Source organism: Papaver somniferum, chromosome 6 (genome assembly GCF_003573695.1).
Source record: "Papaver somniferum cultivar HN1 chromosome 6, ASM357369v1, whole genome shotgun sequence".
NCBI classification, from domain to species: Eukaryota; Viridiplantae; Streptophyta; class Magnoliopsida; order Ranunculales; family Papaveraceae; genus Papaver; species Papaver somniferum.
Window position 1 is genome coordinate 80,003,876 of NC_039363.1, and position 70,784 is coordinate 80,074,659.

The window sequence follows — 70,784 nt, forward strand, 5'->3', positions numbered from 1 at the left end:
CTTACTCATGAAAAATCCTGTTGAGTAAGATATGCTAATGATCAGGTATACTTGATGAGGCCAAGGTCCGGAGATGTTGTTCGCGTATCTGGTTGGTGAACACAATGGTGAAGTTATCGAATCGGTCATGTATGATTCTCATACTCATGAACTAAAATATTTATGATCTAAGGAATGCAATCTTTGCAAACCATGGCTTAATGTTCATCAATTGATTCTTGTATAAGTACTTTGTACGATTACGAATCAAACCGATTTCGATTCAATTTGTTCATATATATTTCTATCATATAGTGAACAATTGAACAACTCTATTTGAAACACAATTAGATTCACTTGATTATCTTTCATGATTGAATGATATTCATATTTGATCTAGAAGTATTAAATGAATATGGCTAAGACAAAAGTGTTCATATGGCTAACTTCGGTTAACTTTTATTGAGCCAACTCAATATACACGTTTAGATACGGTAACCCATATCTAAATGAAGGTATATTTCATTTATGTGTAACAAGATAAGACCATCTAACGGTGGAGATTGATTGATTTATTTTTAAGAAGACGTAACTTGAATCTTAAATCAGGTTTTCATCTAAAGGTGAATATTGAATGCTTTGTTACTAAGCTATCTTAGCTTTGATTGAAAGCAACCCTGATTTGAAAGACTATATAATGGAGAATTCTAGCAATGGGAAAACCTAATCCCCACACTTATGTGTGTTCCTAGTTGCGTACTAGATTCGGTTCTCCTTTAACCTAGTTTTTTTTTTCCAAAACCATTATAGGTTAACAACTTGAAGACTTTATTGGGATTCGTGAAGCCAAATCCAACTATTTTCTCTGTAGTTGCATATTCTGATCTTACTTGTTCAATCGTATTTAGTTTTATCTTCTCTAAGATTTACTCGAGATTGATCTCCGATAGGTAAGATATAAAAAGTAATCAAAACAGTTCTTCGTCTCAGACTCTTGTGATTCCACAATAACTTTTTCTGTTAATCAGTTGGGTTATTGTGAGGTGACTAATATTTCTCGACTGCTCTTTGGGAGTATAGGATCGGATTATTAGTTGGTTCCTGTTTATCTTGATTTATCAAAAGACGAAACAAAAACCGAATAAAGAATAGACATATCTGTGGGAGACGGATTTGTTTACAAGTCTTGGACTTTGGGTCGTAACAACTCTTAATTAGTTGTGGTTTCCTCGTTAACAATTTTTTTGGTGTCTGTGTTATTTCTTTTCCGCATTATATTTGTTTATATAATTTAAATATCACAGGTTGTGCGTAGTTCAATCAGTTGATAAATCCGACCTTGTTTGTTGGATAGAACTTGATTGACTCTTGGGCATTGGTCTTTGGTACCGTCCAAGTTATTTCTCATATCAATCATACTCGCAGATTTCTATCTGTTTGATTTGCTGATTGTATTGAGAAAGAGATAAAAACTCTTTGATATAATTCTTGATTGAGTCTCGCTTTTAAGTTGGTGCTCTCGGAATTTTTTAGTTGGTTTATCCCATACAGATCGTCGGACGAATTATTAGGTGTGGTTGTTATACCCCCGCTTTTTCAACTATAGTTCACGCTTTAGCAACACAACTTTTTTTTTTTTTTTTGCAGTTAAAAGAAAAATGCTTACATAGATCTTATATATTTATATGATATAGATTAAAGAATTTATTTTGACTGTTGGTTTTCTATGATAGTCATATAGTTGAGTTAACTAAATACGTCAAACTTGTACTGTATTCCCTTCGTTTCAGGTTTTGCTCCCATGTAATTTCTCTGAAAAGGTTTAACGAGACAACATCTAACTGAAGTTTAACTTCGTTCAAAACATTGATGTTGTGTTCTTTTTCCTTTGTCCAAATTTTATCCTATTAGGTTTTACTGGCACAATTTAGTGGAGGCAATTTAATCAACATGGTGTACATCTAAGGAGGAGTTGCATAACTTATAGCTAATTGTTGGATGCCTACCATTTACGAGTTCAATCTTTTATACCGATTCAATATAACCATGTCATAGGAATATGGATGTCATTCTGAATAAATTATATGACTGCAAATATAAATTATACCCGCTCTGTCCTAAATTATTAGTCCCCTTTGACTAAGTCAAGATATTAAAGAGACTGGAGGAGTGTACAAAACTATCCCTATTCAATGCTATGTTATTACCAAAAGTGAAAAATACTAGAACCACCCTAATATATGAGTTCAATATTTAGCAGCCCCACAAAATGGATCCTCCACTATCAACCCCATACTTTCAATTTTTAATACTTATAGGCCCAGAACTTTTATTTTTGGGGCCAGGTTTTGAATTCTTTTAGATTGCTGACATCAACAACTTTTTTAACAAATCTAAAAATACCAAAAATAACCTCTAGTATTTATATTCGTTTTATAACAGAAACAAAAATTCAATTCAGTTTTTTTAGCTGTCTCTTCTCTGCTCTCGTTTATTTTTCTTCAGTAGCAGAATTAGGTTGATTTCTTTTACGTGAATCGTTGCTTGAAGAACAGGGATTCGTTATTTTGTTGTTGTGTTGAAGACGAGAGGAAGAACAAGTATTCATTATTGTTTTTCTCAATTTGTTGATGTTATTCACTGGATTTCAGACCTGACGAGATTGAGTTGATGCGTTGAAGAACAACAAATAGGTTTGTATCAATTTATCTTTTATGTTCGTATCAAATAGGTTTGATTCATTAGTTTTTCTGAGTGATTGTTTGATTTCTATCTTCTACTGATTTTGGATTTTTGTTTTATTTCGATTTTGTTGAGTCTGAGAAGAGGAAGAAGACAGGTTGGAATAGAGAAGTAATCAACATAGGTGTGTTATCGATCTAGTTTTCAGTTCCATTGATTTCGATTTTTATGATTTGGATCTAGTTTTTTAATTTTTTGATTTGGTTTGATACTGAGTATGTTTTTGTTGATACTTACAACAGGTTTGGTTGATACTGAGAAGAAGAATAGAGAAAACATTGTTTCAGAAGAAAGAAAACAACAAATCTAGGTAAGAATTTTATTTTGTTTTGATTTCAGATTTGTTTTCAATTTTTTTTTTTGAATTATTTGTTGTTCTTGCATGTACGATTTGAGAATTTGTTGTTTTCTTTTTGTTGATACTGAGAAGAGTATGAAGAAACAATTTTGTTTCAGAAGAACAACTTAAAATTGATTTAGACATGCTCTTTTTTTGTTACAGTATGTGTAACTTGAGGTTACACATATATATCCTGTTGTATTTTAAGCATGTGTAAGGAAGATGCAGATACAATTTTGTTTCAGAAGAACAACAATTTTGTTTCAGAAGGAAAACAATTGATGTAGAGATGACGTTTTTTAATTACAACATGTGTAACTTTAGTTTACACATATATATCCTGTTGTATTTTAAGCATGTGTAACTTGAAGTTACATATATATATGTCATGTAACATGTTTATTCGTAAACAGTTGTATCTTTTACTTATATTTAGCTTGCCGCATATAATATACTTCTCACGAGGGGGCAACGCCCCCGAGTGAATTGCGTTCGTTTTTTTTATTTTGATATTTTTATTGTATGTTTGTAGTTTCCAGGTTGACATGGATGTTGTTAGTTGCATCGCTGTTGTTCGCTACTTTTCAGATTTCATTACCATGCGTGTTAATACTGATATCAAACTTGATGAGTTTAAGGAACAAATTTGCAAGGAATGTAAGAAATTTACTCCACTTGGTATTTGTTTCTTCTTCCGAGAAGGTGGGAACGAATTTCCGATCGACTGTGATTATTCGTTGCAAGTTCTTATATCCATCACAAATAGTAAAAAGAAGACCAGTGTCGATATTTTCTTGCAAAATGTTACTCATATAGCCTCTTCATCTAGCTCTAGGGAAGATTCTTCTATTTCTAGTGGTTCTAGTACGTCTTCGTCGAGAAACAATCATTCTGTTGCAATGAATTTGGAACATAAAAGAAAGCCTGCAAAACCTTTGTTATCGGATGGTTGGCCCAAGGTCCTTGGTGAGGTTGGTCATGTGTTTGTTGAAGGATTTAAGCAAGTCAGGGTTGCTTTCACCAAGAATCGTCTTCGCACTGGTTTCAACATGGTTGTAGCACACAATGAGCGTTCTAGGTTCACATCTAAGTGTGCACACTTCTATTGATGAAAGGAACGAAATGTTTCAGGTAGGTTTTCTGTGTTCTGTCATCTTATGCTTAGCATATGTTATGTTACAGTATGTGTAACTTTGGGTTACATATGATGTTTTTTGCACCATATTGTTTTTGGTTGTTTTGTTTATATTTTGTATGTACTTCTTCAGGTCAGGTCTTATAATCCTGAGCACATCTGTGGTGCCGGTGGGCGCAATTTGAATCAAAAATACTCCACCAGCTTCACGTCTAGTTTGATTGAGGAAGAAGTTCGGAAAAATCCTCACAAGAAACCTAATCAAATTGCAGCTGATTTCCATACCAACTATGGGATTACCATGGAGTATTATCAGGCCTATAATGGCAGGGAACAGGTTTATAAGACCATTTATGGCGACGATGTGAAGTCATACTCGCACTTGGTATGGTATATTGATGTTATAAAGGAAACCAACCCTGGTAGTGTGATAAAGTTTGAATTTGATCCTGCAAAGAAACAGTTCCAACAGATTTTTATTGCGTTTGATGCATGCATCAAAGGGTACCGGTTTTGTCGGTCAATGGTATACTTGGATGCTACTTTCCTTACTGGTAGATTCAGAGGTTGCTTGATGGGAGCTACTGGTATCAATGGTGGTAAATGTATGTTTTTTTATGTTTTTTTTCGAACTACTTTAGTTGACAAATAATTGAGAGTTGCACATGTGTAACTCTCAGTTACACATTGGTTTACTCAGTGTGTAACTAAGAAAATAACATCTGTAATTTTAAGTTACACATTTGTTTTAGGATGTGTAACTTGTATTTACACATTGTTTTTTGTTTTTGTGAAACTTATTATTTTTTCAATTCTGCACAATTTTTTTTGTAAGATTTTTCCCACTTGCTGTGGCACTAGTCGATTCTGAGAATGTCAACAACTGGGAGTGGTTTTTAAGGAATTTGACTGAAGTTGTCGATGATGGGAGGCCAATCACCTTCCTTTCGAATCGCCATGAAGGACTCTTGCAGGGTGTTCCACTTGTCTATCCAGATTCGTTCCACAACTTTTGATACTATCATTAGAAGACTAATCTTCCCATCAATGGCTCGGATCCTAGGTACACGCTTGTGCTGGACCTTTTCCAAGAAGCGACATACACACTCTCACCTGAAAACATGTGATTGGGTGGCTGATTAAATCGAGACTATCCCACCTGAATCATATGCCAAAGGTTGTCGGTATGGACGCACATCTAGTACACTAGTAGAATCTCTCAATAACTGGGCTCTGGTTCACAAGAATATGCATGCATCTGCTCTTCTTAATCAGGTTGATAAAGTGCTTTTTTATTTTTTGTTGTTTGTCGTCTTTTATTTCTTGTTTTGTCACTTTTTATATTCATAAGTATTTTTCCTTTTCATATTAGGAGGAAAATAATGGTAATGATGGCAGACCGTCGTGAAGATGACGCTAATATGATGACTCCATTAACACCAGAGTATGAGGAGAATCTTGAGGCTCTTCAAGATGAAGGTTTGGCTTGGGAAGTATTGGTGGCTAGTCCTACTGTGTTTTAAGTTTTTAGCGAAAGGTCTCACATGGTGGACCTCGAACACGAGACTTGCACCTGTGAAAGGTTCTGTTTCTTATGCTTTTTCTTCTTTTTTTTTTTTTTTGAAAGTTTATAGAATGTGTATCTTCTAGTTAAATTAGATATATGCATGTGTAAATACTAGTTACACATCTATTTTGCAAGTGTAACTTAAAGATACACATCCTTTATATGCATCTGTAACTATCTAATTTTGAGTGTTTTATGATTTGTATGTGCAACTAACTGATTTTTTGATTGTTTATGTTTTTTTCAAGGTGGCGCGTGTATGGTTTCCCTTGTGATCATGCTCTTGCATCCATACGGAAGATTAAACGTGAAGCTATTGATTTCATTTCACCATATTTTACAAGCGACTATTTTAGGAAGACTTATATGCATGTCATCCAGCCGATTCCCAACTACAACAGGCCTGTTGAAATTCATGAAGACGACACCATCAACCCGCCTATCGTAAATAAGCAACCAGGTAGACCCCCAGGAAAAAGGATTCCAGGTAAAAGTGATAAGAAGGTAAAGAGGAAAGTTCATTGCTGCAGCAATTGCAAGGAAGCAGGTCACAATTTGTAAGAATCCTCCGAAGTACACACCACCCTAGTTTTAAGCTTGAGAAGTTCATTTCTACAAGTATTGATTTTATGTGTGGTTTCTTATTTGTCTTGGATTATTTATTTTTTAGTTTTCTTCATTTCGGTTCGCGTGGACCAAACTTTTTTATTTTTCTGCAACGTTGATTATGTGCAAGGATCATTTATTCAGATTTCATATTTTCTGAGTTCACAGGCGAAATGTGTTTATATTCCCAGTGTGTCTTTTGAACACAAGGGAAATACATGTGTAACTTTGGTTTACGCTTATAAAATATGGATGTGTAACTTGTATTTACACATTGTTATTTTTACATTTTTTGATTTAACTTGTCTTAATTTCATGTGTAACTATGAGTTACTTAACCTATGTCTCGGCATTTGACCCTGTTATACATTCCACTATATTGTGTTTAACATATGTTATACATTTCACTGGAAACAGTTATTTTTTAACATATGTAAGTTCAAGTTACGCATCTTAATTTTATGTGTAACTTTAAGTTACTAAACCTGTTGCATACTTCTGAAACCTGTTGAAACAGCAGAAAAGTTCTAACAAGATATTTTTACAGGTCTAATAACAGCTTGTAGTTGACAATAGTAAACAAGTTTTTAATTTAATGAATTTCAATCCAAAAGTATAGAAGTTTGCAAATCCAAGAACAGCTAAAATCTACTAACTGATGAAATTTAAAAGTTTCAACAACATATTTTGCAAGTCTAACAACGGCTTGTAGCTAACAACATATTTGGAAGTATAGAATTTTTCTAATCCTAATGACTGCTTTACACATCTCTGGATGGATCCGAAATAATCTTGTAAAGCATGCTTCCTCTCATGCGGTTCACCTTGTCAGCCAACCATTTCACTATATGTGAGGTTGGTTTTTTGTCAAGCGGTTTATTCTTCATCCTGATCTTCATGTAAGTGCATACAAATAGAAGACAGTCAGGAATTGAACCTTGTTTAGGAGAAGAGAGATTTCTGGCTTTGTCATTCATCCCAAGAGGACAACGGAGTGTCAGTTCTGTAGTTATTTCAAATGCATATTTCTTGGCTTGGTGTAAGTGTTGATCCCTGAGTTCCTTAACGTCTGACGAGTTCATGTGGGACCAAGGTTTAGTGCTCGTCATGTCATACTCCAGGAGTGTGTAGTGTGTGTTGTTGTTGCACATTGGGGCGAAAAGTTTGACTGCATCGTTCTTGTACTTGAGATACTCCGTAGAAAGATTTGGAATCCAAAATTTCTTGAATTCATTGTAATTGTCCAAGTAAGATTTCTGCAAAAACCATTTGGAATATCAAACTCACATTTTAAATCAAAAGGTTTAAATGTACAAGTGATTATGTAAACAGAAGTTACACATAAGGTCTTGGGTTTTACACTAGAAAAATAAGGATGTGTAACTTCAGATTACACATTATAACTGCATTTGTAACCTCAGATTACACATCACATTTTGCCGACATTAAAAAACTCTGAGCATGTTATCATAAATGCAATAAGATTTTAAATATTATAAATTCAATAAGATTTTAAATATTATGAAGTACTTACGCATGCTTTTAGCGAGAGGAATATCGCTTTGTCATACTTGTTGTTTGAGTTCATCTTTGTCCTCAACCTGCTTATGTAGAAATCAAGGAATTCTGACTCCAAGTAGGCTTCTTCCTTGGTAAGATGGAGCATTAATTCTCCACTTATATCAAAGAGCTGGCTGCCGACGTCGTTGAACTCCATCCAAGCAATGTCTCTACATTAGAAATAAGGAAACAATTAAACAACATAACAGAAACAAGTAGTGAGATACAAAATTCAATAAAATCAAGCATGAGTTTTGGTTATAGCTACTTACGTTTGGGGATGAGTGTTGAAATATTCAAGCACTTTCTTCTTTCGATCTCCATCCAGCCTTTCAATAACTAGGGAATCTTTCACATCCTTTCTCATTGTGCCGTCATCTTCTTCAGCAACCTCAGCCATGCTTTCTTCTTCTACTTCTGGAACTGCGTCCATTCTTTATTCTTCTACTTCTGGAACTGCGGGTATTCTTTCTTCATTAACAGTCTTCTTAATCTTCTTTGTCTTCCTTTCATACTGCTTCACATTATCTTGTTCAATTGTTCTATTCCTCAAAACGCGTTTCTGAATCAATCCTGGATGGCTTTGTTCCTTTTCAGCTTGCTTGATTAGTTCTCCAACTGGTTTTGGAGTGTTATCTAAGCCAAGTCTAAAATTTAGTCCACCACTACCAATGTTCTCCTGAGTTGGAGCTGTGCAACAACAACAATAAGCAGAATCAAAAAAAGTTTTGCACATGCTCAACTTGTGTAACCTGAAGTTATACTTACCTTGCATATCACGCGTAATAGAAGGCTACACTTTCATTAATATACTTGGTACTGTATGTAACCTCAAACTACACATGCCTTTTAAAATGTGTAACTTGAACTTACACTTGCATTACAAACAAAACATAAAGGGAAAAAAAACAGAAAAAGTTACACAAGGAATAGTGGTTACCGCTTGAGCTAGCTTCTGCATTCTCCATCACTGCAGGTCCATGTTGAGTTTTGTTGATGTTGTTGACAATTGCATCTAGCATTTCAAAATCTTCAACATTCGTCATATCAGCAGGGTTAGCTCCTAGTTGCACCAACCTGTAGGTCTCAGGAATTTCACACGGAGTTGGCGGTGTTGTAGCAGTTATCACCATAGATTCCTCAAACTGTGTTGAAGCAAAACTGTTATCAAAGTTTCAGGTGTTGGCTGAGTTGGAGCAGTCATAACCAAACCGTCACCAACAGTTGCAAGTGTCTCCTCATTGACTTTTGCAGTTACATCATCACCTGCGGATTTTTCCTGTGCCCCATCCACAACTCCACCTTCTGCAGGTTTCTTATCCGCCTCATCCGTAACATGTGTCTCTTCACCATCTTTCTTCTTCTCCTCATCAACAATATTTGAAGGAGTGGGCTTTTGCTTTTCAACGAGACTTTTCTTTTACGGAGTCTTGCAAGTTGTCACACTATTCATAATCGAACTGTATGTCCTGAGTGGTGTTTTCCGCCCCTCTGCAGCAGTTTGAGCTTGCAGAATTGTTGGCGTATTTCCAGCTGCTAGACTGATACATGGAACTGCACAAGGATTGAAATGAGAAACTTTATTCATTTAGGAAACTGACTGATGATGTTAAATTTCTTTAAAAAAATTTCAAGAAGAATATATCATGTGTAATCGACAGCTACACATGCATATGACTTGGATACCTAGCATGTGTAATTTTTTGGTTGAAAATTTTGTTCATTGTAGCATGTGTAACTCCATGTTACACATGCATATGACTTGGATACTTATCATGTGTAACTCCATGTTACACATGCATCTAACTAGTGTAACTAGGGATTACATATCCATATGATTTGTGTACTCCACAATTACCAAGTCTAATTTGCTACCTATAACAAAAAAAAAATCAGCAAAGTATGAAACTAAAAAGGTTCAAAGACCTTAGTGTCAACTAATTGGGTACCTCTACACATGTCAACTAATATATCATTATCACTATAAAGTTAAATAAGCATATTAAAAATGAACAACTACTTACATTCGTCATGGAAGGAAGTTTGCGTGTCATCTTCCTCTTTCCCTTGCCCAGTCTGTTTATCGGACTCTTCTTCTTCATGCTCAGTAGCTCCATGCTCAGTACCTCCATGTCCTTGTCCACCATCTTCTTGTTTCATAAACTCTTCCTGGGTCACATCGTAAGGTTGAATTCCCATTGCTAACATAATCTCGCAAGCTAAAATGTGCTTTTCAGAGACGTTTTCATCTTTTATCCCTGCTCTGGAAAGTTTATGCACTGCATCGAACATTTTTTTGCTTTGCTTGTATTTGCTCTTTAAGTTTTCTGTTCTCAATTGTTTGCTCTCGGAGCCACCTTTGCAGATCTTCTTTGTTGGGTTCCACTGCTGCTATTCCCAGCTGCTTTTCAAGCTGTGAAAACTCTTCCACAAAGCTAGCACTTGGCTGCAATTAACAGGTGGAGAGGTTAACAAGAGTACAGAAATGCATGTGTAACCTAAAGTTACACAATCTAAATGTACAAAATTTAGTAAAGTTCACTGGTATTCGCATGTGTAACTTGAAGTTACACAAGCACATTTATAAGTGTAAGTTGAAGTTACACATGCCATATACACAGTATAACATAATTCACTGCTGGTATTTTGCATGTGTAAATATCAGTTACACAAGCTCTTTTGAATGTAATAGTAAACAAGATATAAACCAAGTAATGGAAAACACTTACGGTAAACTCTGTCATGTTTGTACCAGCTATGTAATCTGATATTACTTGCATGTCCCACCTTCCAAGCCTCGGGATCTTTTGTTATCTGTTTTCAACTTTTTGAATTATTCCTGCTGGTGTATGTTCAGCAAACAATATCTGCAACATTTTAAACAATCAATCAATTTTATTAGTCGATCAACAAAAAATATCTACAACTCAGAAGTAAAACTACTTGAAGTACAATCAAGTAAAAACATAATCTTTACCAGTAAGTATGGCACACAAGCCTTTGCGTTTGAAGGACAATTTTCATTTTTTAATATCTCATCAAACAAATGCTCGTGGACCAAATCTGGCCAGGAGACCTTGAGAAAAGTTTCATAAGTTTCGACAATGGAAAGATACTTAACATTCACTGCGCTAGCATTTTTGTCGCCAAAAAATAGCACACAACACAAATAAAACCCTATCAAACAAACTACATGCTCATCATCAGGTGGCGTTCTTTTCTTTTCTTATTCATAACTTCTTTTATTGTCTCCATAATCTTCTTCTTGCTCACTGCTGTTGAATGTGTTGTTTGTTTGATAGCAGAGAAGTACTTGTTGTATAGTACGTTGTCATCCACTTCATTATGATCAAACCATTTTATCAACTTCTGACCTTTTCTGCTTCCAGTCCTTTTCATTCCAGTTATACCAACAAACTTTGCCGGTGTAGACTCTATGAGGTTTTCTCCAAATCTAAATGAACACGGTACTTCACCATCTCTATCAAAGCAGTTTAAAAGCTTCACAACCCATGTTTGTTAGTAGATATTTGTTTCATGTTCTTTGGATTAGAAACATCGTATTCATCGTAATACATAATAAAAAGATCACCATAAGGCGCTTTCCTAAGATACCTTTCATCTCTCTTAGACAGTCCTATTGGTTTTATTTCTTTCACCAAATCCTGAACTGCATTAAATGAGTGTCTTAACTTTCCTATACACATCACACAACAAAACAACACGAATTAATAAGTTGTGTACTTATCAAACATGGTACAAAAGCATGGTACAAAAGAATATGTATCTGCCAGGTACACAAACTGACTGAATCATGCTATAATGTGTTGTGTGACATAATCTCTAACAACATTTACAAGGTGTAACTCTAACTTACACATGCATATGAAGATGTAACTTCAATTTACACAACCAATTCTTTTATATGTAACTACCAGTTACACAAGATAAACACAACCTCAGTGGTGAGATTTTTACGTGTGGTGTAACTTATATTTACACATGCCCTATTTGTATAGTTAAACATTTTATTTTTGCGTTTATCTACCATTAATCCAGATCAGTGGTTTCACAATCAAGAATCAGGTCGGTGGTGAGATTTTAATGTGCATCTTATAGTTACGCAGGCTCATTTGGTATGTGTAACTATAAGTTACACACTCAAAATCTCACCACTGACTGATTGTGTAACTTATAGTTACACAGGTCCTTGTTTGTATAGTTACATATTCACAAGTATTACATGAGAAATAAACATGAGACCAGGACAATCAATTTATTGTATAGTTTTTCACATCTTAGTACCTGTTATGGTAGGATATTCTTCAGGGGGATTCAATTTTCCTCTCACCATTTTTAGTTAAAAAAAATTGATTCTGAATCTGCAGTTAATAAAATCAAGTTAGTTGATTGCAATTTAACTTAGAGTTTCTAGGGTTTTGAAACAGTAACATATCAGAAATGAAATCCATGAAATAAAATTACAATGAAGTAATCAGTTAAATCACATCCATGACTTACCTTTGCTTCTATTCAATTTTATGCACAAACGATTGTTCTTCTTCTCCGATCTGTAAAATCATCAGTCAGAATGAGTTATGTTCCTTGTAATCTCATTACAATTTTTTTCAAACCCTAGTTCGGTAATTTTTGACACACGAATTAATCAGTAACAACAGGAATCAAAACTAACAGATTCAAATTAAAACATACTTATTGTTTCATCATCGGACTATTTCATCAACAAGAATCAGTAAAAACGGCGATTTAGGTTTTGAATCTGAAACTGAATAGTGTTTAGTTTTTGAATCTAAAACTGTTTCGATCTGTTTCTGTGATTTAGGGTTTAACCATTCAGCTGATGATGAATAGTTTTTGATCTCGATTTTTGTTTTGCAACAGAAATCATGAAGATTTCTTGATTTTTTTCTAGATCTGGTTTCTGTTTCAGGTGAGCGATATTTGTTTTATCTCTCCTGGAAATGAAATAATGGTGTTTCAAGGAGAGAAAGGTAGGTGACGTCTCTTATATACCTGAGGCTAATTTAGTCATTTCAGCTTTCATTAAATTTATTTTTAATTCGGGGTCTGGTTTTAAAACTCTTTTAACTAGGGGCCTCATATTATGGGTTATCCATGGGTTAGGCCTTAGCCTAATTTTCCCTTACCAAAATTAAAAAGAGTATATGGATTATTAAGTATGTAGAAAGAATACATAGTCAATAATTTTATTATTTATAGAAGTATTTAAATAGAATATAAAAATAAAAATCTTTGTGGATTGATTTAGTAGATTTGTTTCTTATTCAGGAAGATATCATTAAAGATTATAAATTGGTTATATTTAAAAATAATTTTATGGATTGATTTAGTAGATTTGTTTCCTATTCAGGGAGATACCATTAAAGATTATAGATTGGTTATGTTTAAAAAGAATTTTATAATTATAAAAAATTGAAGAGTATATTTGAAAGTTTGACTAAAAAATATGATCATAAACAGATGCTGGCCAGTATTTTAGGACAGACGAAAATAGAATAGAGAACATAAATTTTATGACAGAGGGAGTATTATTTATTATAATTTAAATGTATCTCGACACTCTATTGAAGAATTAATTTACATCAACTACTCCGTAAATAATCTCGAGAAGCTAGCAATCCATTTCACAATTCCTCAATGTATTGAAGGAGAATCAACAATAATATCATTCTAAGATAATACTGTTTGTAACATTATATAAGACCTCATCAGTTAGCAAATTTCTGCAGGAAATTAAGCATTGTTATCTCCAACATTCAAGAAATTCATACATTGATATTGAGAAATCTCGACTGAAAGATTCGCAAGCCAACATTAGGTTGAAGTACTTATCAGGGAAACACCATCATCAAAGGCACATTTACTGGACCTATCGCATTTTACTCTTTTTTCTTCGACAAGGTTTTGGTCCATCAGGCCTCCCTTATCAAGGTTTTAATGAGACAACTCATTACGTGGTTATGAATTTCAGGTTTTTCTCTTTTGTGTTTTTATGGTATGTTCGTAATGACTTACAGAAATCATTGGGGGAAGTATTATAAATCGATATTTATTTAATTAGATGCCCTTGTCTAGCTTTAGGATTTAGATATATTTGGGCACGAAGTCCTCTATTTATATAAATAGCGGCTTAAATTCTTGTGCTCTACACATGTTAGAAGATTGATCTCCCATTCTCTTTATTTTGTGGATTTCTTATTTTATAGTCATAACCGTAGAAAATTCATTCATCGGAGGATTGCGTGACGGGATCCTCCCGTGTATACAAAGGTAAAGGAATGTATAGGCTTTCAGCGGTAGTCTACTCCTTATTGAGAAGTTAAAGTTGGATAGTTCTTTTAGTTTTTTGTTTTAAGTTGTGGGTTTCTTTGATTGTTGTTCTTCCCCTGTTTGTGTTGGGTGGCCGTACGCTACTTTGTAAATTGCCTTTCTTCTTAATATATTTTCTTTACCGATCAGGAAAAAATATTTAAAAAGAAAGTTGGATAGTTCTAAAGATGGTTGAAACCGACTTTGTTGTTATAGTGGTTGTTGATCATGTCATTTGTTTGTTTGTTGTAATCTTTTGTCCCACCCATTTCAAATTAGATAAAGTAGTTAGATTAAAACTTAAAAAGCAGAAAAGAGTAATTATCTAGTCATTCCCCATAAAAAAATAACAAAACGAAATGCACCAACAATATTACCAAAAGTTGTGAAACGAATTTTGAATTGTCTTATGCCAATTTGTATCTACAATAGGAATTTAGGACCAAGTAGGTGTGCAATTTCTTGCTATACCAAACACATGAGCAGATGATGAGCTTTAAAAGTGTATACAAACACTGCATTTGGTATATCTGCAAAACTTTGAAATAAAGTTATTATGATTTTGCTAAAACAAAATACTTGGAAATATCTTATAATAGTTAATCGTTAAGTTCATTAGCTCCTCCTGTTCCATGGCCATGGGTTTCTCTTCTAAAAGTCATTGTCAATGGCGGGTCCATGAAAAATACCCGTAAGACAGAGGCATAAAGGGAGAAGATACTTGATTGATGTTGCTTAGGAATATGAACGTTGGGACCCTTTTAACAAAGTACATTACATTTCACCAAAGTCTGATCAGTGAAGTCAATTTAAATCGAGATAATGTTTGTTTGTGGTGCCTGATACTAGATCTTTTGGGTTTTTAGACCTCTAACTAATAATATAGCAACATTTTTCTTGTTGATTTCGCGGCACACAAAAGAAAATACTAAATACAAAAATTGGTGGAAATGGTCATGTCATGTGTGATTGTTCTTTGCGTGCTGGTTAGCTTTAGTAGTTGTTGTTGTTGGTGGTGTGAAATGTTGGAGAGGAATAGGGCTGCACAGAACCGAACCGATAACCGCAACCGAACCGATAACCGCACTAATCGAATCGTAACCGCACCGAACCGATAATCCAACTGTCGGTGTCGGTTTTAATTTGGGTAACCGTTGGATATTCGGTTCGGCTATCGATTCCACTACTAACCGCACCCTAACCGAACCGACAACCGATTATTATAGGTCGTTGATTTATTTCTATTAGGATTAATCCTAGCCGTCTAAAATCGGGTAACCCTAAAGTATAAAAACTAGAGACCCTAAACTATTTCTGCAGCCATTTCATTTCTTCTTCTCTCCCTCTCCGACTCCGTCTCTCTCCAATCACCTCCAATCCATTACCAGAATCTTCTCCTCCTGCATATAGTCGCCTGATTCGCCTCCTCTACCTCCATCAAGGTGTTGCACCACCACCTCTATCACTATGATCTAGTAAGTTGTTTTCTCTTCGATTGATTTTTTTATCAATTTCTAGGGTTTTTATTTTATTTTAGGGTTTCTTTTGATACTCGAGATGGTTTGAAATATGTTTAATCAATTGATTTGTTAAGTCAATCGATTACTGTTTATCAATCAATTTAGGGTTATAATTTTTTCTTTTTTTGGTTTTATGTTCTCAGAACTTGAAGAGTATTGAATTACCAGCAGCTGGAGTTCTTCATTAAAAGAGTATTGCCAAATCAAACAGGTAAAACCCTTCACTTGACTTGTTCTGTTTGATTTGAGTTCAATCTTCAGTGTTGATTATGAAATAGGTTTTTTTGATGTAAAACCCTTGAAGTGATTTATGATGTGTGAGTCTGTGACTATGAATCTATGAGCAAAAGGGTTTTAATGGGTGTTTAAATCTATTAAGTATTGTTGTTATATTAATTACTCTTTGAGAAATTATTGTTGGAATTATTTGTGTAATATTGTGAAGTAAGAATTTGGTAAATGAGTTGTTAGAGTTACAAATTATAATGCTGATTAGTTTAGTGGCTAGGGTTTGATGATAAAATCCATGATTGTAATGTTGATTGTATTCTATGATTGTGATGCTGATTGTATTGTTGCTTCTTGAACTAAGTGTTTGAAATGATGTTTGTTGTAGGTGGTAATGCTTGGATCAAGTTCAATTTTATTATCGAGCTGCAAGATGGCAGGTGCATCTCCAGCCTCTCAATCCCCTGCAGCTGAGTCAACTAAAGTGACAATTTCTGCAACACCAACACCTCAAGTTGATGCTACACAAGAAACTCAGCAGGTCACACATGACCCTGCAGCTGAAACTGAACCAAAGAAGAAGGGAAAAGTGAGGTCGAAAGTATGAAATGATTTTACAAGGCTCAATGACAAACAATCCCAATGTAAGCACTGCAAGAAGAAGTTGCAAGCAGATAGTCGAGGAAATGGCACCTCCAGCATGAAAACACATTTAGGAACATGTCATGAGAATCCAAACAAGAAGCTGAAGGGTCAACAAAGTTTATTGTTTCCACCACCAAGACCAGGACAGTCATCCCAATTGGCTGCTGTTAGCTATGACAAGGATATGTGTAGAAGGAGATTGGATGAGTTTGTCATAATAGATGAACTGCCATTTAGAATTGTAGAAGAAGAAGGGTTTAGAAGATATAGTGAACAGTTGGAGCCTAGATTCAAGGTGCCAAGCAGGATGACCATATACAAAGATCTCTTAACAATCTACAAAGATGAGAAAGATAAGTTGAAGAAATATTTGAAGGAAAGTAAACAAAGAGTCTCTCTCACAACTGATAACATGGACCTCTCCAAACAACTTCAACTATATGTGTGTGACTGTGTACTTCATTGATATTCATTGGAAGCTCCAAAAGAGAATCATCATGTTCTGCCAGATCAAGGGTCATACTGGAGTGGATATTGGGAAAACACTAGAGAAATGTTTGCTGGATTGGGGGATAGAAGATCTTTTTGGTGTGACTTTGGAAAATGTCAGTGCAAATAATGGTGCAATCGAGTATCTTCAAGCCAGTGTCATTAATTGGACTGGAGCAACAGTTAGAGCTGAATACATGCAGGTTAGATTGCTTTTCTTCTTGCTGTTAGTTTAATTGTTTCATTTAGCCATTTGAGTAATGATCATTTCAACCATACAACATGTTTATATTTCCTTGTTTCATTCTTTTATCAGGTAAGGTGTGCTGCGCATGTTCTTGCGCTTGTTGTTAGAGATGCTGTGTTGCTGTATCACAGGTCAATTAACAGGATCAGATCAGTTGTCAAGTATGTCACTGGATCTCCCTCTAGGTTGACCAAATTCAAAGAATGTGCTGCTCTTGAGAAGATTGATTGTAAGAAGATGGTTTTCTTGGATGTGAAGACCCGATGGAATGCTACATATCTAATGCTTGAAGCTGCCATTCCATATGAGAAGGTCTTTAAAAGGTTAGAAAGAGAAGACAAGAGCTTTCGAGATAAGTATATTTTTAAAGAATCTGAATATGAAGCTTTACCTAATCTTGATGATGACATTGTTGTAATTGATGATGAAGCTTATTTTCTTAGTTCTAGTGAATCTGAAAGTGAATGTGATGTAACTAAAAAGAGGAATACGAAGAAAAGGAACAAGCCCCGTCATCATGCTCCATATGCTGCAGACTGGTCATATGTTAGGAGTCTTGTAAAATGTTTAAAAATTTTCTTTGATGCTACTGTTAAATTCTCTGCTTCAGCACAGGTTACTACACATGAGTTTTTATGGCAGTTAGCTTTGATTCATGAACAATTGGTTCGTCTTAGAGATATAGGAAACCGAGATGCTCATATTTCTAAGATGGCAGAAGTAATGTTTAAAAAGTACAACTCATATTGGGGGATTATGAAGAAACGAACTTTGTTCTTTTTTTTTGCTAAGTTGCTTGATCCTCGAGATAAAGAGTCTGGTTTGAAGTTTGATCTTGAATGTTTGTATGAGCAAGAAGATTTCAGGGTTGGGACTGTTTTGAAAGCTGTGAAACAAGACATGGGTAGACTTTATGAAGAGTAAAACACCATGTATTCAAATGCTAATGCAGATGAAGGTGACATCATCTTTTGAACTTTAGTTATCTGCTTTTGTTCTACTGTTACATACGTAGATATTATAAATGTTGTTATGATCATCATTTACTAATATTGATTGTGCATTTGTGCTGATGTCTTAGGTACTGGGTCAACAATTGCTGCAGCTGCGGATGACATGGTAGTTTGTGTGCAAGAAGAGAACATTGAGGATATGCTTGAGTCGAGGAAGAAAAGGCGAAGAATGAATGTTCACTCTACTCATCCAAAGTCTGAACTGGAAAGGTATTTGCTTGATGACTGTGAAACATCAACAAGGAATTTTGATATTCTGGCATGGTGGCAGGCTAATAGTACCAAGTATAAGGTACTATCACTTATGGCCAAGGATATTTTGGCAATACCAGTGTCCTCAGTTTCTTCAGAGTCTGCATTCAGTACCGGGAAGCGCATTCTTACTCCATGGAGAAGCTCGCTATCTTCCAGGACAGTTGAAGCACTTCTCTGTACGCAAAGCTGGTTGCAGAAACCTATCTCTATTGATTTCATATGTGACTATGTACCAGATGACAATGCCAGCATTGAAGAAGGTAATGGAATCTCTTCTCTTCTTATTTGACTTAAAATTTCTATAGTTGAATGAATCAGTTAGAATTGTTTGTCACTTGAATGAATCCAGTTAGAGTTTCACTTGAATGAATGCAGTCACCTTTTACATATCTATGATTATGTAATTGCTTAGGGCTTGCATATGAAGATTAAAGAGAAAGTGGTTGATACTTGATTCTTCAAGTTGTGTGGACTGGTCCTTTTTATGTTACTTTCTGTATTCCCTCATTCCATGTCCTTTTGGAACTTGGAGTTTCAAGTTGTGTGGTGTACTAGTTGTAGACACTTGAAGTACATTACCCATAATGTGAAGAATTTGATCTGACTTTTGAGTTTTTCTCTTTGCAGACATTTTGGGAAAGGATGGGGATTAAGAATTGGATGGATGGACTGGACTCTGAAGTCTTTTACTTGTCTTCAACTCTTCGTGCTACTTTCTTATGTTAAACTTTAAGACTACTGTGTGTGTGTGTTTGATCTTTAGAGTTTAGACTCTTATGGAATGGATCTGTTTAACCTATTAAGTATGATAAGTTGTTATTTCTTAAGTATGGAATGGAAGTACACTGTACAGGTGCAGGTGCAGGTACAAAATTTGTCAAAATTTCTGACAGATTAATTTATGGTTAAAACCGAACCGAACCGAAAATAACCGAACATAGTCGATTCGGTTAAAAACCGAACCGAATACTATTGAGTTCGGTTACGGTTTTAAATGTGCTAACCGCACTACAAACGGTTAGTTGAACGGTTTTACAACTAACCGCACTGAACCGAACCGTGTGCAGGTCTAAGGAGGACCGTGAAACCCTTTAACAAGGGATATTATGTTTTTTTAAAGAATTGTGGTCCCTTCTTCCCTCCTCCCATTGTTTATTGCTTAACAGTTTGAATATGAGACGTGCTAAGCTGTACTGTAATGAAGAAAGAATAATCTCTTTATTGTCACTTCCATTTCATTTAGTCTAATTTTATATGGTTAAGGATAATTAGTGATTCTTACTTTTCCCTTTGATACACGGACCTGCAGACTCGACCATCCACAGTTGTTGGTACGAAGTTATAGCTTAATTAGGCCTTATGATTGATCATGTGGACATCTTGAGGCCATATATCAAAAACAAAGTAATTCAGTTTTGTCCCAGGAGTTGCCCTTACGTGACCTCATGTTCTTAGACCATCAACGTATCTTGTATTTGGATACTAGGAATTACCAATAGGTACTATTCTAGTGTTCTTAGTTAGTGGCAGGTTCACCCACTAAAGCCCAGTAACGGTAGGTCCATAATTAAAAGAAAAGAGAAAAATGGACCTAATTTTTTAAGCCCAGGTCCTGCACACGTGTGTAAATATTACGTGCATTTTTAGAATTCCCAAAATAGCCTTTACTATATATAACAGAAACATAAGCCAATTTCTCTCCATATTCTTTTTCTTCTCAGATTCAGTTTCTCTCTCTCTCTCTCTCTCTCTCTCTCCCCCTCCCCCTCTCCTCTTCTCTACTGATGCGGGAAATCTTGTTTTTTCTTCATTCATTTTCTTCATTCTTTAATTTCTACTTTTTTGTATTAGGATAATTCTAGTGCTCATTAGATCTCATCTCATCTCATCTGAGTATTTGCTTGTTTTTCAGGGCAGGAGATGTGTTTGGAAGGAGAGGAAATCGACAGCTTAAACAACTCTGGAGACTTCGTGGATTAGAACGATTATTTGTTGCACTCATTGTTCTTTTGATTTGTTGTATCTCTCTTTTCACTACTTTCAAGAGTACTACCAATCGCCCTGGGATTCACTCCGGTGTAAGTTCTCTCACACTCTTTAACTCATTTCTGTTTCAATTCGCGTTCATAGACATGAATCAAGTTAAGCCCCAGGTATTCAGCAAAAAAGATTTTTATATTTGATGAGATTTAGGAAGAAATTATCATCATCAATCAAATTATTGTTGTATTGTGTGCTGGACACAATCTGAATGATTGGAAATATTGGGAATGATGATGGTGATGATATGAATGGGAACCTATTTTCTTTTTCTTTTTCTTTTTCTTGATCTTGCATTGTTTGGTGATTTTTTCGATCTGTACATATATATGGTCCTTTTTGATGTTTGATTTTTCGATCTCCATGCTTGATTAGTTTATTCTCGTGAAAATAGGTCAGATCTAGATGGATCCTCACATTTTTTGTTTATTTCGTTATGAGATTTTCCTATACTAGTTTCTCTTTGTTAGTTTTAGATTTTTTTCACTTTGTTTTTCTTTATGAACCATCAATACATATATGATGTACTGGTAGTTTTTGATGAAAATAGTTCAGATCATGCTTGTTTGTTGTTACAAATTGTTTGGATCAGCAGTACATATATGGAATACTGATAAAAATTGCTTTAATTTTGTTGTATTTGTAGTTTTTTAATTTTTTTTTGCTTGATCTAGAAGTACATATATGCAATACTGAGATATAACTGTTTTGATTTTGTTGTATTTGTAGACTTATAAGTTTTTTTTGACATGCAGTTGATTTTTACTTATGAATCATAGGTACATATATGGAATACCGAAAAGAACTTCCTTAATTTGATTATCTTTTTGTTTTTCGCTTCAAAACCACGCTTGTTTGTAGATTCAGATGTTATTATCCACAAGTACATATGTCAGATACTGATATGAAGTGCTCTTTGTTGTGTTTGATTCATAGTTTTGTCACCTTTTTAGTCTTATCCTTCAGTAAGTATGTTAAATACGGTAATATGTCTTTCGATTCTCTTATTTTTCATAGATCTGTCACCTATTCTTGTCATGCAATTGATTTGTAATTCAAGAATCTTTAGTACATATGTCACATAGTGATAGTAAGTGTTTTTTGTTGTGTTTGATTCAGTACGTGTGTGAAATACTGAAATAGATTCTAGTTTTGTTGATGTGTTTTACGCGGTACGTATTCATATAAAGGTTTGTACTCGCCATTTTGCAGGTACAACCATGGTTAATTTCCCTCCTTTTGGTATTGCTTCTTTTTCTCCCGCTGATGTACCTATTAAATCCATGAAAAGTAGATTACTGTGTAGAATAGGCTTTCATTGGTGTTTCCTTTTTCCGTGTGTTGTTTTTGCTGCTCAAAACCACCGTTACTCCATTGGTACTGCCTTTTGGTATTGCTTCTCAACCATATGTATCAAACGACATCAAAGTTGGCTGGGAGACAACCGGCCGTTGATGATGAGCATATGGAGTTGGTACTATGGTGTTGAGCTGTTAATATTGAACTAAAGGCCCAACTGCTATGGAGTTGCATTAGCCAATACAGTCTCCATGAGTCGTGTATACAAATAACTAACCTTAAGTTAATTACTATCAAAGAATATTCCTATCTTGCAACGATTGTCGTTTTTAAGAATGTATTTTAGCTCCAGTCTGTTCTCCCTGACACCAATGTTGATCTTTTTTTTATCAACTCTATATACAACTAAATGGTTAACCATTTCTTTATTTTCCTTTGCAGGAAGAGTCGACCAAAGATGAGAAAAATGCTATTGAAAAATCGCCACAATAATAGGGATTTTCCGGTGTAGAATGATTGCTCTCACAGGTTTGGTTCAGTTAATATGTTAACTTAACTTTCTTATTTATCATCTGGACAGTTGTTAATGCTGACTAAGTTGAACACATCAGATGAAACAATGGTTTTGATAAAGCTTAGGAAATGAGCATAAATTGGAGACATGGCGTAGAACTCAGGAATTGATTTAGATGTCTTTGAAAAGAATTCTTCTTCAGTGGAACATTAATTGATTTTTTCCATGACCATTGTCTTCTATATTGATATTAGCTGATTCAGGAGTTTGGGTTTTGCTATTTTATTATCCTATCGAGTATATATTTCCATGACAATAATAGAGCCTTGCAAGCAGATTAAATTTATTAATATGTGCGCATATCTGAGTTGCATAACAAATGTGACATAGAGAACTTCGTTGTTGGAACAGATGTGTACTTTTCTCAGTAACACTCAAGGTTGGGGTTCCTTCATTGATCCACCGAATTGCAATCCCTGTGCTTGCTTAGAACCATTTTTATTTTAGATGTTAAATTAATGTCTCCTGCGTTTCAGATTCGGCTCTTCTTAGATTTGATTAAGCTACTGTTGATAAAAAATTTCTCATTATGTGGTAACAATCGACAGGTAAAATCATTGATAACCTCCCATGGTAATTTGAATTTAATTACACCCCTTTTAAATTCTTTATGGCTATGATTGAGGAAAACTACTAATGTTAGCTTCGGGGTAAAGCGCAGCTTATGCTGTAAATGTCTTCTCATTGTTGATACTAATGTTTTTTTTCTTTTTCTTAATGTATTAACTGTTTGTGTATTAGATGCTTTGGATTAATGGCAGGGGCATCAAGAATGCCAATTATGTGCTTCCAGTTTAGTTTTTTGGTTGTCGATTAACTGTAAGAAACTAGCAAAAACACAAAACATAGTTGCACGACTTATTTCAGCAGAAGTAATATAGTTTTTCAGTTATATTATGACTGGATTTCTATGAGATTGCTGCTTTTGTTGACCATACTTCGATGTATTTCTGCAGGATTTATTGGTGGAGACCGCGACAGAGCAGGATGGCTCAGTCAGTAATATCACCGTGCAGCCCACAGTTTTTCAGGTTCATTAAATTCTGGATTTATTGGTGGAGACCATTTATCGTGCATTATGAGTTTTATTTGCATTGGTTTGTATGGTTCCTCAAATTAGACTCTGTATGTTTGGGCATAAGTTATGGCCCCTATGATGAACATTTTAATTTTTGTGTGTCTGCAGGCATTGACACTAGCAGTACGTAAAGAGAGTCAATCTATATGCAGTTAAGAAGAAAACGATAATAGAAGATCCTTGCTTTGCCCCCAGAAGCATGGCAATAAAGTCGAAGAAAAATTATAATCATCACAATGTATGTGATGTAACACGTTTTCTAATTTATTTATCATTGATTCTTACAGATTTGTACTCTACCTGGAAGCAGTGCAGCAAATATGTACTCGAATTTGTAAGCATTCAGATATATAATCGGATTTGTAAGCAGTACGACAGATATGTACTCAGATTTCTAAGCAGTGCGACAGATATGTACTCAAATTTGTAAGCAGTGCAGCAAATATGTACTCGAATTTTTAAGCAGTGTACCAGATATGTACTCAAATTTGTAAGCAGTGTAGACACATACGTTTGGTAGTAATGGGCATTATGAACATTTCCATGTTTTAATTAATTTTGGACCTCCGGATAAAAAAAAAATCCGATTGGACCCTACTATAAATAACTATATGGGCCTAGGACCAAACAAGAAATTTTCCATTTGGATATCCGCACAACTTGCATGAGGGTGAAAACGAGCGCCAAGTCACGGGCTTTGAACTCTACAATTCCCATCACTGCAACATGCGATTACCACCAGTAAGGCATTTCCATTTATCATACCAAATCCATAATAAATCAAAAGAACTAGATTCAGTTTTAAAGGGCCTGTGTTTTTCCGGAAGATTAAGGGAAGCAGTTAATCTCGTATGCTGTTCAGGGTTACAGTTAGAGCCACAGACCTACTCTCTTCTATTACAAGAATGTATATACAGGAGAGAGTACATGAAAGGGAAAAGACTTCATGGAAATATGATTGTTCTTGGATTAACACCTGATGAATTTCTACAGACAAAATTATTAGTACTTTATTCAAAATCTGGAGATTTAGACACTGCCCACAGTATGTTCGACAAAAATTCTTATCGAAATGCAGTTTCGTGGAATGCGTTGATAGCGGGATATGTGCAAAAGGGTGAGGAAGAAACGGGGTTGAATCTTTATTATAAGATGAGATCAAGTGGTTTGCTTCCTGATCAATTCACATTTGCGTCGGTTTTTCGAGCGTGTTCTTCTTTAGCAACACTGGAACAGGGGAAGAGGGTTCATGGTGTTATGATAAAGAGTAAAATTGGTGATAATGTTGTTGTCAACAGTGCTTTAATGGATATGTATTTCAAATGTAGCAATCTTTACGATGCTCGTAAAGTTTTCGATAAAGCTTCAGAAAGAAATGTTATTACTTGGAGCTCTTTGATTGCGGGGTATGGGCAACATGGAAGAGTGAAGGAGGTTTTGGAGCTATTTCATAGGATGATAGACGAAGGAATTAAACCCAATTATGTTACCTTTCTTGCAGTTCTATCTGCTTGTAGTCACGGAGGTTTGGTAGATGACGGTTTGAAGTATTTTTCTTCTATGACTAGAGAATTTGGTATTAAACCAAGAGGTAAACATTATGCAGCAATGGTGGACCTATTAGGACGCTCCGGTAGATTAAACGAAGCATATGAGTTTGTTAAAAATGCACCTTGTAAAGAACACTCGGTAATCTGGGGTGCATTTCTTGGCGCTTGTAGGAATCACAAAGATTTAGAATTAGCAAAAGTTGCAGCTAAGAAGTTTTTTGAAATGGACCCTGAAAATGCTGGAAAATATATTGTTCTATCAAATGCTTATGCGATGTTGGGACAATGGAAAGACGCGAAAGAAGTCAGAGAAGGAATGCGAGTTTCAGGAGTGAAAAAAGAACCTGGTTGTAGTTGGGTTGAGATCCAAAGAGAAGTTCATATATTCCTTGCTGGAGATAAATTTCATAGGAAATACGAACAAGTATACGAGATGATCAAAGAACTGACTTCGACTTTGAAAGATGCAGGCTATATTCCAGATGTAAGAGATGAAGAAGATTTTGTGGGTGAATGATTTGTTTCTTCCACTTAAGAAAATGATTCATTTCTTGCAGGCAGCAACGTAAAGTACCTTGAAACTCTTGCTAATCAAATACTAACTCAAATTCTTGTACAATCAAGTGGTTTCAGTCAGTCGTAGCCGTGGAAAGTTTGTACTGTTTGCGAATGTTTCTCATTGTCCGATTGCAGCTACTGATACCAAATTCTTTACCGATCAAAAAAAGAGAATGCATTTATGTGTCTTTGTTATTCATCATATAATCAATGGAAAATAATACAAAGTTCTTTGGTCACCTGGATTCTGGTTTCTGGAGCACTTTTTGCAATCATTTTCATATAAGCGCCCCAAGGAAAAAGCCGTGTGTAGTTAGAGTTTTAAATGGGTGCAACTATATAGAGTCCCCTGGAATGTCTCCCAAGTCTCACTAGAAAGTAGAAACCCTTCTTTCCTTTCCGTGAAGACAGGATGAGTGCAAAATATCCGAAAACTTCCCTCCAAAAAAAACTATCAAAACCCTAAACCCTGAACTCCGATTCCCTCCCAAAATTCTCTTAATTCCCGCATAATTTAAAAATTGAGTAGTAAAATCAAAATTCATAACTTGAAATACATGGTATTAATATCAAAGATGAAATCCCTTTTATCTCCAGCTTTCTCAACCTTTTCTCCTCATCATTTACCTAAAATTAAATCCTTTCTATCCCCTCCCCAAACCCTAATTAGCTTCGAATCCAAATCTATCCAAAAACCACATCAGTTGAGCCTTTGTAATTCATTCTCTTCAATAAAAGCTTCCAATTCGAGTTCCTTAACGGATAGGGGTAGGTTTTCTTGTGGTGAAATTCATGTGATTTGTGGACCAATGTTTGCTGGAAAAACTACAGCTCTTCTTCAGCGAGTTCAAGCAGAAATAGATCTTGGCAGGTTTTGTTCTTTTTAAAGTCTAATTTTCTGTTCTCTCTGTGTCTGCTAATTTTGGGTCACGAAAACCGTAACTTTTATTTCTGCAGGAATCCTAGTTCTGATGCCTTTGCTCTTTGGAAATTTTAAGGTCTTAATGAGTTTATGGTCTGCGCAGGTCTGTTATGTTGATAAAATCAAATAAGGATACAAGATATGGAACAAATTCTGTGGTAACACATGATGGGATTAGATTACCTTGCTGGGCTTTGCCCAATCTGTCATCGTTCAGTCAAAAACTTGGGGCTGTTGCTTATGATAAGGTAATTTGTTGTTTAGTAATCTAACATACAAATTTAGTTGCTTTCTTAATTTGATCCATTTGTTTATCGTTCAGTCAAAAACTTGGGGCTGTTGCTTATGATAAGGTAATTTGTTGTTTAGTAATCTAACATACAAATTTAGTTGCTTTCTTAATTTGATCCATTTGTTTTTGTAGCTTGATGTAATTGGTATTGATGAAGCTCAATTTTTTGGAGACCTCTATGATTTCTGCTGCAAAGCAGCTAATCATGATGGAAAGACTGTAATTGTTGCAGGTTTGGATGGTGATTACTTAAGGTAATGAAGATGATGCATTTGTTGCTCTTGCAGTTGTGTTTCATGTTTTCATCAATTTTGTTGTTAGCATAATCCCCTGCACCACTATTTGATGGGTGAAATTGTTTTTCTGGGGCAGGAGAACCTTTGGTTCGGTGCTAGATATCGTACCATTAGCTGATTCTATAACTAAGCTGACTGCTCGATGTAATGTTTGTGGCAAGCGTGCTCATTTTACCCTGAGGAAGACAGAAGAAACACAGACTGAACTAATTGGTGGATCTGACGTCTACATGCCAGTGTGCCGCCAGCACTATGTTAGTGGACAAGTAGTCATAGAAGCTACAAGGGCTGTCCTGAAATCTCAAAAGGTTTTTGACGATTCATATGTTGAAGGAGTAACTATTGCTAATCAGTAAAAGGAGTTCTTAGAAAGCTTAGGGCCTGTTTGGTACGGTTTTCAAAAACAGTTTTCAAAAATAGTTTTCCACTGTTTTAAAAACATACCCTTTTTTCCTTGTTTTCATTTTCTAAAAATTATTTGGTAAACTGTTTTTGAAAACAAGGAAAACCAACTAAATCGGATCAAATGTAAAGATTCGTCTAAGAGATAGTGATATTAGCCATGACTCACTTGCGGTCATTCCCCCATCTCTTACTTTGTTCTGAAAAGAAGAAAATAAAAAAGAAAAGAAAAAAAGAGAAAACACAGAAAACAATAATTTGTTGTTTTCATTTTTTTGTTTTTAAAAACAGAAAACAGATAGAAAACATTTTCTGAAAATGTCCCTACCAAACGCGTTTTCTCCTGTTTTTTGTTTTCTCTGTTTTTAAAAACAGAAAACTGTTTTTGAAAACTATACCAAACAGGCTCTTACCTTTTGTTGGAGCTGTCATGGCCACATGTGCTGTCTTAATATGTTATTTCCAGAATTTAATAGAGGGTTTGTTATGTCCTGTGCCCCATTTTGTTTGTCAACTTTACTTTTACGTATAATGGAATGTGAGTTATCTCTAGAAATTTAGCTTAGCCGTTAAAATTATATGATGATAAATTCAGTAAGTCATAAGAAAAACATTGTAAGAAAGATTGGCATGGATAGTTGTCATCACCAGGATAAGAAGGTGAATAAGAGAGGAACTCCTTTGATTGCCCAAGGTAAATGTGTAAGGTGCTACTTCTGTAAAGAACATCTAAGGAATATAGAATTATTATTTCTGCAAACTATGAAATGGGTGGAATACATAAGTGGCTGCGGTGCACTAAGCAGTTCTCTGAACAGCTACACTCTGGATATTTACCATTGACTAGGTATATGGCTTTACTGATGTCTAGCATATTTATTTTCAGTTTAAGTTGGGACAAATGCTAATTTTCTTTTTCCTGTAGTTCATCCTTTGCTCTGCATTTTGATTTCATGATATCAAGTTTTCTTACCTGCTGAACGACTTTAGGGTATCAGAAATGCAGCATTTGTGCCCCAAGTCTCCTTGCCACTCCTTGCTGAAATGTGTAACGTAACTGAGGATTTCCTGTATAGTTTCTTAGTGACATCGATGTTGCTTGTAATAGCAGTTACATCTTCAATATTTGTGGTTAATGGAAGTAACTCTCCAGCTTTCTTAAGGATCGCTCAAAAAATCTGAATTTTTCTTTACTTGAAATATTTATTATCATGCTGATGTTTTATACAGTGGTTCATCTGCATATATGCTTCTTAGCATGGTATTCTTCAGTATGCAATATAATGTAGATGACAAGTATTACTTCCATGTTTGCGAGCTTATAAATTTTAATACATTTCATGCCTATTGGCTGCTGCGGCTCTGCTACATTGATCTGGGCCAGGGGACAGAAGGACCTGGTCTATTTTTTCTGCTTGATTTGCCTCGACCTATCAACGATATTCTGCGGAAGACCTTGAGAATCCTGTTGGCATACTTCCTCTGTGAAGCAAAACTTACTGACCCGATGCAACTTGTTACTTGTCCAAGTGGATTCCTCTTCTTACTCGCTGATCTTCCATCCAATCCAAACGACCTCATGATATCTGGTCTGCCAAATATAGGTTCTGAGCCAGTGGAGATCGGTTGCCACTGAAGGCTTCTCTTCAGTGATATTAGCTCCTGTTCTAGGGTCTGAATCCTGAAGCTTGTTGATTCATAATCACTCCTAGATAACTCAGCCGATCGCTGCACTACAAGATCTTTCTGCATCAAGAAAGCCAATGGCCTAACTGTCGCTTCTTCTCCATTTGGTTCTTTAAATGGTGTTTCTCCAAGAAGGTGATTTGTAGGGTTTGCATATCTTGAGCTCCAGAGGCTTCCTGAGAAGTCAGCGTACTTTTCATACCTGAAAGAATCCGAGCAATCTTTGAAAGCTTGGTGTGTATTCAGCTGCTGAACAAAAAGTGCTTGGACGATCAAACGCAGCGGCATCAACTCATTTTGAACAGCTTCGATGCATGTCTCTTGAGATAGTCTCTGGCAATTGAGGTATTTGCATACTAGCGCCTTCTCTTCTTGAGATATATTTCGATGTTCCTGGAAAGAAGAAAAAGACTGTTTAACTACACTGAATATAAATGTTTCAGCATGATCAGGAAACATTATTTTTACATAACATATATACTTACAATAAGGAAAGTGTTCATGGCTCTGTAGAGATGGTCATGACTCTGTCTATATGATATGGGTACCACCTCAATCAGATCCATGAATCTTTTGGTCCCCATATTTGGATCTGCAGCTATTTGTGAAACATACTTATCCCATAGTTCTGCCACAATACAATTCACTTCTGAAGGTGTCTGTTCTATATTTGCAGTCGATGAACAAGTCGAAATTATACTCTCCATGGTAGCCAACTCCACGCTAGATGACATTGACTCCATCCCACTGGAAGGAAGCAAAAAATCATCTACTACTGCCAAATGCAATACAGGTGCAATCTGATCTTGCAGCTTTTTCGTACTATCCTCATTTAGACCGAGATCTAGAGCCCTAGCTAACAAAGCAAAGTAAAATCCGACTGGAATTACTCTACTTGCTTTATCTCCTACCGGAATCAAGTCTAGTATGCCTTGTAAGATTACTGAAACCTTGTTATTTGCATCTTTCCCTCTTGTTCTTTCAGTACTCTCCCAGAACTGATGTGTCTTCTTCGAGAGAACCCATTTATTTGCATAGAAAACAATTATTGGACTAACATATTTATCCTTCATTCCTTGTCGTCTTAGGGATATGATTATCCTCTGAAAGAATCTGAAAGGAAGTGCAATGAGATCTTTGATCCATAGATCCTGAGCAGCTATCTCCTTAACAGTTTCGCAGCTCCAAGCTTGACCAGCCATGGTTTCCAAAGTAATAACTGGCCTTTCCCGTCTATGCTCAGGATCAAGTATCTCCATGCAAGCCATGAATGCAAGAGACTCAACACAGCGGCTCACGATCAGAAGCTCTTCAGACAAAGGTAGTAGTGTTTGGCATTTTTGAAGGACAATTAAGGTATCATCCCAATTCTGTAAGACTACTTGGTTAAGATAAAGATCCGAACGTTCACAGAGGTTCCCCGTGCCATATTCTTCTGTCATTTCAAGAAACTCAGCCGCAGACCGGAGAGCTGCAACGTTAAAAGGGTCAATCAGAGTTGAAGAACTGTAGCTAAATAAAGCGACCATTTCAAAGACTTCTGATCCTCCAGGAAAATTATGTGGTAGTTCGATATCAGTTGATTCAAGTAATGCCCTCCTAAAGTAGCCACTCTTTGAAAGTAATGGATGCTACAATATCATCACAGAGGAAATAAAAAGGTCAGTACACTTAACATCTTACTTTCAAATTTAAAACCAACTCAAACTTCATGCAATAACTACCTTGTGAAGATCATAGACTCTTTCACCAACTCGAACATGAACTGATACAGGTAAACCAGTTTCTTGACTCCTGCAACAGCACATAAATCTTAAATTTCAATTACACGCCACATGGAAACAGTAGATTTTGTTTTTCCTGAAGTAGATGAGTAGTGTTAGAGATTACTTACCATGCAATTATCTTGATTTTTAGTAAAGCTCCAACATTAGGAGACGAGAAAGGACTTAATGCGAGAGCGCTGGTTTTTGGGCTTGTAGTATCCATTATCAGAAACTCATGCAAATCCTTTACAGCTGAACTCATATTCTTAAACTCTTCTTCACACTAAAACCGAGTTCATATAAGTAGTGAAGGGAGACTTTGGATACTTAATCAAAAGCTGTAAAAATGTCAGCAAAAATCTCAATACCCTTTAAAAGTGTGATTGAGCTCCTAGAGTTTGGAAGAGGTGGTATAAACTGGAAATATAAAGATTTTTAGAGAGAGATAGAGGAAGTGGTTTTGTTTAGTAGTGTTAAACTAAAGGGACAACCCTTGTAATTTAGTCAAAGTCAAACCCGCACGAGGGGGCTTGCAATCCAGAATTTTAGGTTTAAAAATGAGTTAGATTGAGCGTTGGGGAGTTGAAATCTCGTGCTTCTTTTCAGCCTCGAACAGCTTAATATGGAAATGGAAATTTTTTCATATTCATCTTCCCTATGATAATTCCATGTTACTCTTATGTGCAAGTAATTTGTTTCTGTGTTCCCATCTCAACCTACAATCATAAACACCAGTCCTTTTTCTGGGGCTATGATCTGATCATACTCCTCTAGAGAGGGGCAATGAGAACCCGATGGACGGTTAATGTCATGGTTTGATGCCTTGGCAGTACTATGAGTGATTATAGATGTCATTTCTCAAGTAGTTTGCCAGAACTCGGATTAGTGTTCTCTAGGTACCAATTTGCCTAGCAGGGGAATTGTTGTACTTGTCTATGTTTGGATGTGTAAAATAACATCTTTTGAGCTAATCACATCTTGGTATACTTCTCATTTTCCAAACATGGATTTAGAAGATGATTTCGGTTCCGGATAGATGAATCCAGATTTTCACCTTTGTAGGTCCTGTCTCCTCTGATGGCTGTGTACATGTGTGATGGGTGTAGGTGAGTTACAGGGAATCACATAGAGAAATGGATATATGGAGAGGTGAATTGAGGAAGAAGTATCTTGTCTGCTTTGTTCCACATGCTATAACACCCAAGACGGCACGCTTCTGAAAATTAGGATGTGTTGTTTGCTTTTTTGGGTTTATGGGTTCCTACTCTCCCCTTCCCCAGCAAATCCCAAAATTCCATTCCCTCTATCTAATAAATTAGTATTTAATCAGTACACATAGTAGTTATCAAAGTAGTTTATTGCTGCACAACAATTTTTATAAGATTTCCAGCTAAATTAGGCTCTAGTCTGATGACTCTTATCTCTGCCCTTGAGCTGTAAAACTGGCTCGTCTAAGACGCTCGAGGTACCAACTCCCAACTCCCGAGTGTCCTGTGAGACGATCTCTTCTTTTTGGCGATATAAATGCAATCTCTGATCTCACACACATTTCCTCTTTTGTTTTGGTCAACTGCAGCTCGTGTATAATTTTCCACTTTTGATTTTGCTAACAGCTCGTGGAAGTAAAAAGCTAATTGGCTCTTCACACTGTTTTTCATTGTCTTTTTATATTCTGTAAAACATGGCGAATGGTTCAAGCTGATTGTATAATCTGATACTCAATAAACTTGGAAATGTTACTGTCGATGGGGAAACCTCACAATTATCTTGAGTGAATCGTTGGTAGGAATATAGGAATTAGCAGTTACAAAAAAAAGCTGTCAATTCCTTGAAACTAAAGCTTCCTTTGAATGTGCGAGAAATTTGTAATAAACAAATCAAAGAACAAACTTAAAGGGTTCGAAACTTTAAAGCTTTCTCAAGTTTCAGCCAACTTGATATCTTTCTATCAAATTTTCTAATATTGTTTTTGGATCTCGTGGTGATCTCTTTATTACTTTATATTTGGTGGGGAAAATTGATGAAACAAAAATGATACATGACCGAAGAATAAGCACCGAGGGTGCATTGTGAAAAAGTGTGTGAGGGGGTGGTGGGCCCCACTCATGCCCCACCCCTATCCCAATGTAGAGAGGGCACATTTCTGACCATCAGATCCCCTTTCAGTGCCCATTTCAGTGCTGGGTTTGGTAGATGTATCAAGACTCGTCGATGAAATGAACTTTCAAAAAATCAAGCTATTTATTATTTTCCCAAACAAAGGTAGAGGACTAAAACATGCTTGGTTTTAAGCTTTGATTCCGTTGAGATGATTCGGGGGTTTGATTCTTTCATGCCTTATTCGGCTTCAAACTTGCTCTCTGTGAAGCTGTGAGAGATCACCTTGGCACGCCATATACTGGATTAGAGGACATAACCCAACGGCTACCTTGAGCTTAGGTACCATGGTTTGATTTTGTTGGATTTGCATGGAGATGACAGGGGCTTAGTGCCCCTCATGCCTTCAAGAGTTCAGACTTACACTGGACAAGAGATCATTATCCAATACCCTCGAATTTCCATTCCCATATGATAAAAAACAAAAACAAAAAACGAAAATGAAAACTTTTGTTTTGGAACAGTCGAACTTAGTTTCCTTGGGTAAATAAAATATGTGAAAACTACAGGGAGACCCATTTTTCAGTTTTTCTTCACTGTGAAATCCACGCTCAGATATCTGAAGGCGCGCACCCATTTTTTCGGAAAAAATTATTCTTAAACCCATAGTTTATAAAGTTCTATTTCGTTTTATTTTCTTCTTCTTCATCTTCAATTCCTTTTCTTCTTCCTCTCCACTCTACCGTCAAATCCGGATGAGTAAAATTATCCATCGGAAAAACCCTAGAAATCAAATCAGTCAAGAGAAGAATGGCGGCACCTAAAACTCAGAAAAAGGGAGAGATTCATGGGGTTGTGGGAATTGATTTCGAATTTAAGATTGAGAAGAACAGACGGCTGTTGAGATGGTGATGATTACGGACCCTTTTTTTCGATTGATTTGGGATTTTTGAGTCACCTTTGGCAGAATCCGATTTCGTGTTCTTTTCCATCTTAGGATTGTCGATGAATCGGAAGGAAGCAAGAAATTATATGTAAAGCTATAGTTTGATTTCGGCAACTGGTAGTCACCATTTTTTTTTAGCTGTGTTGGAGTTTGATTTCGGCAACCTACCTGGTGGTCTTTAACTCTAGCAGTCTCAATTACGTAAGGTTTTCAAAATCCCAATCAACTCACCGGGAAATAGAAAGGTCATCTGGAAAGTTTTTTCATGATCTAGTCTAATGTGACCGTTAAGCCCAAAAAATCTCTTGTAAAACTCATTTGGTCAATAATATTGGTCGATCTGTACCGTAACTTTGATGGATCAGATGATGCAACAAAACTTCTTTTGTTAGAGGATTTAATTGGGTTTGGAGAGATTACAACTGGGAATCGAGTGAATGTTTCGATTGATGATGAGTTTGCAATCATGTATGTTTTAAGTGAACTTTTTTGAATATAGACAATGCATGAAGGTTATTTGATAATTTTTCTAAACGAACATTTTGGTTCTTCTCATCTCTGAAACATCAAAGACTCTCTAACCATCAGCCACCACCATCAGTTTGCATCCACTTCTTTATACTCGAATAACCCATCTTTTTCATGACATTAAGAAGCACAAGTTTTCAGTGTGTTTAAGTATGGTGGTGATGGATGCTGGTGTTGTTGGTATGGTTGTTGAGGCAATTAAACAAGTACAGAAATCACTTGAATTAGTGCTTAATTTGGACGCGCATACTCTAATTTTTGTTTGATCGGTGGATGATAACATGAATCGTACTTTCGGATTTTTAATTTCATGTGATTTTTTTGGTGCAGTGAACAGATGGGTTTGATAAGGTGCATAACATGTTATGCATCTACAAAAGTTATGCACCATAATAGGTTTTGGTGCAGTGAACAGATGCATAACCTGTTATCCATCTACAAAAATTGTTGCATAACTTGTTATGCAGTCCAGAAAATAGTTGCATAACACGTTACGCAACAACCTTTTTGTTGGTGTTGAAATCAACAAAAAATAAAGGACTACATAACTTGTCATGCACCTACAATATTTAGCATATTAGCCAAAGGACTAATGCTGATACATGAGAATTACTACTGACCATATGGTAGGAGATACCACCCTTTGTTTGTTGAGGACTTGGGGATTAAGCCCAAGTCCCAAAGAAATACCCAAAAGGAAAGAGGAGTCAACAAGGGTGAAGGGGTGTTGACTAAGGTGCCAATGCTAGCTTATCGGGGAGGAAAATGCAGTTTGGTAAATAAGGCGGATAAGGGGACATGTGTCATCATGAGGCGAGAGAGAGGTCTACAAAAACAAATGAGATGGTACTTGAGAAATCGTCTAATTCTTACCCTTCTAAGAGCAAGTCTTATGGTGGAATCCATCCATCTTCCACGCCACCTCAGTACTTGGAACTGTAGATGGAAGCGCAAGTGTAATGGTGGAATAGTAGAAACGCTATTCTTAATGGAGCTAAAAAAACGCAATTAAAAATGGAGCTAAAAAAACGCAATTAAGAATGGAGCTTTTTTTTCAGTCGTTAGATTTCAACAACTCATTTTAAATCTACGGATAGAAAAAACGCAATTCTTAATTGCGTTTTTTTAGCTCCATTCTTAATTGCGTTTAACGCTATTCTTATTGGCGTTTAGATAAATTCCACGGACCCTTCCACCAAACCATGGAATCTTGCTTGGATTTTCTATGAAAAACCCCAACTTGGAAGCCACTAGACTTGACATTTCATGAATTTTCCACACTTGGAAGAGGTTGGATTCCACCATAAAACTTGCTCTAACAACAGCCTATAATACTTGTTGTGAGTTGAACCCGCCTTCATTTCTCGAATTTACCATAATAACGCCTATTAGATATCCTTGACATATCTAGTTTCAAAACCATCCAGTCAGTCTAACCTTTCTTCTTTTTTTAATGAATTACTTTTTGAGATGTGATGGTGATGTCACTGGTCAATCTGCCTAAGACATAAATAACTTGATAAGATGATATAATTACTTTATCCAATTCACTAGTACGTTAGAAATAACCTTGTAAGAGCGTCCATAATGGTACGAGTATAACCAAAGACCAAAGACTAAAAAAAAAGATCAAATTTGGGTTTACTACGTCATGTGGCGTAGTGGGAAAAGAGTAAATTTGATCGGGCGTTAGTATAATGTTCGCCGAACGTCAAGCGTTGATATAGATTACGTCTGGCATGGGGCGTTTATATAGATTACGCCTGGCATGGGGCGTTTATATAGATTACGCCTGGTCAGTGAGATTCCAAAAAAAAAGAAAAAAATGGGGCGGAGGTATAAAGCCCGCCCCAAGCAAATCTTATTCAAAATTTATATAAACAGGCGTTAAGTATATGAACGCTCCTGCATCAGGCGAATTTTATATAAACGCCCCAAATCAGGCGTAATCTATATAAACGTCCCAAATCAGGCGTAATCTATATAAACGCCCCATGCCAGGCGTAATCTATACAAACGCCCCATGTCAGGCGTAAGCTTTATCTACGTCCGTTACAGGCGAATTCTTTACCAACGCCCCTGCATCAGGCGTTAACTTTACGAACGCGCGATGACTGGCGGACATTATATCAATGCCCGTTGTGTAGGATCAGATTATATCAACGCCCGACTATATTTGGGTTTGGTCTTGGTCGTCGACCAAATTTGGTCTGGGTTTTAGTCTTTGATCAAATTTTGATCGATAGTCTGTCTCACTACGCCTGTCCACTGGATCAAATATTTGGGTTTAGTCGTCCACTGCAGTTGCTCTAATAAGCGTTGGATAGTCAACTGGGTCTTAAGTAAAAAGGACATTTTTTCTTTTGGGTATTAATTAGAGATATAAGTTTTGTCGAATTATTTAAGTATATATATGGTTTGAAAGAACTTCTTAACCATGAAGCATACATCCTCCCCAACAATATTCCATCGAGTCTTGTAAAACCCAACTTAAAATTATTCGGGGCTGGAAAAACTCTAATTTATCGTACTTTTATAAGTGCCATGAATTTCCTCGTTACTTGGCTTTCTTAGAAGATTGCAATTACCCTCAGTAGTGATAGTGATATGTATTCATATGTAATAATCTTCATCCAAAGTCGGAAACGTAGAAATACTTATCTATTTAAAATGGCTAGTGGGGGAAATGGGCTAATTGTCTCTAAAATGAAGCCACGCTATTACTAAAATTCTAAAGAGAATCCAATATTAGTCGTTGGTTTTTATCTTTTGGTTTTGGTACGAAAATACTTGAATCATGATCCATATCTTATTATAAAGAACTTAATTTATGGTCGAATTAGAAAATAACAACTTCTCGTGTCTCCGCAGAACGTGACAGAGTCATTTGACCTCATGCATGCAAATAGTCACGGCATGAGAGTCATTTGACCTCGTGCATGTGTATCTAGTCGTGACTGGAAATGATCAAACATTTTAGTAAATTAACGATACCTACAGATCATCCTAAAATGAAGCTCACAACTACCGCCAAAAAAAAATTACAAGTAGGTTGTAGATGACATTTGTAGCGTAGTGCTGATGGTGTCGTTGGATGACAATGTCAATACCTATAGTTTGAGATCCAATTTGTCCATATAGTATTTTAACGATAATTCAACAGCCATGCAAATTAATGAAAAAGAAGCTGGACCTGGAACTGCAAAGGCAAAGATGTTGTTGCTTTACCGCAGAATCTATTTATGCATATATGGATCATAAGACTGTACCAAACTACAAATTTATCGATTCATATTCGGATATTCCTACAAGACCTTTTGGCTAATTGTTTCTCATCTATCAAGTCAAATGCGGCGACTTGAACAACTTTGGCGTACTTAGTTGGGACTCTTTATATTTTTAATTGAAACAGCGCAGGCAGCCAACTTTGTTAGTCAACGAGAAAAGCTTCAATTTGGAATTGCGGTTAGTAGGCGGGCCATCATCCGCCACGATGCTGTGTCGTCTTTGCGTGTGGGCTCTAGCCATCTGCAATTCACATTGTGGCGGCTGTTCGTTCCTCCCATAGGCCACAGCAATATTGACGGGTTGTTCCACTGCATAGTACTATTGGAGGGTCGGTTATTTGTTCCATGTGTGAATAGCAGTTTAGTTAACACCCTCTTATTCGAGTAAGGTGGGGCAAGTTTGGCTGTTGCTTTCTGGTCCACCACCTTAACAAGTAAAGATTGCAAGTATCTTAGCGCTAAATATTTACTTTTTTTTTTTTTTTTTTTTTTCTGTTTTCGATCATTTGAAATTTGGGTGTCTAAATCAAAGTAGGGATCAACGCTCTATCAAAGTAGGGGTTAAGGCTCTTAAAATATAATAAAATAATTATACAACTACAGATTAAAGTTGTCCTGTAAGGCAACAAAGCCCGTTTACTGTGGAGATGTTCTGATCTCCACATTGAGCGAATAGGTGATCCCTGATGAAAGCCATCGGGGTGGCACCGTTAATAATAAAACAATGACAACCTACTGTAGCGTGAGAAATATTCTTCCCCCGCTCCTCACCATCATGAACAACCAATTGGTCGGTGATAATCCACTTTTTCAATATTATTCATGGGTAGAGAGAGAATTCTTTAACCAGATTTGTCATAAAGAAAAGATAGCAATTTCTTTTTGCCAGTCATGCATCTCCCACCTTCCCATGTAGACTGCAAGTTAACAACATGTTTCTACTTTCTTTTATTCAAAACACAACCATTCCTTTAGAACAATTCGCAATTCCAAACTACAACAAAAAGCAAGAGATTTTTCCAACTAATTCTCAAGCCAAAATATCAATTTCGCATTGATTAAAAAAAGAAAAAAAAATGGACAAGTATCAATCCCAGCAGCACTTACAGGAGCACTCATCATGCACCTTCCCACCCCTGATTAAATTGCGTATATTTACATCAATGAATTCAACTAATATTTTTAGTATCTACAAAGTAAATCACTACTAAAATTCAAACAAACAGCACAATAATTCTTCTTATAACTCCATCGTTTGATCATATCTGCAGGGATCTAAAATGTGGAATAACGTAATTGCTGTTGTCGTCGTTGTTTTCGTCATCATCGTCATTGATTCCATCAAAAAATGGATCATTAAGTAACTCAGAAGCAGTAGGCCTATTTCTTGGCTGCCCAAGACACCTCTCGATAAACTGTTTTATTAGTGGATCTTTAACTTTATTCATCGCTAGAGGTCTTTTACCCGAAGTGACGGTCTTGTAAACCCTGGCAACGTTACCACATTCAAGGTACGGAAACTCTAATGTCACCAATTCTAGCACACATAATCCGAAGGAATATATGTCAACCATCTCTGTGTAATCTTGGTCGTATAATTCCGGTGCCATGAACTCTGGTGTACCGAGTATCGAATGCGCTGCATGATCTTTTCCCACAATAGCTGCTAATCCCAGATCACCGATCTTAACCTATTGAATAACAGGTGTTTTTATTAGAACTCGGTAACTAAAAATCTCCTGAACATGTCTCTAACATATTTTTTATGAAAAGAAATACTAAAAGAAATTTTAGTCAGGTAATTTTAAAGGACGTACCTCTCCGGTATGTCCATTAACGAAGACGTTACTGCAATTAAGATCTCTGTGAATGATGCAAGGATCATGAGTATGTAGATATTCCAAACCCATGAGTATCTGTTTCAACCACTTCTTTATCGCCTTTAAAGAAACGTGACGATGTTTATTCCGGTAGTCTCTTAAGTTACCGGAAGTACAAACTTCAGTGATGAAATTCAACCTGTTGTGTTCTTCATCAACCCACGCGTAGAAAAACTGGATAACTTTTTCGTGTTTCAACGATTCAAGTAACGTAACTTCTGCGAAAATTCTATCGATCATTCCTCTATCATTAGCAAAATCTCTTAATTCAACTTGGTTCCATGCTACTTCTATACCTGATTCTTGATCAAACCCTCTGTAAACCTTCTTCACTGCACCTGAACCCAATAGCTCATCGTATCGTCCATACCGACGAGTTGGATCAATCTCGACGAACACCTCTGATTCAGTATCTATTGACATCGAGCCACAAACCTTTTCTGTTCTTCTGTTTTCGAGAAAACACGCGAGAGAATATATGTACTTGTTTATTTGAGTAGACCTCCGTCTTTATTTATAGGGGAAGGGGTTGAACGAGAAGTCACGGTTAGGCGTCTTATTTCTAATTGCATACGGAGTATATCAAGTGGGCCATTTTCTGTTCTGACGCGTAGTATCCAGTTTCATATCAACGGCCAGATCTTATATAATCCAACGGCCAAAACAGACCCAGGTTAAAAAACAGCGATATAATGAAGAACCAGTTTTTACAGGGTTTCGGTTTTAGTTATTGATTAGGTTTTACAGTATAAGGTTTCCGATCGAATAGGGGATTTCTTATCGCTTAGAATTATTGCTTAGGTTTTGATTTTGGGTTTGAGTTTCCTTGTTTTTCAATCGAAGTTTGTCTCTCTGAAATTTTGGTTTTTTTTTTGCGGTAATGGCGTCAATGCAGTCGATATCAACTGCTTTAGAATCCGCTAATAAGAAAAAAGAAAATCTTCGTAAAGCTTTCGAAGATCTTCAATCTCATTCGTCTTTTCTTTCTTCTTTTGTCCTTCAATGGAAGGATTTAGAAGAACACTTTCAATCGATACAGAAATCGATTGATGAACGTTTCAATGAGCTTAAATCGAAAGAGAAAGTATCATCAATGAACGGATCACAATCACAATCTCTTGATAAACAACTAGTTGTTGTGAAAGAGGAGAAAGAATTAGATAATAATTCTGAAACCATTGTTCCTCGTCCTGAATTCAAGTCTCTCTGTAGTAATATGAATGGTATAGGGTTAAGAACATATATTATGAACAATCGTAAAGATGTTAGTGCCATTCATGAAGTTGGTGTTGCTCTTAAACTTGCACCTGATCCAGCAAAACTTGTTTTAGATTCAATGGTAGGGTTTTTTGTCCCAAATTCTAAAGGTGATAAAGATGGAGAAGAGGCAGCTACGAGAAGAACTTGCATTCTTCTATTGGAGAAATTATATGATATTTCTCCACAAATTAAACCTCAAATCAAAGAGAAAGCAATGCAAGTGGCAATTGAGTGGAAAGGAAAGCTTTCTAAAGGAGAGGATAATCCTTTAGAACGATTAGGATTTTTGCAACTGTTAGTTACTTATCACCTTGTATCTTCTTTTGATGCAAAAGAGCTTATTGATTTAGTTGTTTCTATTGCTAAGCGAAAGCAGGCGATCGATTTATGTCGTTCTCTCGGCTTCACAGATAGAATTCCAGGTAATAATCTCTTGAATTCTAAACTTGTTCAAGTAATTTATTTTGCCTTGGTTCATAGTTCGCAGTTTTATGTAATTTTTAGCTGATTTTGTTTGCATATGAATTCGCATGGATGATATTTTTTTTCTGTGTTTTGTATAGTGGACTTTGATTGTGATCTTGAGCCTGATAAAACTATAAGGTTATGATTTATCTATAAAAATCTGTAGTACTTCAGTACTTGGATGCCTGTAATAATCTGTATCATCTTTGTAGGTATATATCAGTTGCCTGCTATATGTGTGTTTGCGTATAGTAGTGTAAGTATTACATTTTAGTGTAGAAATACATGAGTGTATGATGATATGGTGTGATTAGATGCCTGCTAGGTAGGTTAGTTATTGTGGCTAGTGTTAATGGCAAATGGATTTTTGAAAATCTTCGGGGAGCTGTTGGAGTGTTTTCTGGAGTTTCTTCCAAGCGGTTCTCACAGGCCGTAATGTATTGGCGCACATCTTTTAAGCATCGTCCATAGGTCTTTTTCAATGTCAAATGATTTGTTCTGCTTCAGTGTTTCAATGTGTGAATGCGGAATGCACTTCATGATGGTTGCCTCCCCTCTATATCCACCATTTTGTGTTTTTCAAAGGGCAAGCCCTTGTACATAGTGGACCACACCATTTAGATATGCAGACTTTTCTCTAATCACCACCACAGAAGCTTGTAAGTTATAAGTTGTAATTATATCTCGGTTTTCACTTCCTTGGAAAATTTCTATATTTCAATCCCATATCCACTGCCTTGAGGAACTATTAGTCTAGCAACTATTACTGTTGGGTATGTGATTTGTGATCTAGGTCTCAATGATCGAACTTCTGTTTTAAAATAGTCTGAGACCTACTACCTTCTTTTTTCCTTCTCACAGATCTCATCCGTAAACTTATTGAAAAAGGAAGACATCTTGAAGGTGTCAAGTTTGCTTATGCGTTTGAACTGGTGGGAATGTTTCCGCCAGTACCCCTTCTAAAATCATATAAAAAACATGCAAAGAAGCTCGCTGATGATGTGCGGCAGAAAGGAAATCAATCTCTTCAAGCGCAGGTGTGTTGTGTTCATATAATTTTGTAGCAATCGATTTGCTTTTGATGTATTCTTGATCTTGTGTTCATCATTATGCCTAACTTAATGCAGAATGAGGCGACAGCCAAACAAATCTCTGCCCTCAAAGCTATAGTCAAGTGCATTGAAGAGCACAAACTCGAAGCTGAATACCCACGTGAGGGGCTAGATGTTCATATTTCACAATTGGAAAAGCAATTATCTTCAAAGAAAAGAGCAACTAATGTCCCAGCAGCTGTTGGTAAGCAACAACAGAAACAACAGGCACAACCACCACAACAACATTCAGGAAACAAGCGTAGTGGCACAACAGCTGGTTCCAGTCAACAACAACATACAGGAAATAAGCGTTCTCGAGGACCACCATCATCTCAGGCTTTACCTTCCAGTGCGAAGAGTGTTGGTGTACCACCTAGTCAAGCTGACTACTATGAACCACCACCTAGCCAAGCTGAGTATTATCACCCTTCTAGCATGTTATTACATGGCCAAGATAGAGTGTCACCATACCTTGGTGGCGCCCTTTCATCGGCTCACCACTACAGTGTAGGCCCTTCATCGGCCCACCATTATAGAGATTTGTCTGGTTCCCAGTATTCGAGTAGTTCGGGTGCACCAGGGCCTTATGGTGCTGGGTCTAGTTCACTTAATTACGGGCTAAACCTAAGCCCATCTAGGTCCCAACTTTATTCATTTGAGCATCATCTTTCAAATGCTCTCTATGAAAGGTCAGTGGCGGCTGCTCATGGTGGGGCTGGTGGTGCTCATGTTTTGCCACCAACTCATCACCACTCTGCAGCAGGTTTTAATGTTAAGGGTTTACCCCCAACTAGCCATCCGTCTTACTATCCTTGAGCGTTCTGCGGGCTTCTATAGTTTCAGTGTATAGGAGTACATATTATGTCAGCATGACTGCCTTCTTATGAATGGAGCTACGACGATTTTCTTGCTGCCAATGAAATCGTTGTATATATGAATGCTCTTTGAAACTGAGTGACTTATATGTTAGACTTTTATTAGAATTTGAACTTCAACATTTTCATCGTTACAGGGTTCTTCTACTGTTCTCTTTTTGGATCATGTTTCTGGTACCCTAGTTATTTGATTACTTTCTGTTCTAAACCTTTGATAATAGTTACAGTATCTTGTAGCCTGGTTTTAAAACTAGATGGTCCTTTACAATTCTAAATCTGAACTGAAGTGGTTAGTCATTTGATCTTTTGCTGATTTCTGAGAAAAAGATTCTTAGTTATCATACTAGAGCGCCATGTGTCCAAGTTTGGGTATACAGAGGCATTCGGTTTATTGGCTCTGTATGCCATCCTATAGTTATTCTCCTCACTCGGTGTATGAACATTCCGTGTAAGCATGATTACATGTTCCATTCCTGATGGAACAAGTTGATCTCGTTTCAGTATCACTATGAGTTTCATGCCTCACGTGGTACCTTGCTTGCGTTTATGCTAGTAAATAAATAAATGAGGTCAGATGGATTCACCTTCAGTTAGATTGAAGATTTTTAGTTTATTGCAGAGTTAGATTTGCACTGCTCTCTGGAAAAGTGAGCTTAAATTAGGTCGAAGAGACTCATTTTTAGTGGGATTGAAGATGATTAGTTAATTGTACAGTCTCATTTGAACTTCTTGTCACTGTCATAGTCGTATTGGATTTAACTTGGTATAATTCCATTTCAAAGATTTGTGTTCCACATTCTAAGCTCGTAAATTGTATATTGAATGAGTAAAACCCCATAACTTCGGATGTCATCTGGATGAATTGTTTTGGCCATTGTATATATGAAAATTTATTTCCCCATGCCCTGTTAACATCGTGTAAAGCTATGTGCTGATCATATTATCTTTTTTCTTTCCCCATCCATTGTATCCCCTTGATTTCATTGATGTTATTGAGGGCCTGAACGTTGTTGGTTTGTAAACAAGGAGTGGTGTAGACTGAACTTCACCCATCATCCCCACAGAGATCAGTTACAGGATTGTGGGAAATAATATTTGAACCTTGGAATACTTGAGAAAGGAAAGTGTGGTCACCAATAATACCATTTTTGGAAGTGTTATTCTTACCCATGACCAACTGTCTGCCAAAACAACAAATAACATGGACTACTCCGGGACCGACAACTTGTTCCTTCTCTGTTGTCGTATATTCTCGTCACCCACAAGTTGCTACTTACTACTTGGAGATGTTCAAGATTCGTTTCTACATGGATTTTTTTTCCTTCTTCGGTATCCATTTTTATAATTTAATTAATCTAGAACCCGTTTGGTGGGGAGAATTAGAATCCTAAGAATTCAACTATGGGATAATCCAATTCCTGGAATTGGATTCCAAGGAATTTGATTCCAATCCAAAAAATCCATGTTCGGTTAAGGTAATTCAATTATCTTTGTTATTATCCCGGAATCCAATTCCATTGCATCATTGTACCAATGCAATGTAAATCTATCATTTTGGAGGGAGTTGGATTCCTAGGAATTGAAATTCCCAATTACATAGAGTTCATTTGCCCCCTTCGGTTCAAGGAATTGGACGCATTCCCAGGATTCTAATTCTCCCAACCGAATGGGCTCCTAGTGTTGTCATGGAGCTACGCTTATTAGCAGGGAGGACTCACAAAGGCACAAGTAACAGCTAGTAACAAGTAGGATAATATGCGATCGGTTACATACTCACAATATCTGTTTTTAATAGAAAAACTTAAGGCAAATGGGGGTTACCAAGTTTGATGGGTGTGTATCAAGTTAAGACAAAACCTGTTTTGTCCTATATGAAAATCCGTTTTGTCTTATCTTGGTTTTGGTACACCCCCACCTAATCTGGTACCCCTATTAGCAATCTTAAAAAACTTATGGCTAGAGTTTATGGTAGGAATAAAATTCTTACAAGCCGTATACAAATTAAAGGAGTTTAGGTTTTGTAGTCTATGAATAACTTTGAGACCAATTAGAATAAAAGAAATAACATTGATTCTGCTATCATTATCTTCATTAATTTCTCTTCTACTTCTTTCATGGAAACTGAGATGGAATCTTCCTTGGATTGCATTGTGGTAGAGCATTGTGAAACGCACCAGAACCTCCATGGATTCAGCATGAATTTCAACATTTGTGTGCTGCAATCATTTGACCCAATCGAAATCCAAGTCCGCTCCTCCTGTTGCTTCCCATTCTCCATTGTGTCATGGATATCCTCTAGTCCCAATGGCGTGTCTTGCAAAATCCAGAGCAATAAGAGCAGTGTATTAAATAAGGGTTTTAGGATCCTGTAAAGTGCATATTTGGATGACTATTCCAAATGCTTCTCTTTGATCGGTTTCAATAGAGTGGAGGTTAATATCATCATCACCAATCATATTCGCATAGTCTTCAGACTGAAGAACATAATTAAGGATATGGTCATGCAAGTGATGAACTCTATGATGATTACTCAGGTGTTGTGTGATACTGGGAGTAGTATTTCTAGCATTCAGCTGGGTGTGATTAAAAATGAAATCATATCTAACTTTCCAGATATACCAGCAAGCAGTAGCATAAATGTTGCTACTGGATTGTGTGTTTCCAGAAGTGAATCATGAGTTTAACCAGTTCAGGAAGTTTGTGGTGGAGTCAAACTTTCCATGGGATGGTCCAAGCAGTAAGTTCCAAATAGAAGTAGCAGCGGGACAATTTAAGAACATGTGTGTCATAGTTTCCTCCTCATAATTGCGTAGCTTGCAGATGGGATCAATGTAATTAAGGATGCTGACAGTTTTCGTATTTGTGGGAAGGATTCCATGGGCACATTTCCATAAGAAAATATGTAATGCTGGAGCAATATACATGGTCCACAAAGATTGCCAGTTGCTGATCTAGACATCATTTCTATAGAGAGTATGCATTTTTTGCTATGTACAGAGATTTGACTGTCAAGTCACCAGAATCAGTTAGATTCCACAAATTTGATCCGCTTCACCAGGATGAGTGTTAATATCCAGGATAGCATTGGCAGTGATAGGATTCAAGCAATTATTTATAAGAGGAGTATTCCAATCACCATTATGAAGCAGAAGATGCTCAACCATGAGGAAATCTGTGGGGTAGTTGGCAGGTTTAGGAATTTGAGTAGGAATAGTAAGAATCCAGATATTCTCCCAAATTTTGATGTTCTTTCCATTCCTAATTCTCCAAGAACTATGTTGTTGAATGTTGGTGATGTCTTCCAAAATGCCTTTCCAAATCCAAGAATCTCCATCCTAAGGCTTGGTATCCATATTGAGAACATTTCTGCCAAGTAGGTATTTTGCATCCATGAGCTGGTACCAGAGAGAGTCTTTTGTATTTTTCCATCCTCCAAGCAATCTTAGTGATCATAACACTGTTGAAATGTTCCATATTCATGAAACCCAGGCCTCCCAAATCTTTAGGTTTACACACAGCAGTCCGGGCTTTTGGGTAGTAGCCTTTTGGGTAATCTAAGCTTTTACCCCAGAAGAAGTCTCTTTGAATCTTGTTTAGATCTTGACATGTTTTTTTTAGGAAACTTGAAACATTTCATCTGATATATGCTGGTAGTGGATGTGATTTAATTAAGGAGAACATGTCTTCCAGCAGGGTTGGGAGGTCTATTCTTCCAACTTACAAGTCTGAGTTTAAGTTTATCAAATCCCATTCAGCTACAGGATTTGAACTCCAATATTGCTAATGGTGGATATCAGAGTGGGAACAATGTTATTGCTGAAAAAGACACCAAATTTACTGAAGTTGATTAACAAACCTGAAGTATTACTAAATATATGGAGGATATCCATTAGATTTTGAATCTCAATCTTGTTGGCTTTGTAGAATATTATATAGTCATCAACAAAGAGGATATGGTTGATGGATGGAGAATTCTTGCAGATTTTGATACCAGAAATGAGACCCATATCTTTAGCTTGAATGAGGGTTATAGATAGAGCTTCCATACAAAAGAGAAATAGATACGGGATAAGGGATGACCTTGTCTTAGCCCCCTAGAGGGTTTGAAGAATTTGTCAGGTGGGCCATTTATGAGAAGAACAGAGGTAGTTATGGAAATACATTGGTAAATTTTTCCACACCATTGATCATTGAAACCCATTTGCTTCATCATAGTTACTAGGTAGTCCCAGTCAACTCTGTCAAAGGCCTTGGCCATATCAATTTTGATGCCCATGCTACGATTTTCCCCTTTCGGATCTCATGGAGTGAATAATTTCATGAGCTATAGCAATGTTGACAGAAATCTGTCTTCCAAGAATAAAAGCGGGTATAGGGAAATGATCTTACTGGGATAAGGTTTCATTCTTTGGGAAATAAGTTTAGATACGATCTTGTAAGTAGTATTGCAGAGGCTTATGGTCTGAAATGGCTTGGGGAGGATGGGTTATCAATTATAGGGATGAAAGAGATAAAAGTGGAGTTCATTTATTTGAGCATGTGGCTAGAGGTGAAGAAATACTGGACCATTTTGACAATATCTTCTCCCAGAGTGTGCCAGTTGGCTTGGAAAAAGTTGGGGGGAAAACCGTCTACCAGGAGCTTTGTATCCAACCATGCTGAAGAGGATGGCTCTAATTTCATGAATATCATGGGGGTCTATTGAGGGTGATGTTATCTTGATAGGTAATGGAAGTGGGTATGAGTTGAATGATGTCTGGGTTTATGTTGATATCTTCAGCAGCTACTATTCTGGTGAAATGGTTGGTAAAGTAAGCAGTCGCTTCTTGGAAGTCAGTTATCCAAGTCCCATTTTCATCCTGAATATAGTCAATTTTATTTCTTCTGATTCAGCATTTGGTGGCTCTATGAAAGCTTGGTATTTTTGTCTCATAGCTTGATAAGCCGATCTCTACTTTAAGTTTTCCAAAAACTCTCCTCAATGTCCAACCAATCCTTGAGATTCCTTCTAGATGTCCTGAGAGTGTGGCCTCTATCAACTCTAAAGTAGTTTTTGTGAAGCCAATCAAGACGATTCTTGCGATCTTCTATTTTAGTTTTGATATTGCCATAAATTTCTTTGTTCCATGTTATGAGATGCAGCTTTATATTTTTGAGTTTTTAGGCTATTAGGTAAGCACTGGAACCGGAGAGATATTTGTTCCATCATTTAGTTATGATTTTCTTACATTCTTCATGATCAATCCAAGGCCCAAAGAATTTTAAAGGTGTTAGAGCATTGCTTGATCGAACTCACAAGTGTTGTTATATCAAGCTTATAGTCAAATTTAGTTGTCAAAACTATATCTTGATTTCTAGTCTACAATTAGTTAAGTCTCGGTCTAGGATAAAGGTAGTTGGTAAATGAACCATTCATCATTTGCATTTTACCGTAACCGAAGATTTTGGAGAACTTCATCAACAAAGGTAAGTGAAGACTGAACCACCTATTTCTCAAGTTATATTCACCTTTATATCCTTGAGATGATTGTCGCATTATTAACTAGACTAGCTTGCATAAACAAGAATTTCGAGTCGAGAATTAATTATTTAGTTTACGAATTTCTAGAAATATAATGACTAAGCTTAATGAACATTTGTTCATATTTATCAATTTCGGTGAAAAACAATTTATTGTTCGGAACCAAGTCATGGTTCAAGTTTATCATTCGAAAAATAGTCTGGAACGGTGATATGTGTCATTGATGTTATTCGGGAATGTTTTGAATTGATATAGAAAAAAATATAGAACCACTACATTTGGAATACAAGACAGTGTTATCAGTCTTACAAACTGAGAAAATTGTTATATGTCTGAATCCGTATTACATGTACTCGTACACGTAGCAGAGTAGCTATATATCAACTCACAGATTTGTGTGATACGCATACTCGTGCGCACTATTCGTATACAAACCATTTTGGCACTGTGGTAAGGGACCGGGTTTAAGTATCCAAACTGGTAGGCGAACCAATACAATTCTATGTTCTTGAATCAGTTTAGTACCCAAACCGGTACGCAAACTGAAAAGGTTCTGTGAACTCCAGAACCGGTAAAGTCTTAAGGTTTCCAAACCGGTTCGCAAACTGAAAAAGTTATGTGAACTCCGGAACTCAGTTTTGCACCTAAGTTTGCAAACCGGTACGTGAACTGAAAAAGTTATGTCAACTCCGGAACTCGGTTTTGCTCATAAGTTTGCAAACGGATCTGTGTACCATGACTCAGCCGATTCACCAACGACTCATGTATTTGTACTTTGTGCATTTAAACACTATGTCGATTATGTTCAAATGCGATTAAATTATTTCTATGAGATGATTTGCATTTGATCAATTCTCTAAAAACACTAGACTCATTTGATCACATGATTGTGACTCAAGATCAATGTAATTGTATTCATGAAAATGAGTGTTAAGCTTTTAAGTTCAAACCGGATAGTTTCGACTAACCATGTTAAACATAGTCTTTTTACACGATTCGGTTACGGTTTTCCTAACCAGATTGTATATCTTGTTTTTGTGAATAAGATTCAAAGCTTTCATATAACGGTGAATATTGTTTCCTTGGTTCCAAAGCTATCTTAGCTTAAACCTAAAGCAACCTATGCTTTGAAGTCTATACAAGGGGAACTCTAGGAAACTGGGATCTTTGAATCATGACACTACTTTTTGGGGTGTCCTAATTGTATCTAGAGTCGTCCTCTCCAGAAACCCTTTTAGGGTTTAGCGACTATCAAAGACTTCATTGGGATTCATGAAGCCAGGTCCAGTTATCTTGATAACTTGAATATCATGATCTTGTTTGATTGTTGATTTATCACTTGAACAAGATAGATAAAAATCACAAAGTTATTTTCGTCTCAACTTTGTGATTCCACAAGTTTTATACTTGTGAGGTGAATAATAATCTAGGCTGCACTTAGGGTTGCATAAGTCCGGATTTTGAGGATATCTAAACTCCTGTCAAATTGCTATCGATTTCCATCACCTTGATCATACGTTTGATTTGGTCATCTGTTTTGATCGTAAATCAGAAAATCCATTATATAGGCTTGATATGTGGGAGGAAGATTTGGTTTAAAGTCTTCAATTGAGTTGATGCAACTCTTAGTTGGTGTGATGTCATCTAAGGGAATCAATTATGCGGAGTCTTGCTAGGATTCAAGTGGCGTAAGGAGCGCGATTGTACCTGAATCAGTGGAAGACTGAGTTCGTGCTCAACTATATTCCATATCGAAGTTAATTGGTAGTAGGCTAGTGTTTGTAGCGGCTTAATACAGTTTGGTGTTCAATATGGATTAGGTCTCGGGGTTTTCTGTATTTGCGGTTTCCTCGTTAACAAATTTTTTGGTGTCTGTGTTATTTCTTTTTTCGCATTATATTGTTTATCTTTATAATTGAAATATCACAGGTTGTGCCTTGATCAATCAGAGTAGATACGTCCGACCTAGTTTGTTGGATACGACCTGATTGATCCTTGGACATTGGTCTTTGGTACCGTACAAGAACTCTCTTTGTGATTAGCTTCATGGATTCGTTTCTGTAAACATTCTTATCACAAGAGAGATAGAGACATAACTCTAGACACTTTCCTTGATTGAGTTTTAACTCTCGGAGTTGTGTTGATTTTGTCCATACAAATTGCCTACGAAAAAGTTGGTGGTGTGTTTTGGTACCCCCAGTGTTTTCAAAAGGGATACTTCCATTTTTCCAAAAAGGATTGGAGATGGTGGTGTTAGGGAACATCAACAACCAACTGTCATAAGCAATACCTCAATCTAGTATTTTCTCAGTGAGAGCAGGGCCAAATCTCTTGTTGGACCAAGTGAAAGGACATCCAGTAAAGCCAATATCAACAATATCAAGTTCCATGATTTTGTTGTTGAAGAAATTTGCCCTAACAGAATCAATAGGAGTGACACTTTATTTCTCAGAGTCATGGAGAATGAAGTTGAAATCCTCAATGATCAACCAAGGGAGATGATTGGTAAGACAAGTGTTTCCAACATTTTCCATGACTTAACTTTCTTAGTTAAGTCATAGGGGCTGCCATAGTAACCAGTGAAAATCCAATGAGTGTTATGGGCAGTGATGAAAATGACATCGATATGGTTCAGAAAGAAGTCAATAACATCAATGGATATGCTACTTTTCCATACAAATTTGGACCACCAGCAACGCCACTAGTACTTCCTGGTTCCAGTAGTTATGCACATTGATTTCCTGCATGATTTTTTTTTCATAAAATTATCTTTCCTATGTTTTCTCTCAGATAGAAAAATAATATATGGATTTAATTTTTTTTAGCATATCATTTAGGTATATCTTGGCATCCATTGTACCTATTCCTTGACAATTCTGGGCTAGGGAAGTGGAGAATTGCCAGAAATAAGAGGCATTAGGATACTTAGAGATGATTCTTCTAGCAATATTGTCATAGTGTTGTAGAATATTCTTATAAAAAGGTTAGAAACATAGCATGGATATCAAGGCCAATCATGCATTTATTGACCTGTAACTGGATTATACTAGTAACATGATTTAAATTATTGAGGATTAGAAAAGGTACCATTCTAGTAGTTGGGGAGCTTTCCAAGGTACCATTAGCCAAACTTTGAACATGTGACAATTGTTGATCTCTAGTATTTGCATCTTTTGACAATTTCATCATCATCTATGTTGGATGGATTCTTTATTTTGGAGTCAGAGGAGCTAGTTCGTAGGGTATTGTCATTACTCTTCTTGAAAATGTGGGACTTTTTCTTAGCCTCCCAGGATTCCTTCTTATTCTTATAAATTTCAACATCCATCTTTGCCTTGATTTGGGGTAAAGTGAGTAGAGAGTTGAAGGGGAAAGGGAAAGGTAGGAAAGACAATGAGCTCAGTACTTGGATTTGGCTTAAAAGTGGTATCATGACCTTGAGATCTAGCAACAACTTTGATGTTTGAGAGTTTATTTTTGTATGAACCTAGAATCTTCTTAGCAAGGCAATGTTTGGGGTTGTCAACGGACAAAAATCTATCGGATTTTGACCATACCGATAAGTTTAAGGTTAAGGATGTTGGAAATCCGATATCCGATAATATCCTATGGAATCCAAAAATCTCAATCCGATTCCGTTAGGCTAAGTTATCGGATATCTGATTTTTTTTTCGATAAATTCCGTTAGGCTAATTTGATCCTTCTGTTGTTTTTAATAATGATAATGCTAACGACTTTTCCTCAATCATCAAATGTAAACAAAAAATACAGAGAGATGAGGTGTCAATTTCGAAGCTAACTGAGCTATGGAGATGATGCAATACAATGAAAGAAGAACGAAAGATTAAATATATTCATTAAGTCCCTACTGGGTCATTTCATCGAACATGTTACAAGCAGATGCAAATAAGGAAAAATGGAACACAAGATTAAGCTCTTAATCTCCAAAATCAACTTTAAAGAAGAAACAAAAAATTGCGTACAGGGTTTGGAAATTTCATTGTTATTTATATGTAGAATTGAGATATAATTAACGATAAATTAAGAGAAAGAATTAATGTAAAAACTGGTGGAGAACAAACAAACTCTGGGTTCATGACGTAAGAGAAAGAGAATGTGTTGAATTGTCTCAGGATATAAGAGAATTTGTTCTAGCTGTGTTTTCTTTTGATACATCTCTTCAAATTTTTTTCCTTTTCCGGTTCTTTGACTCTGGATTCTGCATTTCTTTTGTACATTTGCGTTGGTGCTGGGTTGCAGAGAAAATATATGAAGAGAGAACACAATGATTGTGTCTGTAAAGAGAATAGAAGATGGGTTTATGACCACTTACACAGGGTATTATTGGATGTCGAATTTTAACCTATCGGATGGGGACTAATCCGGTTCCTTTACGATAAGGATGGAAAGTACGTTAAGGATTCCGGTTCCGATATCCGAAATCTGATACATCGAATAAAATCCTATAGGATGTCGAATTTTCGGAAACGGATTTCGGACTTCAGAAAAATATTGGCAGCCCTATCAATGTTTCTTCTTTCTGATCTGACAGGCAATGACATCACGGTGTTGAGGAGTTTCTTCATTTTCAGAGTTGGAGGATCTAGCATCAAAGATGAGAGGGCCATTGGTGGAGGCATCCATGTTGGCTATAGAATTTTCTAGCTCAATTTTCTTTGCATGTTTAATTTTGGCCTCAAATTCCATAGCAGCATCAAAATAATATTTGTGAAAGGGGGATTTTTCAGAGAGTAAACCTTTATATTTTCGGGTGGAGGGTGTAATTGGCTGCCTTGGGGTGGAAAGTGGGTGATTTTGAATGGCTAGGATAACACAAAGTTGATTAGGGTAGTGATCTATAATTCTACAGACTTTGAAAAACTTTATGGTATTCAAGGCATAGGCGAATTCCAGCCTGTAAGAGATGGTGGTGGTCTCAAAAGATTCAATCCTAGACCCGAGGGGTTTACTAACATCAATAGCGAGCTTTACCTCCATGTTATTTTCAAATCCGTATCTTCCATAAGTTCTTCTAGCATCTTGGTATATTCCAGCAGGTTTGGGGATACCTTTTCCCCGAATTGTTTAGGAATCCTTTTGATGAGAATCCATACCATGACTTTAGTGAAGAGCTCCTCATTAATCAACTCTGGTCCTCTAGTAGGAACCTCAACAAGAACCATTAGCTTCTCAAAAACACTTCTAGTTCCTCATTGTCTGAGATTGTTGTAATCATTTTCATGTGTGAGTCTGAAAGTGTAGAAATTCCTTCTCCTATTCCATATGTCTATCTCAATTCTGCTCAAGATTTCCCACATAACATTGATGAAGTTACTAACTATGGATGTTTCAAAGCAAATATTACTGCATAGTTTTCCAATGATGCACTATTTCCATCCCAATTCATGCTTGATCTGGATGTTGTCAGGGTGTAATAACACCTTTGGGAAAAGGTCTCCGGGCATTGTTAACGCAGATTTCATTTTATTGACCAGGAAATATGTGATAGACCGAAAAATTATGCCTAGCACGCCAGGGCGCACATGCCATAACTTCCCCGATGCGCCACTCCGATGCTACTAATCCGGATTTAAAACTAGGCAAATGTGCGTTTATTTTCCTTTTGCAAGCATGCTCGTGGAGCATGATGCGGCTAACTTACTTTCCACACCGTTCCAAACGCACCCTTGTTCTGCGAAGGGTTTAAAGCCATTGAGGCTGATGCTGATGCATTATTTCAAACATCACTGGCCTTTGAGTCATTTCTAGGCATAGAACATGCCTTGAACTTGAGCATAGGCCATAACGGCCTGGTTCTAGCTTCTTTACTAGCTTTGGCATTGCCAAAAGCATGCACTTGTCTTGCTCGTGCCAAGGGTGCATCAATCGGGCTCATGTCATACTTTCCTTAGGCTTATGCAAGCTCCGCTAACTTGTATGTTGATGTAGCTTACTTTCTTGGCCATGCCCAATTCACAATTGATGCATATGCCAACTTTGTGTAGTTCGATAAGAAGTATGAGCACCCAATGAATGGTGTACAACTAGACTCATCAAGTATGGCCACAATCATCTCTTGCATCGAAATACCGAGCCATATGATATGAGAGGCCAATATGTCACAATGATCTCGCAATTAGATGTATGAGCAACAATGTGCTGGACCGAAAATTTTGCAACTCATTGCGGCTGCCTACGTACCCTTCTCTACTCTAAAGGGATCAAGCACATACCGTAGTTCATCCATGAAGGGACAAAAGCTTAATCCAACTCGTTTGAAAGGCAGTTGTAGCGCCCCCTCGACCACGGTCGACGATACTGCCTACCCTTTGGACACCCCATAGGGGTAAGTAGTTTTGTTCCTGGGGCTTTTTATGATCCCAAACGGCCTCGTCAACATGGAGAATCCGAAGCGTACCTTATTATCCCAAGATCCGGACGCTTCCTGAGAAATGTGGTACTATTTCAACCACACCCCCAAGAGATCCGAGGACGGCTCTGATACCAAGTTTGTAACACCCCCTCGACCACGGTCGACAATACTGCCCACCCTTTGGACACCCCACAGGGATAAGTAGTTTTGTTCCTGCGGATTTTTAGGACCCCAAAAGGCCTCGTCAACATGGAGAATCCGAAGCGTATCTTATTTAGCCCAGGCTCCTGACGCTTCCCGAGCAATGTGGTACTGGATTATCACCAAATCTAGAAAACTGGAACTATGTTGTCTGTCAATTATTTAGACTTCCATTTTAGACCCCTTATAATACTTTTTTGGCGTTAGCTATCTCTGAGTAAGTTGCAGAGCATTTTCTTAGCTTCGAAATGAGATAAAGAACGTCCAATTTGGGTTAGAAATGAAGGAGTTATGACCATTTTGGTGAAGGATGTTAAATCTGAAAATTAGGGTTCCTACGAAGAAGATGAAGTGAGTTGGACCGAGTTGACTCAACGAGTTGGACCCAATTGACCCAGTGAATAAGATTAGTCAGTTTAGCTGGCTCCCGAGTCAGACGGGTGGGTAATGGCTTAACGTGCCAGGTTGGAGGACCGTGCCGGATCAGGCCCATGGACTTGGGCTTAGGTCCAGAAATGTGAATTTGAGTTCTTGGATCACTTAGAGTTTGAATTAGCTTCCAATTCCTTTTGTGAAGTTGTAGAATTTTTAGAGAGCTTTCTGATGACACCCAATTTGACCCATTTGGTTAAGTAGATATTAGTTTATTCCTAGAACACCAAATGCAAGGTTATAGAATCATTAATAGAAATAGAACCATTAGTTATTTGACTTAGCCCATAACTAGAGACTTGTATGAAATATTGTTATGAATCCTATGTGAGCCTGTTGGCTAATTTCTTAAAGTATTTGTGTGATTAACAATTAATCTTTATTAACAACGATCGATCTAAAAAATGAACTAGTGAATCGTGGATCTCGAGGTAATGCATGGTTTGACATCAAAACAGGTGAGAACTCTTGTAACTTTCTTGTAATCATTAAGTTTACTTTCAATCTGCGAGCATGATGTGTCATTCTTATCTGTGAGCCCATTTGTCTAATTATGTATTTGTGAACATGATGATTGCTCTGAATATGTTTGTGTTATATGCGTTGTATGATTTTCCCTGCTAGGAGTGTCTGTGGTTTCCCCATAGCTTCTGGATAAGTCAAGTAGGCCAGCATCCCCTGGTTGTATATTATTTAGTAGGCTGGCATCACCTCAGTTTTATATTATCTAGTAGGTCGGCATCCCCCCGATTGACTATTATTATTTTATATTAAATTTATTTAGTAAGCCGGCATTCACCCGGATATATATTATTAGTAGGCTGGCATCCCCCCCGGTTTGATATTATCTATTATATTAAATTGGTAAAATCACTCGTGTGCATGTATAACTTTCTGATCTTGATAGTAATATTCTGAATCATGGTTTGTATGGGCACTCTGTGTGGACGATGTTATTATTATTGATTAGGGTTGCTCTCGCGTCGTCTTCTCCAATGAGTTTGGCGAGGTTAAAGTGACACTTGCTTCATGATGCATAAATTTCTGATTGATTAGTTTCTTCTTGTTTCTTTTAACTTATATTTATTTAGAACTGTGAAGCATGTTAGTGATTACTCGAAAGTTCCATGTTTTTCATTGAGCACCCTTTTGGGATGATGTGCTCAATTGTTCCCACTTCAGTTTTCAGCTATCAGAAGAAAGGGTGCAGTGAAGATATTTATTTCCGTAGTTTAAAGAGTTACCGAACTAAGTTAGGTTCATGTATCTTTTATATAAATATTTTCTTTATTTATTGTAAAACAACGCACAAATACATTTATATCATTTGAGAGTTCTTCATCTATTGATATCAGAGTGTTTTAGTTTAATAATTAGGGTTTGGTTTTTAGTTCATTTCATGTAATTATGATTCTTAAAATCGTTGATCTGGAATTAATGCTTCAATTAGGTTGTAAACCTATTAGCTAAGCAGGTTTAGTAAATGGTGCATCACAGCAGTGGCCAAGCAATAATGGTAATGGCCTAGTCCATGTAGGTCGTTCCATCAAAATGCACAAAGTCTGCATTATTAAGTCCGCGACATGGCATAACAATGACCATGCTTAATATGATCCATTGGCAAGGCTACATATCTATAAATGAGGCTTAAACATCATTTATGTTATTTCGTCTAAGCTATAAAGCTTATTTGGTGCATAGGCCGTATATGCACCTTCAACCAACTACCCCTCCCTATATATGTCTTAAGAAATTTTTTACAACTTAGATTAGGGGAAGAAAATGACATTCACCAAGTGCCATTTTTGAGGTGCTTGCTTCACTATTCATGACCATCGCCATGTATTTCTGCATAACCGACCATGATGGTTGTACATTCAGTTCTGGACCATAAGCCAATTCCAGTGTCCGGCCATGATGGCTGAACATTTCCTAAGCCATCATGCTCTGAATTATTGCACCACTGTTATGCGATACTGGCTCTAGGCCAATTCCAACATTTACAACCATGATGACTGTACATTGCCTCGACTAGTCTGCTTCGGCCTGATGTGATATTGTCCATAAGCCAATGACTTGCGTAAGGTTCTATGTTAGCGTCACTTTTCTCAAGGTCATCCTCCCAACTGGCCTAATGCACCATTTGATGCGATATTGGCCCTTGGCCAATATTCCTTCGCAATGCTCCATACTTGGTGCTACATTGGCATTAGGCCAATGTACCTCTTACGCAACAGAAGCCTTGGATGAAGCTTCATATCATGCCATGGCGCATCCTTTAGCATGCGCCATGCTAAAAACACGTTACACAATCAATATTGTTTGGGTTAAAATTGGAAGAGGAGTACATGGTGTAGCGGGTAAGAATGAGAGTGAAAATTTTGTGTTGGTATTGAATAAACAGAAAGATAGTCAAAGAATAGTTCTCACTTTAACTTGAAATCAGGTCACAGATTGTAGTTTACAAATCTGATTGAGTAGGTAAAATGAGTGCCAATTTGGATTACTGAAGATTCCAATGGGTAGTCTCCAACTATCTGTTTTCCTGGTGATGATCAGATGCAGGTACAAGTTCACATGGAGGGATGTAGACAAGTTGTTGAAGTTCTGACTTTTGAAGGCTAATGGTACCTTGGTTTTGAACCTGTATGACACTTCATAAAAGCTAGCATGTAAAGGCATAAAAAGTAGCATATAATGAAGTATATTTGGAACCAATTTTGTCTAAGTTTGTAGAGTGGTTTCTATCATCTGAAGTTGCTCAATGTCATCATATTTTTGAATATGTTGTTTATTCTGACAATGACTATTGTTGACTAGAGCACGAGTCAAAAATAAACAACAATTTAAAAACACGATGACATTGAACGACTTCAAATGGTAACAACCACTGTACTGAACTTCAACGAATAAGAACCAAAGCTTCTGACTAGTACTCATGCTGTGGTGGAACCCATTATTCTTATTTATGGTTTTTGGATAGCTGGTCTGGGGTTTGGCTTAATATTTGCACAAGCTATCCGCACGCGGGTGGTACTTGTAGCCAAATGAACCTTTATGATGGCATAAGTATTTCTGATTAAACCATCATTAGAAGGATCGGGTCCTCTACCATCTCAGAACTGCCAGAGATACCAAAACAAGTTATACGCGGATTCGCCACTAAAACCAGTTTGCCAAGTGGCAATGTGCAGTGAACAGACTGTCGTGGATTTTGAATAGATTTTTTATTTTTAGGGTCTGGGTTGAGAGAAGCATGAGAGAAAGAAAATGAAGATACTAGGGTGTAGAGGTTAGGAATATTGATTATGGTTAAAAGGATGTGTTTTTTAGAACCGCTGCCATTAAGATGATAAGAAACCCGTCGACCATTTGCTTCCTCTTTTCTGGCCGAAGATAGATTTTTCATGTCCAGAGAGAAACAAAGAGATAGTTAGAGAGAAATTCAGAGACCCTTTCCTATTCGTTTGTATCCAATCGAATTGAGGATTAAAAGAATAATGGTTGATGAAAACAATAAGAAGAAGATTGAGAAAGAAATAGATCATGATTTTTCTTTTGATCCCAAGATATGTTGGTATCGATATGAGCATTTGATTCAGAGATTGATATATGGAGTTTACTTCCCACAAGGATGTGAGTATCTGAATTATCAGTACAAATTTGATTGGCATTTGGAGAATTGCAGCATAATTATAAACTGAAAGTTGAGGCAATTCATAGGCAAGAAAGGCCGTCAGGTATGCTCCATCCCCTTGAGATAATTAATCATGTTGAGGTGATTGCACATGTAATCAATCGTCATGTACTAGTGAAGTATGATATCAGTAATCCTTTTGAGATACAAAGTAAATACTACAAGGTTGGTAGTGGTAGCGGTTGGTGGTAGAGATGAGGATGAAGGTGATAAGGGAAATTAGCACCAATGTAGTCTGACAAGCCTGAAAATGATAAGGGAAAAGCACCAATGGAATCTGTCACCAAGGAGAAAGAGACCCGAAAAACCTCTACCACACATAAGACTGGATCTGATGATGACAGATGGAAGTTGTATGCCTATCATCCTCGGTTTGGACCAATTGAAGTGCATGAAGGTGTTGCCATTGTTGCTGGTAGTGGCAAATTGGGTTCATATCCATAAATTTTCCCACAGAAGCAAGACATGACATTCGAGTTTTGGCTATGCAATCTTGATATTATGTTGCACCTATGCATTTTTACCGTACTTGACGCTATTTGTTCCGCAGTTTCTCAGCTTAGATGTGAGATATTTTCCTGTGGGAATACTCCAGCCGATCCAGTGAACGAGCCCGAGAAGGCCGTCGATCCCGCCAATCCAATGAATATTCCAGCTGAGCTTGCTGAATTTGATGAGCCGGAGAACCATGTGCAGCTGAATCCAGTACAGAGGCGTGGTAATGCTGTCCTTTGACGACACCAATGAACTCCATCTCGAATAACTAGGAGTTGGACTCAGAGCGTGAGTCAGGGGACTCGTAGTCGTACCCGGCTCTGATTTTTGGGATTTGTTGGGTAAGTTACTGACGTTAGCCTCATGGTAGACTTTTTTTGATAATAGTAATGGATAAAACAATGTGATGGTTTTCTTTCTTAAGTTTAGGTTGGTGATACACTAGAGAATTGTATTTTGGTTTTAACTGGATGTTGGTTGATTTGGATATGTTTGATGCTTTTGATAAGTTTATATGGATGTGATCGTTGTTGTTTAATTTGGGTAATTTTCTCATGTGGTGGTTTATCATCTTACTAATATAAAGAAAAGAGGTCTTTTTGGACCGTGACCACCCTCAATTACTAATATATCCCTGACTTATTTCATCTAACTATGAATGAAAGGGTGCAATCGTAACTTGATTAAACAATAGACAACTGGCTTTCGTTTTCTCTTTTGTTTTCTCGGTCTCAAACGTTTTTCGCCAAAACCTCCGAGAACCTCCGCCATGATTTCAGAAACACCTCCACCATGAAAGAAGAACAACGGCTATGAAAAATCTGAGACGTGACATCAGATTTTAACCCAGGTTAGTCGATATCGAATCATATTCTTCTTTAATTTCGGGAATTTCAATCTTTTCACCTAAAAATATTTGACCTAAAATTTTATTTTTGCTTCCCAATTTCATAAACCATTGCAATTGCTTTACATTTCTTATGCTACTGAACACCTGAAACCTTAGCATCTAATTTCAACCCAGCTTAATCAACTTCCTAACTATGTATAATCATTTAAATTTGGGAATTCCAGTCACCGATTTTCAAACCATATAAATTGGGTAGCAAAATTGAAATTCAGTTAATCATGCTGTTTTTGGTGATTCTTATTGTGGGTTTCCCTTCTCAGTAAGTTTCAAATCTTATGAATCAAGTGATGAATTCTTGAGAATTGTGAACTTGGGTTTCTCTTTTGATTTTTGGTTCAGGCTATACAAGTTTTTTGCGCAGAGAACATGAGTAATAGAAGTTTTGATTTTGATTTTTGCTTCAGGTTGTACATCTTTGTAGTAATAGATGGTAAAGAAGTCTTCATTCTACGTCGTAGCCCGAGAATCATAGAGCACACTCGAATTCAGCAGTTGATAGAAACATCGACTGAACATAACACATTACCAGAACTCCGTGGAAGTCCTAGAATTGTTGACTAATCTCGAATTCAAGAGAAGATGGATATGATAAATGAAAGGAAAAAGCAACGTCGCCATGATTTGGATCCCCATAAAAGATCTCATGAGCTATAGCAGCGCCGAATTCTTGAGAGAGCCAAACAAAGCTCAATGACAATGCATGAAAGGGAAGCTTTCCTTGAAAAGCGACGTAATCAATACCGAATCCGGTCATCACAACAACTGACTCCAGAACAAAAATGGAGAACAAGCTGGAACGAGTAATGGTAAGCCAAAATATTTTTACTGTTGATATTGTTTTATCTTACTAATATAAAGAAAATAGGTCTTTTTAGACCGTGGCCACCCTCAATTACTGTTGATATTATTTTATTTACTGTCAACTTCTTCAAGCAGCTGGTGCAATTCCTTTTTGGTACAAATTACAGTTTTCTTCGGCTAATGTTGGAAGTTTGATTTACTATAACTAGCCAATTTGATGTAAAGGGGAAAATAAATGTTCACTGTCGATATTTTTTTACTTCTAGTGAACTTCTCAAAGCAGCTTGGTGATTGTGATTATGTACACCGCGGAGCGGGTGGTGCAGACTGATGGTAGCCAGATGATGGACTGGTGGCGCTTTGTTGTTGCTGGCATGTGTTGTGGACTGTATGGAATGGAGGTGATGTATGAAGGTTAGGTGGTGATGCAAGTAATGGCATTATGAGATGGAAATGGTGGTCGCAGGTGAAAAGAGACTTGGTGGTGTGTTGTGAAGATGAGATGTTGCTGTTTATGGAGTCTGCAAGGTGAAAGTTTGTTATACGTGAAATGGGAATGATGGGGGATGGTCTGAAGAGGAGCAAAGCTTCTCTCTGCTTTCGAGCAGCTCAAACTGTCCGTTGCAGCATCTAGAAAGCAACAACCTTAGTTATGTTCGGAAGAGTAGGGAATGGAATGTGCTCTTGGTAATAGCATCCTTGGAAGGAAGGAATTTTATGCAAGGCATGTGCCCTAGGTGTCACAACTGAATGCAAAATGGATACAACTATGCAGGATGATGGTCAAGTTGTTAATGTCATTGACACACCAGGTATACATTGCACTTGCATAATTTTGCATTTGAATTATCTTTTCTTTTTCTATGTTTCCACAACAAATATAAAATCTCAAGTGAGGTACCTTACCAAATTCCCATGAGTCATTTTTTTTTCAAGTTTTTTCTGGGAATTGTAAATTTCGCACATGAGATGGTCAAATGTATTAATCTCGCGAAAGATGGGATTGATGGACAATTTGATCAGAGTATTGCAGGAAGTGCTCTTTTGGATCTACTTCTTTTATATCATCCAGGAACTGTCCGTTTAACCATGATCCTTACACAATGATGTCGGCCTTTGGGAGCGCCATTAGAGAGAAAATCTGAAGGATGTGATGAAAAGAAACTTTTTGGGTCCTGATGCTGAGATGAACGCCCAGAATTCTTAAAGTTAAATGGTGCGGACTGTTAAATGATTGTTGAATATAAATATCTTCTCTAACTTCTTTTGTATATGTTAGTAATTGATTTAGTACTAACCAAAGACCAACTTGAAATGTGGTATCGTATATGGTGGTCATTATGTAGTTTTTTTTTTTCCTTTGATCGGAGTCTTTATGTAGTTTTATGTACCATTTCTACAGTTTTTACTTTTTAGGCCCGTTATTCGCGACTTAGGATCCGAATAATCTGTCAACTCTTTCTTTTTCAGCAGTTTGAGATTGGTAAAGCATTAGGTTCACTCTGCCGGCACCGCGTGTGAGTTATTAGAGAATCATGTTTCGCTATATATCAATCTCGGCAGGCGCATCGCGCGTGCGTGTTATACTAGTGGTAATGAAAGATTATGTGATTATTTTGGTTTGTATGTTTAGATGGTACCTGAAGCCATGAACTGATAGAGCTCTGTGATAAGTGTCAGGACAAAGGTGTTGAGTAGGATTCAGAGTTGGCTTTGTTAATGGGGGATGTAGATTTAGCTGGTGACAATCCCTTCTGAGTGAGATGGGGTATGATCTTGAGGTAATGAATTAGTAAATAGGGGTATGCAGTCGAATAGAGGGTATTAGTTGGGACAAGTTTTGAACAAACAATGGAGCTTATCCACCTTAGATGTATGGGATTTTGGTTTGGGTAACTTGAGTTGCAGAGGTTGAGATGGAATGGATTAAGATCATTATTGTTGCTAATGGAAGAGACTGGAGTATCTTCCTTTCCTGTGAGATATTTGAGCTTGTTAGTAATGCAGTTGCTTTACCAGTGGATGATTTTAGTGATTTCTGGAATTTTCGTGATTTATATGATTGTTTGAGTGACACCAGTAATTTGTTGTGAATAACTAGTGATTGAGTACTCAATTGAATGCATAACGATCTTAATTTTTTGGATTCATGGAAAAAAGGGAAATCGCCGAAAAAACCGATGAAAAAGAGCCGTTAACGATTAGAAAGAATTGTAACAATAAGAAAAACTAGAACGACCGATGAAAAATCAGAAAAAAAGAGAAAGAAGGAGTCGTACAATGAGTGATATCCACGGTACATAATAAGGTAATAAGTACAAGAGGACCTAGGTTACAGTATCAATTAATCTAGTCCGGTAAATGCTGATTAACCCATTTATACACCGCATTAATTGATTCATGGAATTTATGCATTATTTTACCCTAAAAGAATGTGTTTTAAAATTAATGAAAGTGGGAACATCAATGATCAGATCACATGTTGGTTTTCACCATCAATACGTTGTTCGGAATATAAATTAAATTCAATATTCCAATCATGATTTGTGTTGGACTAATTACACACCTTAATGCAACAACGGTGTTAGTGTGTTATTATTATCCATATATACTTTATGAAGTATATTTAAACAAGCTTTTAGACCTCACTTGTCTCTATTGTCCCATATCACATTGTATCAAGGGGACAAGGATTTTTGACTTGTTGGTGTAAGCAATCAGCTCAGTCAGTCATCTAGTCCATATTCGTCATTGATGGGTATTATCTACAGTCTAGGGCGATGGATTAGATTTTTACTCAAAGATAATAATTTTTTTACACTCCTGCAAATTTAGCGACAGGTAAATGCCGTAAATGGTAGCTACTGCTTCATACAGGATATGTAATTTTCTGCACCACTGTACGCATGACTTACTAACTACACACTTTTCTCTGTTTGTTTATGAACCAGCCTTTGCATGCTTGCCGTGTTAGGGTGTGCGACCTAGCAATTACTTCCCTCATGGCAATTCTTACATGGTACCAAATTTCAGAAGGTTACAGTGTCAAGAAAACAAAACTTGCGAAATAGGCGCAACAGAAAGTACAACGCATTTGCCAGTTTTACCAAACCTCCCAACAGAACGCAAAAGTCCAGCTCTGTTGGTCTTGGATTCTTCATCTTGCAGGTGGAATTCATTACCGTGCCGTGTCAAAAAAATCTAAGAAACTCGGTTATTAATTTCTTATCAGTACAAACTGTAAGGTTATTCTCGTCATTTAGAAAATTCTGATGATAAAAAGTACAGGTCAACACAGGTCTTCTGAAGTCTCTGACAATCTACTAAAACACACAACTAAATATCCACATTGCCAGAATTACCCTCAAACATTTCACTTTATTTCGTCTCTTCTTCCTTGATTTTCTCTCTAAAAACTCTTTCCTTTCTCTCTCTTTAAAAAAAAACTTGTTTCTCCCACTTCATCTCTAAAAAACAACTATTTTTGGATCTACAATGGAGGAAGGAAATGTGCAGTCTGAAGTGAGAGATTCTTATGGAAGAGTTATCGAAGAAGAAAACAGAGTTCATGAGGTTCGATTTGATACTTCTAATGGTGGAAATGAGAATGGTTTTACTTTTGGTTCTTCTGATAATAATAATAATAACAATGGATTAAGAAATTTAGGTGAAGAGGAGAAAAACGATCTTTGTATAAAATCATCAGATTACAGGAGTATTAATTTTTCATCTGGATCGAGTAATAATACTTCTGCTGCTAGGTATAAATCAATGTCTCCGGCTATGTTACCGATCTCAAGGTCACCTTGTTTAACGATTCCACCTGGTTTAAGTCCAACTAGTTTGCTTGATTCTCCTGTTTTCCTTTCCAATATGAAGGTAAGATAAATATTTTGTTTCTGAAGCTTCCATTTCTTCTGTTCATTTTGTTCTGTTTAACTTTTTATTTTCACATTTGTGAAAAGAAATCAGAGTGGGTGTTTGTTTAGTACTTTTAGTTAAAGAATTTGGACAAATGGTATCAAATGTTCTTCCTTTCTGGTTATAACTTTAAAAATCGTACACACAAACGCGAACAATATGAGAATATGGTGAATGATTGATTGTATTATACTATAAATTTGATTGCTTTTGGTGAGTGTGGATTGAAAGGTTAGTGGGTTTTCAACCGAAGCCGTGAACTAGATTCCGATGCTCTAGCTTTACTCAATTTTGTTTGTTTTTTTGGATTCTTTTATATGGAATGGAATTATTTGGCATCTATTTAATATCTGAATTTGGTAATGACTTGAATTGAGAATCTGTCTTTCTATTAAAATTCTATAGCTTTTGCTTTTATTCAATTATCTAGATGAAAAAAACAAAAGGAAAAGTTAGAGATTGTTTTATTTTCATTGAAGCACTGATAAGGTTTCTTTTTATGGATGGGGGAATTTGGGTTTCTGTTTCAATAGAGCTTTTGATAAATGAACAACATTCTCTTGAAACGGATGCTAAAAGGAAATTAATGAGTGGGTATCATTCTACGTCACATTATGTATATCTTTTTCATAAGGAATAAATGTTAGTTTCTAGATTGTGTTCTGTAGTTTAGACTTTATATTTACTTACTGCTTTGATTGCTTATTGTGGAGTGAGAGTGATTCGTTTCTGAGCTAGTGAGCTTAGTTCTAGACCTCTGGTTTAGTTGATCAGAAGGATCCTGTAAAGGTACGCGAGCACAAATGAACTTGATTTAGCCGACTATTGCCTTTTCACCGTTTACATGGCAGATCTTTTCCATTTGCAGGAACTGACCTTACCTATTCCTGTTTCCTTTTTCTCTAGATGTCTATTCTTGTCTAATATACTGGGCATCATCTACTGAGCTAAATGTTCCTAATTCCGACCAATAATGTTGACACACTTCTTCATTTTTTCGTATTGCAGGCAGAACCTTCTCCAACTACTGGTACTTTTTTCAAGCATCACATCATGCATGATAGTGCTTTTTCAGACACATTTCCTGTGCCGAGGAACACTTCAAATAATAGTACATTTGATGAAAGAAGCTTTGGCGATTTTGAGTTTAAACCTCATGTTAGATCAAGCTTGGGTTCTGTTGTATCATCATTTGGACCTATGGTAACTTCCTCATGTTCAATATTTTAAATTATCCTTGACTTGTCCTTTTAGTTGTTTTGAAATATGATTGTATAAACTTCATGAGACAAATGGTTTTTGTTGTTTTTAAAGCCATACCATTATTCTTTTGAAAGAGATATTAGATTGCTGGCGTAACTGACATATTATATCTGTGACTTGCCCTTCATATATCTACCCTTTGTGAGCTCACCATTCTACTCACGCCATGTTTTGGGATTACTTTTTTCATCCACTTTAATGTAGTAGTATCCTGCTGCAAACATTTTGTGAATCCAATGTAAAAATATTAAATTATTATCAGGGGCAACCTCTCACAGATAGGTTATGGTTGTCATCCACCATGCTTTACCTGCATATCAATAGGTATAATAAATGCTCGGCAATGCCTTTATAATGGACGGAAAAAGCCTAAACCGTGGTCTTGATCATTGGTCATCATTGTCTAGTAACTTTTTTTTTTCTTGGTTCAAGGCTTCTGCAGGTCTAAATCAAAAGCAGTTTGAGTCATTTATGCAAATGCAAGGTCAATGCTTGTCTCCAACATTTGCATCCTCACCTAAAAGTGAAACGAGGGAACCTTCCTCTCATGGATTGACTCTGTCTGTTAATGCTCCAAACGTACCAATTGAAACGATTACTTCAAAAGCTTGTGGACCAGTTGAAATTGCTTCCGGTGAATCACTGCAGATACCAAATTCGGAAACTGCGATCCAACCAATGGACTGCGATGATAAAGGAGCTAGTACTGTTGTAACAGCTGAGAGGTCATCTGAAGATGGATATAACTGGAGGAAATACGGGCAGAAGCATGTCAAAGGATGTGAGTTTCCAAGGAGTTACTACAAATGCACACATCCTAACTGCCAGGTGAAAAAACAGTTGGAACGGTCTCACGATGGGCAGGTGACAGAAATTATTTACAAGGGAAAGCATGATCATCCCAAGCCTCAGCCTAGCCGTCGAATGGCAGTGGGTACAGTTATATCTATGCAAGAAGAAAGATCTGACAGATTTTCATCTTTAACTGCTAGAGAAGGTGAACAACGAAACATCACTATTAGATGTAGTTGCATTTTAAGTATATAACTTGCATTCTGAACTATCGCGTACTTATAGATAAAACACATGGTATGCCATCTCATCATGCTGAGCCAAATGGTATCCACGATGTATCTCCTGTCATGGCAAGTGATGATAACGTGGAAAATGCACAGTTGAACAGGAATGGCGATGAACTTGATGATGATGATGATCCAGAGTCCAAGCGAAGGTATGTATCTCAGATTTGTGCATAACTGTTGAAACATTATAGAATCTAAGTTTTTACCGTGTTGATCTATTGGAAATTTGCAAGCAGGAAGAAAGATCTTGGTGGCATAGATGTTACACTGATGGGGAAAGCAACCCGAGAACCACGCGTCGTAGTCCAAACTTTAAGTGAAGTTGATATACTGGATGACGGGTATCGCTGGCGCAAATATGGGCAGAAAGTGGTGAAAGGCAATCCTAATCCTAGGTATGGCTTTTATGTTTTCAATGAGTTTTTCTGTGGATAGCATCTGGATTTGCACTGAAACAATCCCAAAGGTAGACAATAAGGGGAACCAAGAGAAAGTTGAGGGCAGTCTTGCCAACTTCAGACCAGGATAACTTTATTTTTGGATGAACATCAACTTATTTGCGATCATCTTAAGGTGCTGAATCAATCAGGTTGGCAATTAGTGATGAGACAATATGTACTCGAAATAGGAATGCACCTTTCACCAAGTTGTGTTTGTATCACTAAAATGTCCTCCTTATATCTGCTACATGTATTCCACTATCCCTTTATTTATTATTACAGGACTAAGACTGCTATCTCCTCCTACTTATCTGCCGACTATCTTCAGTTTATGTAGCATGTAGGGTTCTATGTTTCCGTCTAGGCTATTGATGAAATTTATTCTGATTGTGACATACAGGAGTTACTATAAATGCACAAATGCTGGCTGCCCAGTTAGGAAACACGTGGAGAGGGCATCACACGATCCGAAAGCAGTTATAACTACATACGAAGGAAAACACAACCATGATGTACCATCTGCAAGGAATAGTACGCATGAACCAGCGGAGCCCACAAACTACAATGCAAGTTCAAATGGCATGTTAAGGGTTAGACAAGAAGAGAATGACAGTATCAGCCTTGATCTTGGGGTAGGTATGACGTCAAGTCCTGAAAATAGGTTAAATGAAAAGCAACACCAAACATTTCATGGAGGACCCATTGAAAACAGATCTTTCATGAATCATCCTGGTTGTAGCAATGTATTGCAAGCAACCCAAGTTTCAGCGCATTACGGCTCTTTAATTGATGGGACAGATAGGTATAATCCATCAAGGGAAGATCAGACAAAAAGCTTCACCTTTGAGACTCCACCACCATTAAACCATTCTACCAACCAGTATCAACAGAGCTTGGGAAGGTTAATAATGGGTCCGTAGAATCATTTTTTGTGCTTCTTGATCATTAATAAAATATTTTGGACGTTTGTCACAAAAAGGAACGATATTTATATGAGGAATCATGAAATTCCTATTTCAGAGCTGTTGTACATTGAATTATTAACCTTGTAAGCTGAAATCTTATGTACAGATTATCTGAAAGTAATATATATGTAACTTTCTTTTATGATCAAAAGATATTTCTTTATCTGTATTTCATTTCTTATCTTGCTTAACATATTAGACAGGTGAAGCGTACCTACGATTACGAGGTAGGTAGAACAAAACGATTACGAGGTAGGTAGAACAAAAGAGTGATGAGGGTGGCTATACCTAGAACGCATTCTTGTGCTACCTGTGCATAAATAGTGCTCGACTACTTCCACTTCAACTGTCAGTCATATCCTTCCAAAACTTGCTTTCACCGCTGTTGGTAAAACAGCCATGCTATCTTAAATCAATCTCTATTTAGGTGTAGTGTACTGCTTTTTGCGCATCCTAATCAGCCAACTATGAGTTTTCTTAAAGGTATATAAGGGTCACAAAATTTGACCCCCGTTACCTGGAAGGATGTTATATGGCCAAGGACAAAGGGTGCAAATCAAGATTACACGTCAACCAACAACTTCAATCCCAATGATATATGCTCTCAAATTGATGAACTCCGTACAGAATAAATGCTAGCCTAGCAATATATTCCGTGAGATAGACTCTTGTGGATTGGACTATTGGGAATCTGGGATATCACATTTGCACGTAGTTCTAATGATGGATTTACATTTCTTTTTTTGGGGGCAACTCACTGAGCGGGAGCGGCTGAGGAAGGACCCAAATTCCCAATGTACTGTGTGGGTCCAACGTAGTAATTTCCGGTGACGGAATTGTTCCGATATTCCTCAAGAGAATAACTGATCACATGGTAAGTTTGTACATTTGGGAGTGTAATAATGTTGCATGCCAAGATCATTTTCTAAAAAGAAATATTCTGAATTCTTGTATTTGTATAGACTCGAAATTCTCATTCATCAGGATAGATATTTAAACATCTCAATGACATTTTTTCTTCTATGATTTCTTATGTTACCATGAACCGGATGCAATACTTTTTTCAGTCGAAAGACATTAAAAAAATGGAAAATAAAGTTTCAAACGTCTG

The 70,784-nt window shown here is 36.8% G+C and overlaps 6 protein-coding genes and 2 long non-coding RNA genes across 11 annotated transcripts; 6 read left to right on the plus strand and 2 right to left on the minus strand.

Moving 5' to 3' along the window:
• The first annotated feature begins 20,696 nt into the window (after positions 1-20,696).
• Positions 20,697-23,802, plus strand: LOC113285792. The gene is made up of 4 exons (XR_003328943.1): positions 20,697-20,755; positions 22,458-22,544; positions 23,547-23,621; positions 23,777-23,802. It is a non-coding gene; the product is annotated as an uncharacterized LOC113285792 (long non-coding RNA).
• A 531-nt stretch (positions 23,803-24,333) lies between these two features.
• LOC113288114 (pentatricopeptide repeat-containing protein At4g16470) lies at positions 24,334-25,834 on the plus strand. The gene has a single exon (XM_026537066.1). It carries the CDS (start codon positions 24,395-24,397, stop codon positions 25,733-25,735), a length of 1,341 nt encoding a protein of 446 aa, XP_026392851.1. The 5' UTR covers positions 24,334-24,394; the 3' UTR covers positions 25,736-25,834.
• A 329-nt stretch (positions 25,835-26,163) lies between these two features.
• Positions 26,164-27,818, plus strand: LOC113288115 (thymidine kinase a-like). Its single transcript, XM_026537067.1, has 4 exons — positions 26,164-26,647; positions 26,802-26,946; positions 27,123-27,244; positions 27,363-27,818. The coding sequence occupies exons 1-4, from the start codon at positions 26,334-26,336 to the stop codon at positions 27,640-27,642; spliced, it is 861 nt and encodes a 286-aa protein (XP_026392852.1). The 5' UTR covers positions 26,164-26,333; the 3' UTR covers positions 27,643-27,818.
• Positions 27,819-28,921: 1,103 nt separating this feature from the next.
• LOC113288113 (BTB/POZ domain-containing protein At5g48130-like) lies at positions 28,922-32,868 on the minus strand. The gene is made up of 4 exons (XM_026537065.1): positions 31,269-32,868; positions 31,099-31,168; positions 29,860-31,005; positions 28,922-29,767 (listed from the first exon to the last, which is right to left on the minus strand). The coding sequence occupies exons 1-4, from the start codon at positions 31,400-31,402 to the stop codon at positions 29,054-29,056; spliced, it is 2,064 nt and encodes a 687-aa protein (XP_026392850.1). The 5' UTR covers positions 31,403-32,868; the 3' UTR covers positions 28,922-29,053.
• A 6,081-nt stretch (positions 32,869-38,949) lies between these two features.
• On the minus strand, positions 38,950-40,378 carry LOC113288116 (probable serine/threonine-protein kinase WNK11). The gene is made up of 2 exons (XM_026537068.1): positions 39,816-40,378; positions 38,950-39,689 (listed from the first exon to the last, which is right to left on the minus strand). The coding sequence occupies exons 1-2, from the start codon at positions 40,299-40,301 to the stop codon at positions 39,258-39,260; spliced, it is 918 nt and encodes a 305-aa protein (XP_026392853.1). The 5' UTR covers positions 40,302-40,378; the 3' UTR covers positions 38,950-39,257.
• Positions 40,379-40,616: 238 nt separating this feature from the next.
• On the plus strand, positions 40,617-44,419 carry LOC113288117 (FRIGIDA-like protein 3). Its single transcript, XM_026537069.1, has 3 exons — positions 40,617-41,560; positions 42,465-42,640; positions 42,731-44,419. Exons 1-3 carry the CDS (start codon positions 40,759-40,761, stop codon positions 43,511-43,513), a joined length of 1,761 nt encoding a protein of 586 aa, XP_026392854.1. The 5' UTR covers positions 40,617-40,758; the 3' UTR covers positions 43,514-44,419.
• Positions 44,420-60,995: 16,576 nt separating this feature from the next.
• LOC113288119 lies at positions 60,996-63,364 on the plus strand. Of its 2 annotated transcripts, XR_003330474.1 has the most exons (4): positions 60,996-61,141; positions 61,606-62,007; positions 62,269-62,814; positions 63,026-63,364. It is a non-coding gene; the product is annotated as an uncharacterized LOC113288119 (long non-coding RNA). The 2 variants fall into 2 exon arrangements; XR_003330473.1 differs by having other exon boundaries at positions 62,269-63,364.
• Positions 63,365-65,414: 2,050 nt separating this feature from the next.
• On the plus strand, positions 65,415-69,824 carry LOC113288120 (WRKY transcription factor SUSIBA2-like). Of its 3 annotated transcripts, none has more exons than XM_026537070.1 (6): positions 65,415-65,881; positions 66,932-67,126; positions 67,619-68,183; positions 68,264-68,417; positions 68,505-68,663; positions 69,109-69,824. In XM_026537070.1, the coding sequence occupies exons 1-6, from the start codon at positions 65,498-65,500 to the stop codon at positions 69,626-69,628; spliced, it is 1,977 nt and encodes a 658-aa protein (XP_026392855.1). In that variant the 5' UTR covers positions 65,415-65,497; the 3' UTR covers positions 69,629-69,824. The 3 variants fall into 3 exon arrangements, with proteins under 3 accessions (XP_026392855.1, XP_026392857.1, XP_026392856.1); XM_026537072.1 differs by lacking the exon at positions 65,415-65,881 and adding an exon at positions 66,691-66,712; XM_026537071.1 differs by lacking the exon at positions 65,415-65,881 and adding an exon at positions 66,753-66,791.
• The last annotated feature ends 960 nt before the right edge of the window (positions 69,825-70,784 follow it).

What these genes read in the sequence shown, in the direction of transcription:
- LOC113288114 (XM_026537066.1), top strand. Translation starts at nt 24,395, where the DNA reads ATGCGATTACCACCAGTAAGGCATTTCCATTTATCATACCAAATCCAT.
- LOC113288115 (XM_026537067.1), top strand. Translation starts at nt 26,334, where the DNA reads ATGGTATTAATATCAAAGATGAAATCCCTTTTATCTCCAGCTTTCTCA. An exon ending in GGGCTGTTGCTTATGATAAG is followed by an intron (nt 26,947 to 27,122) that starts GTAATTTGTTGT and finishes TTGTTTTTGTAG; the next exon opens with CTTGATGTAATTGGTATTGA. An exon ending in TTGGATGGTGATTACTTAAG is followed by an intron (nt 27,245 to 27,362) that starts GTAATGAAGATG and finishes TTTCTGGGGCAG; the next exon opens with GAGAACCTTTGGTTCGGTGC.
- LOC113288113 (XM_026537065.1), bottom strand. Translation starts at nt 31,402, where the DNA reads ATGAGTTCAGCTGTAAAGGATTTGCATGAGTTTCTGATAATGGATACT. An exon ending in AAAATCAAGATAATTGCATG is followed by an intron (nt 31,169 to 31,268) that starts GTAAGTAATCTC and finishes GTGCTGTTGCAG; the next exon opens with GAGTCAAGAAACTGGTTTAC. An exon ending in GAGTCTATGATCTTCACAAG is followed by an intron (nt 31,006 to 31,098) that starts GTAGTTATTGCA and finishes ATGATATTGTAG; the next exon opens with CATCCATTACTTTCAAAGAG.
- LOC113288116 (XM_026537068.1), bottom strand. Translation starts at nt 40,301, where the DNA reads ATGTCAATAGATACTGAATCAGAGGTGTTCGTCGAGATTGATCCAACT. An exon ending in TTAATGGACATACCGGAGAG is followed by an intron (nt 39,690 to 39,815) that starts GTACGTCCTTTA and finishes GTTATTCAATAG; the next exon opens with GTTAAGATCGGTGATCTGGG.
- LOC113288117 (XM_026537069.1), top strand. Translation starts at nt 40,759, where the DNA reads ATGGCGTCAATGCAGTCGATATCAACTGCTTTAGAATCCGCTAATAAG. An exon ending in CTTCACAGATAGAATTCCAG is followed by an intron (nt 41,561 to 42,464) that starts GTAATAATCTCT and finishes TCCTTCTCACAG; the next exon opens with ATCTCATCCGTAAACTTATT. An exon ending in ATCAATCTCTTCAAGCGCAG is followed by an intron (nt 42,641 to 42,730) that starts GTGTGTTGTGTT and finishes AACTTAATGCAG; the next exon opens with AATGAGGCGACAGCCAAACA.
- LOC113288120 (XM_026537070.1), top strand. Translation starts at nt 65,498, where the DNA reads ATGGAGGAAGGAAATGTGCAGTCTGAAGTGAGAGATTCTTATGGAAGA. An exon ending in TATCATCATTTGGACCTATG is followed by an intron (nt 67,127 to 67,618) that starts GTAACTTCCTCA and finishes TCTTGGTTCAAG; the next exon opens with GCTTCTGCAGGTCTAAATCA. An exon ending in GATCCAGAGTCCAAGCGAAG is followed by an intron (nt 68,418 to 68,504) that starts GTATGTATCTCA and finishes ATTTGCAAGCAG; the next exon opens with GAAGAAAGATCTTGGTGGCA.